Source organism: Vigna umbellata, chromosome 1, assembly GCF_029865625.1.
Source record: "Vigna umbellata cultivar VRB3 chromosome 1, Vumbellata_1.0, whole genome shotgun sequence".
NCBI lineage: Eukaryota > Viridiplantae > Streptophyta > Magnoliopsida > Fabales > Fabaceae > Vigna > Vigna umbellata.
Window position 1 is genome coordinate 69,420,958 of NC_142165.1, and position 72,089 is coordinate 69,493,046.

A 72,089-nucleotide genomic window follows, 5' to 3' on the forward strand; every position below is an offset into this window, starting at 1 on the left:
AGTGAGCCACACTTATTATAAAGAGATATTTTAAAACTTAGAAGTTGTGTAATGATCCATCTAGGATGTCACTTATTCTAAAATGATATTTTAGAAGTGATCATAGTTTAAAAATAGTGAGACTCGATTATTTTAATATTAAATGGTTTAGTTATAAATAGTTTTGTTATAAACGAGTTTCATTATTTTTAAAACATATTATCTCTCAAAAAATCACTTTTCTAGAGTTATCTTCGAAAGCCAAAAGTGAGTTTATGTATTGGGAGGTTGGATAAATCCTAGTTTGAGAGATGTTGTAAGGTGGATAAGTACTAATCAAGATAGTGATTTCAAGTTGAGGAAGTTATTGATTTAACTATGGTTCAGGTTTTGAAGAAGTGAAGATGGAATGCTCAAGTTAGTTTAGTAGTTATGAGAGTTCTATTTTGGTAATCTGATATCATAGTTGGAAACTATGTAGTTCAATAGTGGAAATTAATGATGCAATATGAAGTCATCAGAGTGGTTGGGTTTAAGGGTGATAAAGAGTGTTAACGGTTGGTAATAAATCAGAGGGCATGAGTGATAAAGTCAATTGTAGGATGTTTGTTAGAAGAATTAAATGAAGGTCAAGGGAGATAAATCAAGGGTTGAATTGAAGTCAAGGCTAGCAAAAGTTTTAGAAGAGATTAACAAGAGGCAGTGAAAGACAGATGGATGGTGTTTTAAATTTCGTTGGTCGTGTGGAAGAATGGTTAAGAGTTGGGGTTTAGGTATTCAGAATTGTCTTGAGAGCAATGGCTAGATCAATCTACACTATTTAACATTATAGCATTTTAGCACAAAGGCAAGATTTTTCATGTCAATAAATTTGTTGGGAGTAGTATTTTTGTCAAATAGGTGATTGTGATAGAGAGTAGGAGGACAGTAGGTTGTTACTTCTATCCGATGAGTGAATTTTCGAGGACGAAAACTTTTCTTGTTAGGTAAAATGTAGAACCCCAGAAAATGGTATTTTAAAAGTGATGATAGTTTAAAAATAGTGAGACTCGGTTATTTTAATATTAAATGGTTTAGTTATAAATAGTTTTGTTATAAACGAGTTTCATTATTTTTAAAACATATCATCTCTCTAGAAACCACTTTTCTAGAGTTATTTACCTTCTCTCTAAGTGTTCTTGCTCCTAAGTCATTTGTTTGACTATCAGGAGGTGTCTTTACGTTTGGCGTCAAGGTCTACAAATGTAGTCGATCAATTTCACGAATAAAGCAAGTGAGTTTCAACTTATTTTTCTTCTCCCGTTCCCAAATCTGTTTTAGAATAACCTAGTACTGTTGCATGTGTAATCATGCTTCTTCTAGTTATTCTTTTCTTCTAATACTGTTGCATGTGTCCACTTCCAATTTGGTGTTTCGTAGGTTCGTTTAGAGATTCCTTGCGTTTTAAGCAATCAACGGAACATTCCTTGAGTAAGGCAGTTTATTGTGAGGTAAGGGAAGCTAATTTTCTTTTCATAATTATAGTAAGATGTTTGTAATATGTCATTTGGTGTGCATGTGATTATATGATTGTTAGTGGTGTGAAATTTGGAAAAACATGAGTAATTGCACTTTTTGATGTGTTTTTGGAATAATTGTGAATGTATGATTGTTGTATAACTTATAGTGTGATGAAATGGAAATGTTGTTGAGATAAAAATGTGTTATTATTGATAGTTGAAAGAATTGAAGATTTTGAGTATAAATTGGATATTTAAAATGATGGGCGTTAGCATGTCAATTTTTGAATTAGTGGATTTGAAGAGAATTCTGTAGTTTGGTAAAAGTCTTTGGGTCTATTATATTTGGTTTAAGTCCTAAAATAGTTATAATATGAAGTTGAAATTGAGAAGTAACACTTGAGTGCATTTTATACCATTTTAGAGTGAAATTTGGGGTTTTAAAAGGTGAATTTTAGAAGGAATAATGGTTTAATAGCAGTAGCAGTTTGGGGACTGTTTTTGAGCTATTTTGGACTTGTTGGAACTTTTAAAACAGTAAAATCTAATATATATATATTGTAGTAAAGGTCTTGGGAGGGGGTATTTGCATGATTTTTGGTCAAAAAGAGGGGTTTTAGGTAGTGAATTTCTAAGGGAGTGATTCTGGGTGGAATTGATGAATCTAGAGTCCATTATTAAGTCAATCAAAACTTGGTTATGCAGATTTTTCATTGAAATGGTTGTTAGAAGAATTGGAAATGAGTTTGTGTAGCTTAGAGAAGTTGTTTTGGTTTGGAATGGTCAACTTGAGTTAGAGGTGAGTTTTCTTAAGTTTCTTAGCATTTATAGGGTCCTAGGGAGTAGAAGAAGTGGGGAGAAGTGTCCAAGGTAAAAAAAAAGAAGGATTGGATCTGTCATGGCGTTGAGCGCTAGCCTAGGCGCCACCTCTCGGGTAACAAGACGTTGGGCATCAGCCTAGGTGACAGCTCTCTGTCTTGCTGGCGTTGAGCGGTAGTCAGCAGGGTTATTTTTGTTGTTGTTTTGGGTATTCCGGGGTACTGGTCTGGGTTATTTTCTGTTCTTTCATAAATTTTGCATGGTTCCTTATGCTTGGATGAAATGTATGATGAAGATATCAAAGTGTTGTGTGAACTATTGTAAAAGTGAAAGGTTATATGTATATTGTTTCAAATGGATTCTTGTGTTGTATGCAATGTATATGTAAATATAAGGTTTATATGAGAATGAAATTGGTGTTTAATGAGAATGAGAAAAGTGTGTTATGAGAAGAATCTCAAGGAGAGATTATATTTTCTAGCAAGTTGTAGAAGAATGCTTGATAGAGAGACTATAGTACACATCTTGATATTCTACCAACCATTTAAGTCATGTAGAGTGGATGGAGTGGCGGAGAGAATGGCAGGAGGTCTTCACCCAAGCCCTATGGGTTTTAGTAGTAGAAGATTTACGTCATGGTTAGTAGGTCGAGTTACCCTTGTTTATAACTCTGTAGAGTATAAATACTACCATGAGTGCATGCCTGTAGTAGTCTATATCAGCATTATATCCGGATAAGTGAGCATAGTGGATGAAGCTTGGTCTTGTGGTTGTAGGAATTGTTTGTTCTTGAATGTTGTTCATTGTTAAACTAAATTATTATCTGAGACTTTATTTGTACACTAGCTTACCCTTGCTTCTGTGTTGTGTCTTTGTGTATGCTGAGCATAGTGGATGAAGCTTGGTCTTGTGGTTGTATGAATTGTTTGTTCTTGAATGTTGTTCATTGTTAAACTAAATTATTATCTGAGACTTTATTTGTACACTAGCTTACCCTTGCTTCTGTGTTGTGTCTTTGTGTATGCTTTCTCTTTTGCAATGATCACCTTAATGGTGTGAGCTTAGGGAGGATTCCTTTTCAGTCTTTTCAGCATGAGATTGCCAGAATAGCAACAATCATAAATAGAGTTTGGCTTTCCAAAGTGTAAGCTCTCTTTCATTGGAAGTTTGTAATTCTTGGTAATTTATCATCTATGTAATGTTTTATTTTAGTAGTTTTATACTACTAAAAAGGATGTTACAACTAATAATTAACAAAATATTATTACTTAATTATGATATTATTGTCTTAACAATATAACTAAAATTTTATTCATTAATATAGTAAAACTTCAAAACTTAATATTTATAACCTGAAATCAATGTTTACAACAATAAGAAACTTATTTTCAAATTACAATTACTAAAATAATGGTAAACTTCTTCTAATTTAGTTTTTACAATGACTCTTCACTGTCATGCTTTTTCGTTTTTATCTATATTAATATTTGTTTGTGTATAAAAATACAACTATTATAGTCACTTACAAACCAAATAAGATGAACTAAAATAAAAACAATCGATCTTACCATCACAATTCACAATTGAATAATATAAAAATAATAAGATGAACTAAAATAAAAACAATCGATCTTACCATCACAATTCACAATTAAATAATATAAAAATAATTTTGAGACATGTTGTTGAAGACATTAAGAAGTGGGAAGAAATTATTTTAAAAGGCTGAAAGTCGTTATAGGTTTAAAGGTCAATAAGGTATTTACATTTATACAATCAATAATTAGACTTTAGGATGATCGAGTGATCAAAAGTCAAATGTTATGAAGATCAAGGAACGAAGTGTAATAGCGCATAAAATTACAGGGATGATGTCAGTTAAGGTAGCCTTTAAGTCTTGTGCCTTCTAGGTTTGGTTGTAAACTAAAGAAACTTATGAGATGGACAGATGATAAATGTCTAGAATACATTAATTTTCACATATATTTGACAATTTTCATACTTCAAATGATGATATTTTGTAAGTAAACAACCTTTTTAGCTTATAATTATAGAATGAGGTACTAAGAATTAAATAATGATGCAATTGAGCCCCAAAATTTGTCGTTAAATGCTAGTGTCAACTAAGAAAAGATTTAGAATGTGATTTTTGCATATGAGCTACAAGAAGATAACACTGAACGCTCGTAAGGCGATTATGAAAGATCTAGAATGTGACTTTTGCAACTAAGCCACAAGAAAATAGCGTTGAGAACTAAAGGTGGTTAATCAAAGGTGATGCTAAACATAAGCAATAAGAAAGTGGTACTGACCACTTAAGGTGGCAAAGAAAGAAGAAAACAATCCGTAAAAGGAAATCTTTGTTTCTGAGCACGATAGGCTGGAGCTAAGTCCCGGTGAAAATTTCTATAAATAAGGACCTTATGTCTTGGTTTTAGGAATTGAGTGGAGAATTAAATATGTAGTAATAGAGTAAGAATATATGTTGGAGGCTCGAAAAAGATGTTATTATTGTAAATTCTATATCTAGATGTTGCTGGATTAATTGTAATATTTTATGAGTAGCTGAACTCTCTTATGTTGAGGTTAGATGTTATTGAATATAGTGAAAACTATGTATGGGATTAATCTCCCTTGTGTTGAATATACACATAGGGTCCTCTATTTATAATAGAAGAAATATAGATGGGTCTTAAATTGTGATTCAATCAAATTATCTCATTCTTGTTAAAGGATTGTGCATGATCTAGAAGATGGGTTGGATATAAAGTCTTTAACTTAAAGTAAGAATTCATTCAACCAAGAGCGGAGGAATCACACTAGGTTTGAAGTTCTTAAGTTCTAGGTTGCAGGAATGGGTCTAGATCTACCTTGGAGTACTTTAAGAACATTGATTGATTTGCATATTAAATAGGCAAGATCAATGTGATGCAGTACAAGAAGATGAGATGAAATCAAATCATAGCTTCACTCTACTCAATCTATATAATATATATTTCTACCAATATTTCATACAAAAATCCCAAAAACAAACTACCAATATACTTGTTGATTATTGCAATTTGGGTCATCACTGATCATTGATTTATGCTACAAGTCATTTTTCCTTCTTTGGTAATTTATTTTTCTACAAGTTACTTTAATTTTTTCACCGTTCTATCACATTTTCACCTATCATTCTATCCATCTTTTGCATTCAATTATCTTTTTTTCTCACTTCATCTATTTTTGTTACATTTCATCTCCATATTCACCACAAACTCAAAACAAACCAAAAGATTGACTTGTTATGCATGTCCTCTTGGAAGTCCACGTAAGAAAACAATCAAGTTCATTGAACATGTGAGTGCAATTGGTACATAGAGTTAATAATGTATATGTTAGATTAATTCTTTACATCGATATTAAGACTTGAAAGTACTCTAGTTATGATTGAAAAACTAGTATTTGCTAGCTCTACGAAAAAGAACTTACATCGAAGTGGTTTAATTGTTTAAAAATATAGAAAATCAATCGAGACTTAAAGGGAAAAAAGAATCACTAGTACAAGAAATGGATATTGCATCGGTTTTTTTTAGCCTGTTACATTGATTTTTTAACCAATGTTGTATTAGGCGATCTAATAAGTGAATGACCTATTACATCGTGGTTAAAACCAATATAATATCATATAATATAACCCCAATTTAAAGGGAATCGCTTTAATAGAGAAAGAAATATCAAGTAGGGAGAAAGAGATATTTACATTGGTTGTTCGTGGGAACGAATGTAATATTTGTTGTATTAAAAAAGTAGTACATATTACATCGATTAAGATCATAACTGATATAATATGTATTATTTTTTTAAACCATAATAACATGCAAAAGACAAACACATTCCAAATTGTAAACAATTGAAATACTTAATGTTTTGTAATGATACTTAAACATCAATACTTGTCTTAAGATATAATAATGAAATATTAAAGCATATATATCAAAACTATTATGCTAAAAGTTAAAAACACAAAATACTTAAAATCCAAATAAAATATTTTTAATGGCTATGCAAACTAATTTTGTGCCTAAAAAAATATCTTACTCATTCCATACGAATTTCTTCTTTAAGTTTGTATTTTTTTTAATGGTTCAACACCTCCGAAAACCTGAAATAGAGTATATGTATTAATTATGTTATAATAACATATATGAAAATTAAATATTAATAGTTAAAAAACTTTTACATCTTTCTATGAATTAACAATGTTAACACGAGTTATGGTATCCATCTCATGAATTAACAAGATTAACACGAGCTAGCTATGATGAACGCATAAATCTCTATCAAATCCATACTACAACCAAAATAAATAAAAATAAAACGAGCCATAATGACGTATATACAATGATAGAATCCGACACTTGCTAAAACCAAAATAAATAAAAACAAAACAAGCCACAATGACGTATATATATAATAATAAACAAAAGTGCAATTGCCAAAATCCTATTATTGAAATGTTTTTATCCAAAATCATAGTCACGATTATAATAATCTTTAATTTTACCCTTCAAACAAAAAACAAATTCTAGAACTAGCTCATCTTATATAAAAAGAAAAAAAATCGAAAATTTCTTTTACTCATGTTATCATATCAAAAGTACTCTAACCAATAAACTATATAACTTATTTAGTCAATTTATTCGTTCTAAAATTTATAATTTAATTTTAATTAATCATTTTCATTATTCTAATAAATTAGAATTTTCTAGGATTTATGGTTTTTATTTTATTAAAAACTTAAAAGAAGGTTAGTATTTTATTTTAAAATTAGGTGGATGCTAGTGTTATTATCACTACAAAAATCTGCAACTTTTTCGAAGGTTATTTTTGAGGTTACCGACGGTTTTAACTCTCGGAAAATTCATTTCCCGCGGTTGGGAAAACCTGCGTCACTAAGTAATTATCGACAGTTTTTTACTAAACCGCTGCAATTTCCGGGGTTTTTTTCAAAACCGCTGATATTGGCGGGGTTTCTGAAAATCGTCGGAATCTCCAAGGGTTTTGTGAAAAACCTCGGGTATTAACAGGAGTTTGCAAAAACCGTCGGAATTTCCAGGGTTTTTTTTGAAAATCGCCGGTATTAGCGGGATTACTCAAAAACTACCAAAACTAGCTGGGGTTCTCTCAAAACCGTCCCTATTTTGCATGGTTTAGTTAACCGGGGTTTTAAAACCGCCGAAAATGTATAGAACTCATTTTTTTTTCATCTTTGATTGTAATAAAATTGGATTATTGTAAAAAAGGTTTTATTGACAAAAGAAACAATAAATTAATATGAACTAAAATTGATTAATATTATATAAAATAAACTACATTGTTCAACCTAATATCATTCATACAACTAATTATTCATATATAAAATTTAAAAAGAAAGATATTCATTATTTATGTTCAATATAAATGTTTAATACATATATTCAATACAAATGTTCAATACTAAAAATATGACTCAAAGATATTCAATAACAATATCTAATTTTCTTCTTCTTCATTACATCCATTGTTTGACACACTCCCTTAATCATATACCTACAATATAACATAATAGTTAATTGATAATATATTTAATAAAAAAATCATACAAATAAATTTAAGAATTATTACAGATGATCGTTGAAATACTGCAAACTGTGAAGGCAATGGACCTTGATGATTTTGCAACAAAATTGTCATCATTGTCTTCATTTCATTGACTTCTGATGTCAATGAAGATACCTATAACAAAAACATTTATGACTTAATACCCCTGATGGTCCCTATTTTCGTCAAGTGCGTTCGATTTGGTTCCTGTTTATTTTTGTTTAATGTTGTCCTAAAGAATGTAAAATCTGTTCAATTTGGTCTTTTTTGCAAACGTTGTTTAAATCGTTAACGACAGACAGTCCAAGTGTGCACAACAGTGTTGAGATGACATTTAACTACCCACATGGATTCCCTATAGGCAAAGTGAGATGGATTTTATGTTTTTTGAAAGTGTATTTCTGATATTTAATGAAACTCATCACTCTCCTTCTCTCCCCTATACTAACCAAACCCCAATCCTCTGGTCTCTTCCGCTTCAGCTTCTTTAACTCGAGCCCACCACCTCAAACACCGCCAAAATGCTCCCTCAGTCGCCACAACCCAAGTCTACCCCAAAAGCTATGGTGGCTACTCCATAGATCTCAACTTTCGAACCCCACCCCAAACCTCCCCCTTCATTCTTGACACAGGAAGTAGCCTCATCTTGTTCCCCTACACTCCCTGCTACATCTGCTCCCACTTTCTCTTCCCAAACATTGACCCCATCAAAAAATTCATCCACCGCCAAACTCCTCGGTTGTTGAAACTGTGAAATATTTTACTATAAGTAACCGTGTAACTAGAAATCTATCTAAATGGAACAATGTATATAAGTTCCGAAGCAAACCTTTATATAGACTGAAATGAAAAACTAAAATGGGTAAAAAATGGCTAGAATAAGTAACAAAAATAATCTGCATCCACATGAATATCAGTAGTATTAGAACTAAAATCCAAATCTGTAACATACTTTCAAATCTTTAACACTGAAGAGCTATTATTCTTAAAAGTATAGAATCAACTTCATTATAAAAAAAATGCATCTAAATATGAACAAGAATCAACATTACTAACATCAGTTATATTAATAGAATCAATGACAAATGTTGAACCAAGAATATTAGAATGAGGAAAAATATCATTTAAATCAATAATAGCAACAATGTCAGCAATATTCTTCATAAAATCAAAATACATATGACCAACAACATAAAACTTATTATAAACACTATCAAAATCATCTCAAAGTTTGGCTTTATTTCAACACCACCAAACAGAAGGGGCATTTTAAATCTATATAGTATTACCTCATGTAGTTCCCATATAATACTGAAATTATTACTGTTCTCCATCATCAGTAGTGGCTTTACGGCAGAATTCATAAAGGTCATCGAAGAATTGTGCTTCATCAATACCAATTACATATATTCGTGACTAGAAAAATAAGGAACTTCCAATTATGTTTGTATAAGAAAAACAGGACAACCTTGAAATTCATTGTGAAAAGGAAATATTTTTTTTAATAGTTATACAAGTCGTGTTTCACAGATTTTGTCTGTTTTACCGTGCAAGAGCTTCCATACATGCAGTAACCTGCTGCTAGCATTTGGTTCCCAGGTTGCATTGCATCTTCAAGACTTAATTTAGCCTCATTCTTTACCATGTAAATTCCAAAGATCTATGTGCAACAGAAAATGCTGGCAGTTATTGTAATGTTTTCAGTTTTTAAATGCAGCAATTTTGCTTGACAATTTGAAGTTAAAATTCATACAGTTCCAATAGAAACTTCGCAGTCAATGTTTGAGGATCCATCTAAAGGATCAAACACAACAATGTATCTACAAAATTAAAAGGAACTTTGATCGGATAATGTATTTTATCTGATCAAACTCTTGTTAACAATTGGTGAAAATCAAATAATGAGGAAGAAGAAGGAGGCAACCTGCACTTCAGATGAGGGTTTGGTTTTGAGCATCCTTCAAAACACTGCATACAGCGAAGCATCTGGGTTCACCTACAAAACCATTACTCAACTCAGAACATGAAACAAATAAAAAAAATCCACTAGCCACCTTATCATTAATAAAAAAACATTTTATTATTCAACAAAAACAAAGAACTGTACGTGCCATCATGTTCAATTGAAAAAGGTAAAAATAAAAATGCACCTTAAGGTAGAATAACTTAAAAAGTAAGGTTCTAAATATAAACTTTGGACAGCTAGAAGTTCAACTAAAACTACAATGTAAAGAATCTTTCAATTTGTTTGAAATCTTGTACCATAAAAAAGAATGCATGAGAATACAGAAAAATATAGCCAAAGATTACAATCTAAGATCAGATATAAATTCGGAGAGTAAGACAAAGTTAACTAGAGCCACAAATACGTTTCCAAATTCAAAAGGCAACCGGAAAGATAAGGTTAAAATTTAGATATCCATTATTTAAATAAAAAAAAATCCTTCACTGAATAATACAACTAGAATATGTATCTTTAACATAAAGTCTCTAAGAAACAATGTTATTGGCATCAATTATGTCCAACAATGAAGAAACAGTCAGTCAATTCTTAAGCCAAAAAGATAATTTCTTCACACATTGGATCTATGGTTAAGAAAAGTGTATTAGCATAACATAGAATATGAAAAAGATGGCAGCTAGTGTGAGGGATCTGAAAGCATGAGAAACAGCTCAACGTCTACATTCTGCTTTTCAGCAGTTTAAAATTAAATGTCCAAAGGAATAAAAGATTTTTGGTTGTGTATGTTCGTTGATGAGTACTGACCTTCTTTGATTCCAAGCAGCGTTTCTTTGAGGAACATATATTTGTTCTGGCTTTTCTGGGGGCAAGCAGTAGAGAGCTTGGGAGCTAGAAAACAAAAAATAGCAATGTTTAGAGAAATTATTATGCGCACATTAAGTAAAAATAATAGCAATAAACTACATGTAAGAGGATAAATTTAAACCTTGATTCACAATCAAACATTCCAAGCAACACCACGGACAAATATGGACGAGGAGGAGGAGGAGCAAGTGCAACCAGCTCCAACACTGGTGCAGGTATTTTGGCTCCCCTTTCCTGCACCAGTAGTAGGAAGTATTTCATTGATTGCTATTCAGAGTCATAGACGCCGCCATCATCAGAGAAATCATCAAATGTTCGCATATCAAGCTGGTCACGCGAGATTCCACCTATCCCACCAAAACCTCTGCGAAACTGTGAACCTTCTTGAGATTTATTGGTGACAAACTCAAGAGTGCAACCAAACCGTTTGTATTCATTTGCAAACCAATCCAAAAGAGACAACTTCTCCAAAGGTGAAATGTTTTGAGTTACAACACAAAGATCGAACATCGGTATATTGAACAAAGAACGAGAGAGCCAAAACCAGAGAGCCAAGATCAAACATAGTCTTACCTTGATAGTTAGTGCGAGAGCGCGCCAGAGCACCTCGAACTCGCTCAACCCACAAATGCCTCGACGCCTCCAACTCGACACTCAACCAAGCAGGAGAAGACAAACACGAAGCAGAGCAGGAGAAGACGAACACAAAGCCAACAGGAGAAGATTGTGGTGCGGTGAAGGGTTTAGAGGAAAATTTGATGAAGAGGAGTAAGGAGGTTAGGGTTTAGAGATAGTTTCAGAGAATTAGATTAGATGGAATATTCCTGAAATTAATGACTGAAAGCGAGGGGAGGGGATATGGGTTCGTAAGTATTCTAAAAATAAAAAACTTATATTTTAGGGACGGTTTTATACATAAGCCGCCGGGAATGTTTCGGGGTTTCTAAAACCGTCGGTAAATAACCCCTCCTAAAATGAATAATTTTTGTAGTGTATCATTACCACAAGAAAGGTAAGTATAATTTCTCTTATATTGGATGAATATTTTTTCACTTCTATTCTACAACTAAAAACTAAAACTTTTATGGTGCGTAGAGAACTTTTAGAGGATAAATCGGGAGATTCTCTATAAAAAGTGTATTATTTGAATAAGGAACTTTAACATAAGTTAAAATTTCATAAATATGAGAATAATTTAACTATTTAAAATTATAAAATGTTAAATTTTGAAAATTTTATATTTATTTTCAATATCCCATTTTTTAGACTTTAAATTTAGTAAAAGTTTGCTTTTTTAGTATAAAATATTAAGTTCTTTGGTTAGAAAAAAAATTCAATCTAAAAAAAGTGAATCACATGTCAATAATCTATTCAAATTAACAGACATGAATGAATTATGAATCGAGTATATAAAATTTTCTAATTCAGTAAAATAAATTATTAAACACTAGACAAGACCCTTAATTATGGGATTAAACTTAAAGTAGTCAAGGTAAATAGAGTTAAATTTTTCTTTAACCTTAGAGGCATTCCCAATGGCAAAAGCTCCATCGAAAGCCTTGTGTTTAGAGGAGGATTTCAATAATTAAAAAAAATGATATTTGAATTATTTATAACTAATTTTTATTCTTTTTTAGATCTTTTTGTTTTGAGAGGATAATTAAAATATTTTACATTTCAATTTTTTTTAGACAAAGTAATTGAATTTATTATTTAAATAAAATTTTACTTTTAAAATTTTTATTTTAAAATTAAATTTACAAAAAATATTAGTCAAATTTAAATATTCAAATAATATTTAGTAATTTAATTTTTTTTAATATATATGTGTATAATGTGTACAAAGAAGGATTATTAATTGTGAAATTTCAATTTTCTTTTTTTTTTTAATTTTAAATTCTATTATTTTAATTATTTGGATTTTTCTTAAAATTTTTAAATTCCATTTCTTTTTGTCATTTTCTCGTCCAAATAATTTATTTTATTTTAAAAAAATTTAAATTTACTAAATAATTGGATTACTCTTTTAGCTTGTCTCGTCCAAACATATTATAGACACTTTAGGCTAAGGGTAAGGAAAAAATAATTAATATCTTACTTTCCTTTGCACACCTCTCACTATTTCTCCTACTTCACTAAATTTGTTAGTTTACATATACTCTACAATTACTATTTTATTACCAACAAAATAAATAAATAAATTTTATAACAATTTATTATTTATTATTTATTATGGTAGATGTAATTCGTCTACAGTTACGTTTGATTAAAAATTTTGAAGAAAAAAAATTAGAAATAGAATTATGAAATATAGTGTGTGTGTGTGTATAACTATAGTCAGGTCTTCAATATTTCTTAACTAAAGTTGTGCATTCAAATATGACTACATACAATAATCTTCAATTCAGAAGTTACGGAATGAAACATGATTTTAGACTCTTTTATTCAGAAATATAAAAGACAAGAAAGTTGTCCTTTGACATACACTTAACCAAATCAATTTTTGAAATGTAATGAAGATCGGTTTTAGTAATTGAGAAGGAGAAAATAGCCGAATGTGATTTGATCTCAGCTCGAGATTGATAATATTTTCAATCTACACTTAACGTAACGCATTATGAGTCTTGTTTTTAAAAAGCTAAAAGATGAACATTCATATTTTTCATGATGGTAAAAGGTAAGAGGAACAATATACTAGAAACGTAAGAGACACCAACAAGTAAATAATATTGTAATTGTTAACAATTTTATGAAATTCTTATGGGTCATTAATTTTCCTTGAGAGGATATATTATTTGAATGAAGTGCTGGAAGGAAGAGTGGGTGACAGCTGGTGCATGCATGGTTATGGCGATTAACCCTAATAATGAAGTATTAATAATCGGAATAATATGACAGTGAACCTGGACGCAACATTGGTCCAGAGAGAGTTGAATTGAGAAGGATAAGAGAATATTAGCAAGGACAGCCGAAATCGAGTGGCCACATGCAATTCTGCGGTGTTGTCTTCGCTGCGTCCTCTGACTAAAGCGGTTCATTTCTGAATGCGTAGTGTTAAATGGAATATAGTACGTGAAAGATTCTGAGTAACTGTTCTTGTTAGAATCACTTTTTTAACAAGGATATTATTGAGATCTATGTAATTGACTTGACAATGACTTAGAGTTTTTATTCAGCAATTAGGATCATTGTTTCTTAGCAAACATCTGGACCAGGTTCAATCTTTTGTGTTAAATTTCTCCAATTTATGGCCTATATAAATAGGAATCCTATTTGCTTTCCCAAGCCATGCTGAGTTTTATGTGTTGGCTGTCTCTTGGAGTTCCTCTGAGCACTTCACGCTGGGGCTACTTCTATTGCCCTTAACATAGATAGAAGGGTCTTTGTGGTGAAGTGTTTGGGGGAACTTTTGGATACAACTATAACATTACCAACTATTCAACACATTATTTCATACCTCCCAAGGCTATTTGCGTACCATTTAAAACCAACGACGAAATGTATTTCATTTCATTCAAGTGTTTGGTCTTTTCAATTCAACTCCAAGGTGTTGCATTATCATTTTACATTTCAGGATTGATGATTTTATTATTATTAGTATTATTATTATTATTATTTATTATAATTTTACAAAGCAATCGATAGTTAAAACAAATAATATTGCTAAGAGGCTATTTATGTTGGATATTAATTACTCTCATCTAATTATACTATTAATTTTTATTATTTTTGGTCTAATAGTTAAACATGAAGCTCTTCCATCAACAGAAATAAGATTAGAATCCAAGGAAGTACAGAAAAAAGGTCAAAATTGAAAATTTCAAAGGATCACCTGTGTAGGACAGTTGAATCAAGTCCAACACTATGAAGGTGGAGAAGAAAATTTGCTTATGAGTGCACGCACCCAACATGGAGTGTCTAACGTTGGGAAGTACTTTTGTTGATGTATCATTTTTGACTTATTTCTCCTTGGTTCTTCAGTTGAGAGGGGGTCTTTGGTTTTGGAAAAGAAAAAAATGTACATTTTAAAGGTGTGGGGTTGCTAGGGTTCCACGAAGACCTCTATCCTTGGATTTCCATCTTTTTGTTCATCTTTTTTTTAGAGCTCTTCATGACCCATTTTTTTTAGTTATAGATATAATCATCTAAACTCTCATGTAATTGGTATTATTTATATTTATATATGGCTTTCCATTCAATGTCAGTATTTTGTTTTTAACTTAATGTTTGTTTTTTGATCTTCATATAGCTTTTTATTTTTTTATTGGATATTGAAAAATATCTTTTGTAATTTAGAAGTGAAACAAAAAACATAATGAAACTTTATCTAGGAATGAAACTTGATTTATTAACTATCTTAAACTCTTATGTGAAAACAAGTTTACTCATTGAGTGTTTAAGGAATTAACTCTTAATAAAGAGACAGACTCGTTATACTAAAGAATTGAAGTTTGAATAAATGTGTAGGTTGACTTTAGCATTAGTGAAAATAAAGTTGAGTAATTATAGACATGAGAGTGTTGTAAACCTAAAAGTTAAATTACAAACACTTGTCAGAGAAAGTATTTTTAAGTTGTTTTGCACGTGATAAAAAATCGCTCTGTCAGTAACGTTGTCATTCAAAACTGCTTTTTCCGCAAGCCAAGACACTTTTGCTCCAACGTTCTCTTTATTTGTTAAATCCGTTTTGATCAACTTTCTATGTGGGATTCTTTCGCAAGTTTTGATCCTAGGGGTTGTCTCATACTCTATAAATAGAATACTTCATTTACTCCAAAATACATCATCACAAACCACTCTTCTCTCATTCTATTTTATCTTAGTTTCATTCTTTCTCTATTCTTCCATTTCTAAAAATATTTTGGGTTTATATTTTACTCTTTTTAGAGATTCTTACTAGTTCTAAGATTCTCAGAAATTTCTGAGAAGTTCCTGTTGTATTTTGTAGGGCTTGCGCAATAGTCTTTAAGGACAGTGATCTACATGTCTCGGGAAATCCTTTGTTCATGATCTTTATTATTTTATTGTCAGTTTTTCCAATAGAGAGTAAGGTCCACTGATAAACAACCAATCTTTGTTCTTTGTTTAATGTATATTACACCTTTGGCTTCACAATATTGTCATTCCTACTAGGTTTCACCTCTAAACCCTTGCATTTGAAATGTACGCACCCATTCTAGATTTCAGTGTATTCTTTATATTTCCTTTGGTGTCCATTACTATATATAAAATATTCAATAACACACTTTCAATGTTCATGACATCCAAATCATGTAGTAGAAGAAAATCTTCCAATAGAATAACTCGCAAAATATAATGCTTTGTCTAGTTCTACACTTGCTCATAACCCAAAAAATTGTGTTATGAGAATTGTTTGCCAAATCTCTTCACCACTCTTGATGCCACTCTTTCATACGTAAATACAACCTTGTTCTTTCAATATAGAGGGTTTTCGTGTCAAGAATTTCGATAATAATAGAACAATAATTTCTTTTTATTGTATATTAGTGGCTAAAATTTGTGCTAACATCAGCACCGTATGTGAATATGAGTTACAAAGATTGGATATTAGAATGGGTGGAATGTGATTCCAAGTTGATAGTTGAAATTGTTCAAAATGAAGATATTATTCCTTGGAGATTTAGAATTAAATGGAAAAAGTATATGGACAAACACTCCCATTTAAGTTTGTTCCTATATTTTTAGAGAAAGAAATACATAAGTAGATAAATTAATTATTTTATTATTAATGTTATCCATAATACGATAAGGTTGTATAGTAAGATGATTTATCTTTATTTATAAGATATATATGACCTATTTAGAAATAAGAATGGTATGATCACTACAAAAATATGTGATTTTACTAGAAGTTTTTATTTACATTATTGACAGTTTTAACTCTTAATAAATACATTTCCTACGATTAGAAAAATCGTTAAAAAAATTATCATCGATAAATATTTTTGATGATTTTGTGTATAATCACTGTTACTTGAGAGGTTTTATTTATAATGCATGGTTATATAGGTATCTTCATTTCATTTATAATCACTTGCAGTAAAGAGAAATGACACCGGTTATTTTCGTCTATACGTAGTGGTTCATGAACCGAGATATATACAAGCGAGGCAAAAGGGGTAGCCTTTTTGTCTCGGTTCTGAACCGAGGCAGTATGTGGGGGTCTTTTACCTCAGTTGGATTCAAACCAAGATGCTAGATGTCTTTTTTTTATTTTTTTTTTCAAAAAATAGGGACTTTTGCCTATTCAGAAAAAGGGCGACAAGACGGTGAAGTCATGGTGGCCTTGGTAGGTGTCGGGGACGGCGGTGGGAAGGGAGATCTATTGGCTATGGTAGGAGGTGTGGATGTGGAGTGCATGTTAGTAGACACCTATGCGGGAGTTGGGGTTGTGGGCAAATAGGGTGACCTGCATGGTGAGAGAGAGGGTGTTGGGGATGGGGGAAGAGAGGTTGAAGGTGAAGATAGTGGCGTCTTGGAGGGTGAAGCGGGGTTTGATGGGGCGGAGGATGACCTATATGAGGAAGACAAGGAAGAGGACTAGGAGAATGAAGGTGGAGAGCCGATGAGGATGAAGCAGAGGAGACGACAACCGGTGGTGGAGGCAACAACGATGGCCAGTGGGAGAGGCAACAATGACAACCAGTGGTGAAGGCATCGGCAGCGGAGCGACAAACTGTTCACACGAGATGGAAAGCAGCAGTTCGTGTTCTTTGGCGGAAGAAGAAAAAAAAAGAAAGAGCAAAAATGTGCTTACTATTTTACGCTTCTAGAATTTAACTATCGAAGAGACTATTACCTCGGTTATAAAAACAACCGATGCGTAAACCTTCCAAAAGAAATTCAAAATAAAATTGTAAATGAAAAATTTAAAAATATCTACTAACTATAGACCTCGGTTTGCGTTTAAATCAAGGCATAAAGTGCCTATGACATCGGTTAAAATGAAACCGAACAGTAGAGGTTGATAAAATAGATTTGAAATGTTCAAGATCAACTGACACGACATATTGTCTCAGCTCAGTTGGTAAGAGAAAACTAAATACTAAAACACTATTTTGGTGCAAGCTGTTTTGAAACATTATCAAAATAGTCAAATTTGAAAAAAATTAAGAAAAATAATAAGTTATTGTTAAAATAACACAATTTTACTGTAAAGTTGTATTATAATTTTAAGTTAAAATATTTTAAAGTTGAAGTCTGGTTTAAACAACACGACTTTAATTTAAAGCATTTTAAACTGAAGGTATTCATCCTTATATAATTTTTACCAACACTAAACTAAAATTGTGTTATTTTGAAATGGCTTTAACTTGCATTATACTAAAATTATACCATTTTAACATAATTTCAAACTTCAAAAAAAATTATGTAGTAAAGTCATGCCACTTAAAAATATTGTGTCGTGTCTAGTTAACTTATATATATATATATATATATATATATATATATATATATATATATATATATATATATATATATATATATATATATATATATATATATATTATATCTTTTTCATAACTACCTATTTTCAAAAATATTGAGCTGATGCTTTTGTCTGCAAGAGCTTCTTTATATTGGGAGGAGCACCAACGATGTCAAAATGAGGATCATGACTAGGGATGGCAACGGATCGGGTCGGGCACGGATAGTGCCTACCCGCAACCCGACCCGACAAAAAAAAATCCACCCGCTACCCGACCCGCTACCCGCACGGATATCCGCTTAAAAAATATCCGCGGATATTTTAAAACCCGCGGATATCCGTGGATACCCGTGGATATCCCATAAATATTTAAAAAAATATATTTTTATAAAATATTATAATAAAATTTAAATAAAATTACAAAAAATATATAAAATATAATATATATTAAATTAAATATAAATTAAAATTTAATTTTAATTATATTTAACTTTATAAAATATAAATTAATGTTAATTTTAATTAAATTTAACTTAATAAAATATAAATTAAATTTTTATTTTTATTTTTTGCGGGTAGCGGATATCCGTGGATACGGATAGTATAATACCCGCACCCGACCCGTTTATAAGCGGGTATTAAAAAACCCGCTACCCGCAACCCGCGGATAGTAAATATCCGCGGGTACCAACTATCCGTCGCGGATTTTATCCGCGGATATCCGCGGGCGCGGATTTTTTTGCCATCCCTAATCATGACATCAGAGGTAGGTAAACGACACCAATGGAAGTAATCATATATTTCTTATATTGAGGCATTAATTTTGATACCTTAACTTTTTCTTTTACATGTAAGTAAAATAATAAATAATATAATAATATTTAAGTAATTAATTTCATGAGTTCTATTTAAGTTGATTTCAAAGTATAAAAACGAGCTGCCTGACTATGAAAAAATATCAAGATCAAGTAAAACGCTTTCAATTTAATTGGTTATCAATTTTTCGAATTGATACAATTTTGAATACTCTGAATTTCATATATGATGTGCTATTAAACATAAAATATCTACAATTTTTCTAAAATAAATTTTAAAAAAAATTGAGTTTTCATACAAAATATATAATTTAAGGGAATAATATTTTTTTCATATATATAATCAACTTTGAAAAAAAAAAACACGACATGAAAAACGAGATCTACAAGTTTGAAAATTTTCAAAATTATTATTGCATTTTTGTATATTTTGGTTTTCTAAAAACCAAAATATTTATATGTTTCGATTTTCTAAAAATCAAGGCATATAAAGCGATGTCATAGTAAAACTGCGATAGTGTATAAAATATCCTAGGATTAATGCTGTGAAAACAAATTACAAGATCATTCTAACTTAAAAATCATTTAGTTATTAAAGTAATGATAAAAACAGAGTAATATATTAGTAGGTGTGAAAAACAAGGTCAGAAAGTAGCAACGAAAGCAATTCACAAAGGATCCGATATTCATAATGTGTGGGCTTTTGCATTAAACTAGAAATGGTGGTTATGTTCATGGGAATAATTTGAAAGGTGGAAGGAAGTGAACCTGGACGAAACATTGGTCCTTAGAGAGTCCGAGGATCTGACAAGAATATTGCATGGGAACAACCATCGAGTGGCCACATGCTATTCTGCGTTTTTTGTCTTGGCTACGTTCTCTTCTCTCGTTAAAGTTAAAGTGATTGATTTCTGAATGCATGCTATCAAGTGGTAAACGGAATCTGATACATCAAAATGTGTGAAATCAACTTTGAAGTCACAGAATTCGTCTTCGTATCTGTGCATACTCAATCTATATAAAGCTTTCATATTCTTTCTCTTAGATATGTTTTTTTAATGCTTTTGGCTAGGCAAAACCAAGTCACGTACATAACTGTTTGACCCTTACTTTTTTCTTAAAAATAATGAAACATAGTGTAGTAACAGGGCAATGATACATCGACACATCCATGTGGCAAAAATATTTAATTAACACATTACTTTTCAATTATTTTTTTAAAATTATTCTTTTATTTTTAATAAATATTAAAAAAAAATAGACTCATTGTGTCATTTGAATATGAAAAGCAAACATGTCTATCAAAGTATTATTTATAATAGTAATATGTTTCTAGTTTAAATAATTCCTGGCTCTTATAATACATAAATCTTTTCTTTATATATCTTATTTCGTGTTTTGGTTTATGTAAAGCACTTTTATTTTTAAGTCTTTTATCATGATTTGAGTGACAAATTGTCGATAACATTAAAAAATTGAGAATTTCAACGACAATTAAAAATATTGTTGTTTTTATACGTAGGATTGGTCGATCTTATACAAGTTTTTAATATAATGTTTCATGTATTCAAACTCCAATGCTAAGGTTCTTGTTCGTCTCAACCGATTAGGGACACTTGTCAAATATTCTCCGATACTATAGTCAGTTAAAGTCTGAATAGAAGGACAATAAATGTTGTAATAAATACATTATTAGCTTCCTTACTTGGACCTATATTTATAGTTTTCCTAATGGACTTTTGTTTAAGGTCAACCTATAGGAACCAAACCTACTAAAACATGATTATTGACCTATTTTGTGTTAAGTGATTATAATGTTGATTAGTTATGCCAAGTGTCCCTCTGTTCAATTCAACGTAATGGCGCTTGATCGTGCTCGATCAATATGGGGAATCTGGAGTAAAACTAACATGATGAGGGATGTTTGATCGACCGGTTGATCAACATTTGATCGATCGGTCCCTACTGTACACAAGTCCACAAAGCATGGGCATCAATGAAAGTTATAGGCGTAGGGGTTTATTTTGGCCGCTCACATTTGATCTTCTCTTATTTACTTTCATGGTTCTTGATTTTAAAAAAAATGACCATTGTGGAGGAAAGGTTGTGATGCTTCACGAACCATGCTCTTAGTCCTGACGAAGGATGTGAAGCATTGTGTCTTTTCAACCATTGGATGTAAGCATATCTAACGGTTCAAAAAATGTGACGGTTAAACTATCCTCTTCTATAAAGACTAGTGGTTGACACATCACTTTCACCATTTATCCTTTGTTGTCTCGCTTTTGCTGATCAACTTGCACAAGGTAATTTTAATAATGTTTACCATTTGAGGAATCTTCTAGGTGGGTAGGTCAAGGGTATGTTGATGATACTTCGTTATCGTTGTTTGGGTCTTTATTTGATAGCTAGAGATCAACCGAGCAGAGTGTGACTTCAATCAACAGTAAAGCCACAAGTGTACATTTTTTAGATGAAAATAAGGGCAAAGATCCTGAGAAGGAACCTACCCAAGGTTGTATAGTTCATAGAGGTTGTGGTTGATGCCTCTAACGAGGGGGGTGAGCTAAATCTTTTGGTTATTCTAGGCTATGATTGAGCTCCTCATGAAGTTCGCGAATATGCAACTTGCTTCCGCTAGAGTGTATAACTGAGTGATTAGATAGAGTGGGTATATGTGCTTAGTGACGACATAGAGGATCACGTCGTCAATCTACGGGTTTACAAAGGGAATGAACGAGTGTGTCATGGTAAGGAAGGCTTCAAACTGGACATGTACGCCTCTCTAAATGGGGGTATTGCGAGCATTGAATCTTGTGCCTACCCAACTTCACTCGATTAATTGGGTTGTTATTCAAGCCTTTTGGGTGTTATGTAATGACCTGACCCCACTCTTTTTTAGTTCCTTCCTTATTTTTACACTTGCCTAAACGAGAAAAAAAGGGATAAGTTCTATAATAACTGAGTCAAATAAATGGCTTTACATGATATTTGTTGCCTCATATAAGGGATTTAAGACAATACTTTTTAAGGTTACAATAAAGAGTGTCGGTCGAAAGTACTTTTTTGACGTTGAGGACTGGTCAAAGTTTCTCCTGTATTAGACACGAGACATCTGCTTTGGTGATACTAAGCTCTACCATAGGATTTGGAGACATCCTTAGATGTTATGGGTTCCAAATTTCTGAGATGATGGTTGGTGAATGGTTTCCTTCTAATGATAAAATTAACGTTTATTTCACTGATGAAATTACTAAAGGATTTTAAAAAAACACAATTACTAACAAGAAGTTCAAAATATAATTACAACATAATTGACAAATTAAAAAAAATATCAATATTAATGAGTTTTACTATGACATAATCAAAGATAAAGTAAAAATTTTAATGATAATTTTGTCAATAAAATTTAGTGACAAAATTATTTGTCACTATTGATTAGGAATTACCAATAAATTTATTACTGACAAATATTTATATAAGAAATTAAAATTATAAAATTTATCGATAAAATCTATGAATAAAATTTATTTTATTGACAAATATTTTTCTATCAAAAAAATTTATTAATAAATATTATTTTGTTGATAAATTTTTTTTAGCGGTAAAATTTTGTCCATAATATAATATTTTCTTGAAATGTTATAAAATGTGGATACAACATATTTGCTGAAAGGTTATGTCTTGGCATACATAAATGCACTGTTTGTAAAATTCCGTTTTACACCAACTTATCACATTGTCATGAATTCGGACATTGAAAAAGATCAGGCTTCTGATCAACTGTTCTGCCAAGTATAATCTGGAATATGTCCATATAAAGGAAGAATATGTTACATTACAGTAGTTTTCTTTTTCCTAGCCAGAGCTCCTCGTGAGTCTGATGTGAGTTGTGAAAACCTCTGAAAGGGATTGAAAACTGATTTTCTTATGTTACTTTTGAAGCTTACAACTTAATTCACTTTAGCAGCAACTCCCCCATTTTGTGAATCAGAGCAATCAGGATCTTAGCAAAAATCCTGACCAGGTTCACTACTAGACTCTATTTTAGCTACATGGATAAATTCCACACTTTTTAGCTGTTTCCACAGATCATATCTCTGCACTATAAATACAATCCTCTGTGTTCTTTGCATAGCATTCAAACATGACAAAGGTATAGAATGTTGGTTGTCTCTTGGAGTTCCTCTGAGCACTTCACACTTGGGGCTACTTCTATTCAGTCTCACTCTTTATATTGAATAGTCCTTATCACCTAAGTGAAGTGTTTGGGGGAACTTTTGGGTGCAACTAATACAAAACACCAACCATCAATCAAATTCATTTTATTACTGCCAACAAGGCTATTTTTGTGTACACTGAAAACCAACAAGGAACACTATTTCATTTCATTTCATTGAAGTGTTTGGGAAAACTCTCATCTGTTCTGCTGAACTCCAGCTCCAGCATTGTCACTTTGCACCTTACCACTGATATTGGATAGTGCATACTATTTAACTATAGATTACAAGTTTACATTATTGTTGTTATTATTATTATCATCATCTATGTTCCTTATTAGCTATATTATTCTTCCAAGTCTGGTGAGCCTTTTGCACATGACAAGATTCTTGCATCCCTTTTTGTTTACTTTATAAGCAATTCCACTGTTGAAGAATTAGCTTCTTGATTTAGATGTTTGTGAACCTTCTCCCTCCCCTTGTTGCTCCAATCCTCCAAAATATCTTCGTGACCCCATTTACCCTTGCCAAGGTAAACTTTTGCACTTGGGTCTATGGTCATCTTCTCCAGCGCAGGTGCAATCCTCAGAAGATAAATTGCAATTTCAATTTCACTGGAGTGCCCTCTAACACCAGTTATTACCACTTCCTTCAGATGTTCATGTGAGAATTTCTCAGGCCAATGACTTTCGCTTACCTCATCTTCAATACAGCAATAATAAGTCCTTAACTGCATTAAATTATATCATATCAGAAAAACTGCTAAATTCTGCTTATATTTCTCCCCCTTTTTGTTTCATACAATCTATATTTGTTTTCATTATATTTTTCTATCTATACATGTTTGCTTCTTTAGTCACTTTCATCCTGTTTTTCTTAACAACTTATTTTCAAATTGCTTATCGTAATTTGCATTGTATTAATATCATCAATGCATGGTATAGTATAGCTAGATTATAACCATACAGGAACCATGTAGTTTGGTATCTTTGATGAATAGATATAATAAACTTACGTGTAACTCTAGTCTTCGGAGTACAGGGCATGTCTTAAGAATTATGGCTACCCACCCCAGATCCTGTCGAACTGCAGTCGCTTTAATAACTTCAAGATGCCTCAGCCATGGAAATGTTAATGCAGACAATCTGTTTTCAATAACCTTACCCTGGAACACACATGTCAAACATTTCAGACAATTAACACTACTTCCATCCCAGAAATGATGCTACAATCTGTCTGAATTTTAAAAAACTTTCCAAGACATTTTTACCTATTTTATTACAACGTAACAACTCAATATAAACTCTCATTAATATTATATTTGATTGTTTGTCAAAGAATATACTTTCAAAATATAGAAAAATAATTTTTAATTTTTATGACTCAACATCTTACGTAGTATTGAATTTCATGACTCCTACAGTAAAAAAAACACAAATAATAAAAGATAGAGTGTTACAAAAAAAAAAATAACAGTAATAAAAATGCCGATGGAGTATTTGTAATTGTTTGTGTCAAAATTTAATACTCTCTTTTATTTTACACTTTCTTACTCTAATAATTATACAATTTTTGTCTTCTATCTAATATTTATTTTTTCTCCTTTTTATTGTTTCTTTTTATTTATTTTCTAAGAGCATCAACTCATTTATTAAAATACATTTTTTCTTATTAGAAAAAAATGATTAAAAATCATAAAATCGTGAAAAAGGTCCTTATAAGTAAAAGATAATAGCCATAAAGTTTGATAGTTTTTAATAAATAAAAATATGTAAAAAAGTATATTCCCAGGTTTCCCCCTCCTTATCTCCTTGGTCCTTCCGTCTTCATATATGCAGTCCAAAATAGTTTGGTTAATTGCACTATTCCCCATCAAATTTTTATGTCAAAAAATAAATATTAACATAGAAAATGGAGTTTAAGAATAATGTAATGATAAAAGTGTGTTAAAGTATCATAGATGGAAAGGAAAGAAGAAGAAAAAATCCAAACAAGTGCAGAAATGTACAAGAACATATACAAGATAAATTGATCTGCTGAAAACCACATACCATGAAACAACTGCACTGCAGGATCAAAGTTTCCATCTGGGGTAGAACAGTGGGAAGTTTGAGGATTGGCCAAAGCTTCTTATGACAAGCAGAAGTGTCACTCACAGGACTGTAGAAAGTTGTAAGTCTGGGCGCATCAAACACAAGTTCAACTTCTCTTCCCTTGTATTCCAAGGTCTCCAAACTGGTGTTGTGGAGCACAAGTTTCTTCAATTGTTGGCAAAGACTCACGTTCAGGTACTTCAATTTCTGGCAAAAGGGATTCTCTATTACCAGGTTTTGTATGTTGTAACACTCAAACAACCCCAACCATTCCAGGTTGCTTAAGCTAGACAACAAAAACCGGAGATGCTCCTCAGATTTCAGATCCACTAGGAAGAGGTCCATTGTTGTGAGTGTGCTGAAACCATGGTTATATGACATGTGGGGGGCAAGAACACAATGCGCCAAGCGCAGACACTTGAGAGATGACTTGAAGCCACTTGCACCTTCACTTGCACCCTCTTTGTTGCCAACAATATCACAAGGAAAGACATGGAGGGAGGCATCATTTGGAGCAAAGAGGTGATTCTCTTCTTCAAACAAGAAAAGATCAATCTCTTCCACTTTTTTCTTCATGGCAAAACGAATCCACTCATCAAGATCACTTGAGCCATAGCTGTTGTTGCCAAATGGGAAGCAAACACTTAACATGTGAATCTTTTGAACCTGTTCGACATTTGACAAGTACTTGTTGACATTACTGACGAAGGCTAAGGTTCTGTCCGTGTTGAATTTGGACCTTTGCTCCTCGGTTTGGTACCGCCAAACATTGCTAGCCAAGTGATCTCTCTTTAGTATATTGTCTCCATCCAAAATCAGGTTTGTTGGATTAGCATAAATGTGCTCCCATTTGGATGAGAGAGTACTGGTCCTCACACCTTCCCTCACTTTGAGAGATGACAAAATGTTGCACAAAATGCTATTGGGAAGTTTGCTGATATAATCATCTTTGTTACACTCAACTTCCCTTCGTTTTTTCCTGTTTTGATTCTTCATAATTTTCTGCTCTTTCTCTATACTAGAGAAAATAGCAACGTTGGCGAAAAGGAAAGAACAACTATGACGAAGCCCTATTCATACGAGTTGGTACGGAGTTAACCAAGTGCATGTTTGTCTTCATTCAAATACTGATAATTTTGCAACCAATGAAGCTAAATGCATATCTTGCTGTACGATTCAAATCTAAAACAGTTTGATGGGAATTATACCCTTCTTGCCGGCATCTATATACCTTGGTATAATTTGAGATATGAAAAATCCGTAGGATTTGCAAATTTGTCACTTTGTGCCTATTGGCAACATCGATGTACGTGTGAAGGGATAAGATTCTATCTGGACTGTAAATCATCATAAATTAGTATTTTTTTAATGGTTCTTAGATATTTCAGAAATGCATATGCATTCCCTTAAAGAGTGCAATGATCAAACACTAATATGTAGAAGGACTTGCTAATATATTTGTGTAGAGTTTACAATTGTAGGAGAAAACCAGAAAAAGGAAAACTATCAAGTCATTAACTTTGCTCTGCATTATTTGTCTCCTTAATTTTTCATGTTCAGTTTCTCGTGGCGTAAAGAGTGTGCAAATCATCAATCAGTAAATGTTCTTTGTTCCTTGTCCTGTTTCTTTCAGACTCGAACTAATCGAAACATCATTGTAAATGGACCATAACCACTTTCCAATTTAGCCGTCAAACCAACCTGATAAGGATGAAGCACTATATATATATATATATATGAGATGGCATAAATCATATAGAAATTGTATTTTTATTTTTTATATTGGTAAGCATGATCGAGATCTTGGTAACGATGGATTTGGGGCTTTAAAAAGTATGAAAATTTAGCTTTTTCTAATTTATTATTTTTTTTTAGAAATTTGGAGAGATTAAATTTATATTTTATTTAAGTTTAAGCATCAATGTTTTTATTAGTATCAAAATATGGAGACTTTGTTTGACATAAAAATATAAAAACAAATACACATTTTCCACATTACTTTTCATCTTGGTACCCTTTTCACCATTTGTGTTTAGCCATCAAACAACCGATATAACCATAAGAAACTGAAGTTGATGACAAGTGAATGATAAGTTTAAATTTAATACGAGGAAATAGGATATGTATTAAGGGTATAAACAATTTTTTCGCTATTATCTGACTAGGAATAATTTCAAATGATAAGTTTCTTGTTTATAATAATTATCATTTTAAAAATCATATTAATTCTATTTATTGATTGATAATATGAAATTATTATACTATCGGTTAAAATAGAAATAAACTATTTTGATATTACGATAAATGTTTTTATAATTAAATTATTAATAAAATATTTAATAATGAAATAATATTATAAGAGTTTAGAATTATATTTTGTTGCAGTCATTCATATATGTTTTGGCACGCTTTTTTTTTTTTAAATATTTTTTTAACAATTTTTTTGATCATTTTTTTACAACCGCACTTACGTAGTAATTCGTGATTGGATCAATGAAATAGACACATAGTATATTGTTAAAAAGTTATTAATAAAAGTTGTTAAAATTTCTTGATGTTTTTTTTTTATGTTTTTTTTTTCTAAACTTCTTTTTACCGTGTTCATGATATTTTGGTAAGTTCAACCTCATCCTACTTTTTCTTTTAATTTATATGTAATGTAGTATTAAAAATAAACTTTTAATTACTTAAAATTATAATATTACAACTTTTAATTATAAAACTAACGAATTTATTTCATATTACTTTTTCTAATTGGCAAAAAACGATGAAAAAGATTTTACAACACCAGAATAATCTAATAATCAAATACGTGTAGGGGCGGCCACGGCCGCATAGAGTGTGGGAAATATGTTTTGTCCAAAATAAAGTTAAGTTAGGTTAATTTTGAGAAATTTTGCTACTCATTATTTTCTTGAAAATAATTTATTTTAAAAGGAAAACAGATTTTAAAAAATAAAAAAATAAAAATAAAAACAAAGTGGACAAGCTAAATTTATTTCTATTTGGTTTACTAATTTAATTATATTTTTAAGTTAGGATCAATTTCATCGTGTTTATCGATCTATTCGGGTCCATGTAACATATGACAAATTGCAAAAAAGGAAAGATGAAGATATTATTTTTGCTCTAAGTTGAGGGTTTCTCCGAAAATTTCTATTTATAGTTGAACATATTTAGAATGCTTACATAGAAATTCAGTTAACAATTATTAGAACTTTGTCTACAACATTTCCAATGTGAGTTAGTTGCATCATTTCACTATGTTTTCTTCTCACGACATGTATAAAATATTTAACAAGTAAAATGATTATGGGTGAACTCATAGCATGACAAAATAATAAAAACCATAGTCATAAAATAAAGTAAACAAACCATAACAAGGATAAACACAAACATTAGGAAAATAAACATCCCTCGATATATAATGCCAAAAACTCACATTCATACCTTTAATTGAGCTTGCCAAACCCATTCATCAATTATTAATTACAGCAACATAAGTATTAGCCTTATAATACAACTTTTGCACGAGTATTGTATATTGATAGCTTAGTTCTTATAATTAATGGGTAACCACTTACTTATATTAGTATTAAATTTTTTTATTAATTAAGTATAGAAAAGAGTGGTTAACCACCCTTTCTCATTTATAGTCACTAGTAAAAAATCACGTTTTAAACTCGGACATTATGACTCGGTTTTTATGGAACCGAGGTATATCAAAAGGCGGTGGCAGACTCGTAATTTTAAAAACATTATATGCCTCGGTTGTTAGGCAACCGGTGTCTAAAGAAGATACTGATTCGGTTCCAAGAGTGAACCGAAACCTAATCCTCGCGTATCAAAGATACTGCCTCGGTTGGAAGATAGAACCGAGGCATATTGGGCTTGTGTGCGCGCCTTATATCCAGAGCCAGAAATTTTGGGCCCGAAAATTCTCCTCCTCTTCCCCTCTTCTCTTCCTCTTCTCTTCTCTTCTCCTGCGATACCCCACCTCTTCTTCTCTTCCTCTTCTCCTGCAACGTGCGACGACGGTGGACGGAGCGAGGACGCGGCGGTGGCGGCGAGGACGCGGCTGCGGCAAGGACGCTCTTCTCTTCTCCTGCAACGACCTCTTCTTCTCTTCCTCTTCTCCTGCGACGTTCGATGACGGTGGACGCGAGGACGCAGCGAGAACGTGGCGGCGGCGAGGACGCGACGGCGAGGACGCAGCGGTGACGGAGGGAGGTGACGGTGGGCAGAGTTGCGCTCATAGAGGGAGCGACGGGCAGATCTGGGCGCGACGAAAGGAGATCTGGCTGTCGGAGGGCAGATCTGGCTGTCGGAGGGCAGATCTGGGCGTCGACGGTTGAGGTGGCGCGACGAAGCTGAATCACGCCGTTGGTGGTAGTCGGAACTGCATGGTCTGTGGCAGATCTGTGGGGGAGATGCTTCTGGCTCTGTTTCACCGAAAAGGAAGAAATTTGGGTATGCCCTATGCTTTGTCACACGCATTTTGCTTCTCTGGTTTTTGAGATTGATGACACTGTATTGCTGATTGAGTATGGACCGCCATTTGTGAGACGCATTTTGCTTTTCTGGCTTTGAACACTGTGTTGCTGAAATTGGTTTGGGAGCTGAAATTGGAAGAAATTTTGGGAGAATGACAGTGTTGCTGAAATTGGTTTGGGAGCTGAAATTGGTTTGGGAGCTGAAATTGGAAGAAATTTTGGGAGAATTATTGGGATTGTTTGGCATCAGAGAATGAATGAACCGAGAATGAATGAACCAAACCATGAACGAATGAACGAGAGTCTGGATAATGAAAAAAAAAAATACACTCTACTGCCTCGGTTATTTAAGAACCGAGGCATATTCCTGTCTCATTTTATCCCGGACTATAACCGAAGCATAAAGTTTAACCTTTTTACCTCGTCCAGATATACCTCGGTTGTAGAACCGATGCCTACAAACATAAACAACCGAGGTCGTTTCTGTTTATTGTAGTAGTGAGTGATTTATTCCAGGCATATATGACCTTTTAAGGATATTGAACTCTATACCATTATATCACAAATAAGTTCAATGACAATATAAATAAGTCTAATGACAATGTATAACATGTATTTTAGTAAGGGAACATCAATGCAATGAGCAACAAACATAACCAGTCTCATTTATCACATGCATAATAAATTAATAACTTTTAGAAAAACTTCATAAACAGCATCAACATATGGAAATTAATCTCAAGCACTAATGAAAAAAAATTATAATGACTAATATATATTGATCACTGTTAATACATACATGATATTGATATATAATTTTTTATCAACAATGTTAGTTGTTAGTATTTTATTATTGGAAAGAGTTGAATCCACAATCTTTTCCACTCTCCTTTCCAAATTCACCTATCAAACCATGTAAAGCGAAAATAATGTTAAGTTCAGAAAAACTAAGACTTAAAAAGAAAGAGATGATGTATAAGTTCTATTTTGCGAAAGAAAGTTAACAACGTACCAACAACTTTACTTGTTTCTCCACACACACACACATATATATATATATATATATATATATATATATATATATATATATATATATATATATATATAGAACTAGGAATATCATAAAACTATTAAGTTAGATAAGAGAAAAATCTTGTACAAAAATTGTTCAATTAAAGTTAACTTTACAATATCAAATGCTCTTTAATAGATAATTTGATGTGATCTTACGATCATAGTTTCAAATCCAAAACATCGTTAATATTTACATTGATTCCAAATCATAGAAAAACTTTTGAAACACCAACTTTCATCCTCAAACGAAAATTTAATTTGCTCTAAGTAATACTTGAATCTCAATCTTGGTAGAGACTTTGTAAACACATCTACAAGATTGTCTTTTGAAGTTATTGTTGGGAAGCCAAGTGTAAGTCTAAGTCTCACATTAGATAGAAATGAGAAAGTATGACACTATATAAAAGATGAAAGATCCATTAACATATTGCCTTAAGGTTTTGGGTAGAGAGTGGTGTTAATCCCTTATATGGTTGAGCTCAGATGTCATTGGTGTTTGTGTCTCCCTGGTGAACCTCCTTCTCAATAGACCCAATAATAGTATCAGAGTCGATGGTTTGTTTTGGTGACCATGGTGACCGGCTCAGACGAGTATAATGGTCCCAATACCGAAAGTCTTCCTAGCAAAGGGCATTCAGGTAATCAAGTCTCGTTAAAATGAACGGCGGTTGGAAAGGGCTACTTGTGGTTGTGGTTGGTTGGGAATGCTTCCGCTGGAGGGGGAGTGTACCTATATATGTGGAAGGGACTTACCCTTGAGGGAGAGATTTTTGGGAATCCAAGTGTGAGTTTAAGTCCCACACCGGATAGAAATGAGAAAGTAGAGCACTATATAAAGATGAAAGACTCATTAATCTATTGCCTTAAGGTTTTGGGTAGAGAGTGGTGTCAATCCCTTATATGGTTGGGCTCAGATGTCATTGGTGTTTGTGTCTCCCCGGTGAAGCCCCTCCTTGATAGACCCAACAATTATCTTATTCTAACCCTCCACCAAACACGACCTCTAACAAAAGTGCAATCCATATAAATCTTTTTAGTTCTTTCATGATATATTTGATGATCAATTGGATGTATAGTACTTTGACTATTACAATGAATAGTTAAACAATTTTGCTTAACCCTGACTCTCCTATTGTCTTTTTCAAGCATAAAGCTTCCACTAGTGCAACATATGTATATTAGATTGATTCCGGAATCAATCTAATATGCGCTAATGTAATATATTGAAGACATATTAGATTGATTGCACAACCGATTTAATTAGATCAATTTCATAGCCGAAATGAATTAGATCGATTATTTTAAAACTGATCTAATACCTTAAAACTAAGAATCACACCCACATAGGTAGTTATTAAGCAAAAGGTCTCCAAAATCCAATATATCACAATAGAAGAAAAAAGTACATAAAATAAAACAAATACTTTATCCAATCAAAATTCAACTCAGAAGAAATATCAAGTCGTGCATCATCGTCACTTACATTTTCCGCACACAATCTGTAACCCTATAGCTAATAATCCACCCTAACATTATAACAACTGAACAAAAACCCTAATTAAAGGACAATAAATTGTTTAAGTAAAAAATCAAACATGTGTGGAATCAACCACATTCAAGAAAATTGGGAAAAGAAATTTGGAAGTGGAAATTTACCTTCATAAAACTATCGAATCAAAATCGAGGTCGTGGAAGTTGATGACCAAAAAAAGAAAATTGAGAAATTGGAATTGGAATTGGATGAAAGAGAGAACACAACCTATTTGAAATTTTGGATTTAGTTTTCCAACCATCATTTATAGGAAGACCCCAAATATCACTTTATACCTACGACTAAAAAAAGCATTTGTGACGACTAGGTGGAGGAGTTGCTACGAAGAAGTTGTTCGTTTTTTCCATAGAAGGTGTGAGAGAGAAGAAGAAGCACGAAAAGTGAAAAGGGTTTTCGCACATGGTATTGGAAAATACATATTAGATCGGTTTACTCTATAATCGATCTAATATGTACATATTAGATTGCTTCCCTCTATAATCAATTTAAAATACTTTTCAATATTTACAAAATTGTCATCACGTTTTGAATTAAATCTTTTGCTACATTTGATCTTATATCATGTTCTAATATCACCATTTTCCATTAGTTTTCCTCACCCTTTCTATGTGTACAATGTATTATGCTTAATAGACAAAGTCATCACTGATCGCAAGCTAACAAACTGCAACTCCAAACAACATAAAAATATACTGTGAAAAAGACTTTCTAATGTCCACATTTCTTGCATAAGCCCTTCAATAGCTTTTTTGCTATGGGTAGATTGGTTATACCCATATAGATAGTATTCTTCTATTCAAATATCTTAACACTCATTCCAAAGCTTCTTAATGAGCACATCTAGGATCTACCACGGAATTTCTAGTCACACTATAAGATTTTCCAAGTTACACACCATCTCATACATGATACTCTATATTTTATTAGCATATGAATTTGTTTTCATCTCCTTCCATTCTTCTTTGAAATTAATAGTTTGGATAATTAGGAGCTTCATATGATAACCCAAAGGTGTGCCATAGGTTTAGATTTATCATGATAAACCTCTCAAAAACTTTTGTTAAGTAACCTTCTTAAGATAGATGAAACACCCCAATTACTTGAAGCTTTATATGTCATCTCAAGTATTTGTGTCAAGATCTTTCATTTCAAACTTTGAGCTTAATATTTTTTAAGTTAATTTATACTATCAAGATTTTTTAAGTTAACTTTGAGCTTAATAATTTATACTTTGAAACACACTTATTTCTTCTATTTTCAAGATGTAGGTCCAATTATCATAAGTACGATTTTGAAACCCCATTTTTCTTAGGAAATCAGCAAACATTTTGTATCACTATTGTGGATTCAGTTTTAAACCATATAATGATTTTTGCAAAAGACACAATTTTCCTTTATGTTCAACGAAATCCTTAAATTATTTCATATAAATCATTTCTTCCAAGTTTTGATGCAAAAAAAGTTGTTTAAATGTCCTATTATTCTAGTGTTATATTAAGATTTGACATCAATATCCTTATTGAATATTGTTTTACCACAAGTGAAAACAATTTGTTATAATTTATTCTTTTTACTTGTGTGAAAAATTTTATCACTAGTCTCACCTTGAATCTTTCTTTCTCCACATGTGGTATTCCTTCTTTTTGTTTTCTTAAATACACATTTGCATCCAACCATCTTCTGATTTTAGGTAGATCCACAAGCATCCATGTGTGATTCCTCCTTAAGGATTCAATATCATCTTCCATAAGATACTACCATTGCTAACCTTCTATACTTTTTATTGCCTCTTTGAAAGTTTCGCATTTTGAACCTTCTATATTTGCTATTCCAGTAAATTCATATCAAATAAGATCAACAAACCCAAAACCATTGTGTTGGATTGATCTTCCTTTTCTCATTATTATGTGTAAGGCAATAGGTTGAGTAAAAATGTGCACATTCTTGCCTTCTCGAGTGAGAAATAGAAGGTTGATCCTTATTGTTAAGTGTCTTATCATCTATCTTTTATAAACAATCTAATTCAATACTAAAAGACTCTACTTTGACTTGAGCTTTCTGCTTGTCTTTCTCTAGATGACATCATGGCCATTCGACTCTCACCAAATATACTTACAAAGTATCTAACTTCCCTAGGTTTTAGACTCCTTCTCTCCTTTAACATATCCAATAAAAATATACTTTTAGTTTGTTCTTCTAAGTTGTCTCTATCGCGCATGTGAAAATACCAACATGCCATACATCCTAAAATTAGCATAATTTAACATTCATTCTTACAAGTGTTTTCTTCATGGAATAACTTAGGCAAACAAGCACCCAGTAACATACACCTTACAAGCTCCAAAATGATTTTATCCATCTTTTAGCAAGACCATTTTTTTATGCATACTTGTAACCATATACTTTTTTATACCTTATTTACTACAAAACTCGTTAAGTTGATGTTATACAAACTATAATCCATTTTCAATTCTTATTACTTTAAGTTTGATTACTTGTTTATTTATGATCCTGATGTGTCACTCTTTAAATATTTGAAAAGTCTCAATCTTACTTTTCCATATATAAGTCCACACCATCCTTAAGTAATCATTTATAATAGTAAGACCCTCCACCATGAGTTTGAGCTTGTGTTGGACCCTAAAGGTATGCATGAGCATACTCAAATGGTTTACTATATATATGCTTTACCAGTTTCAAACTTCAATCTATTAGACTTTTCTAATATGCATTGATCACATAATCCATTTCTTCTATATTATCACCTCCTAACATATTCTTCTTACTAAGCTCCATTAAAAATTTCTCATTCACAAGTCTCAATCTTAGGTTCCATAACTTCATGTTGTCTTACACATCATCTAACTAGTTGCAAACACATGTATTATAACTACAAAACCTTCTAAGACATATAAATAGTTTAGTTTCACCTTTTTAACAACTATAAACATTTCCTTTAAAATATTTATAGTATCATGTTTAATGTTGTTGGTTAAAACCATGAGAGCAAAGATACTATCAACAACATATTTGTCTTGAACTCTAGAACATACCTCAAGAACATACCTCAAGAACATATATCGATTCTTAAATATTTTCAATCTAATTAACCCTATGCCTTGCATCTTATAAGCTCTATTTTTCCCAGGAAGAACCACACCTACTTCTTTTAGTTATAAGGTCTCAAAAAGCTCATTCCTTAGACATGTGACATTAGTGCAACTTGAGTGCATAAACTAGTTTCTATGTGTATCTAAAATCAATGCCACCAATACTCTAGCAAATTCATAACTATTAAATGCAACGACATTTGTAAATTGCATTTGAAAATGAGAATTTCTTCCCCTCTAATTCTTCTCCATTTTTAAGAAATTCTTTTGGTAGTGATCTCTCTTGTAGTAATTATTACATGCAGGCTTCTCCACCCTATTGTGTAAGGAGTATTTTAAGTTATTCCATTTTACATCCCTTTCTTGTTCTTGGATTTCAATTCATTCAAACTTAGCACATTATTGTATACCTTAGACTATTCAAGCTTTTAAAAGTTCATGTCCAAATTGAAGTTTCAACCTTCTCTAGTATAATGGTATGTTCTTTCTAAACATCAAAAGTGTTTTAAAAAACATTCAAACATCTTAGATAAAACATTAAAATGTAGTAAAATTTTATCTTTGTCTTTAAATTTCACCTTAATGTTTTCAAGATTGTTAGTTGTTAAATATTACAAGTTACTCGACCATTATTCTTAATTTTATCTAAGCAAAATGTAAATGTTGTTTTAAATAGAATATGTGTCAAAGATTTTGAATTAATAATAAGTCTCACCCATACTAACATAAATTTTAATGTAATGATACACAACTCTATCAATCATTTACAAGTCGCTCGATCTCTAATCAATCATTCAATCATCTCTTAAAATATTATCTTAAAAAAATATATTATCATTATGTAAATAGGGACAAAATATTAAAAAAATAATACATGAATATTACATAGCAAAAATTTAGAACATCCATCTCAATTTTTTTCTACATCCATCTCAAAATTCATCCCAATTTTCATTAAAAAAAAATAGAACATCACATATAAGGAAGCCCTGATTGAAACCATACAACTTGTGCTAAGCTTATTTTTCATCAGAAATCAGCTGAGAGGAAGAAATATAAGGTATGACTATTTGCCAAAACACAGCAAAAGCAAGTAGTCTTATAGTTGAACACGCTCTAGAACTAACCATAATATTCTGAGGCTCTCAAATGAAGAAAGAACTTAGCTATTAAAAATATAATAGTAAACAATAACATAACATAAACTTAGCTTTTTCAGTGTTCACCAGTGATTCCGGGAGTTCCTCCAAACACTTCAATAGGGAGGAATTGATAGAGATTCTGAGTAAAAGAAGTGATGAAAATCCATATTGAAGTGGTCAGGGGAACTCTGGGAAACACCAGTTGCAAATTTGGCCCTTTTGCTCAGTGCTGAGGAAACCTACGTCACGTGTTTTTATTGAATATATGCCAAGTGTTTGTAATTTTGTCATTGACCAGTTCCAGCTATTATTTCGATAAATTTTAATTAGCCCAATTGCGAATTCTGTACCTAGACCACAAAATAGACTCTATTACTCTGCCAACATTTTTTTTCTTTTTTTTTATCCATTTGACTCTTCACTGTAAAAAGAAAATAATTCAACTTGAGTTCAATATTAAACACTCTTATTTAATTCCAAATCTTATGTTTGATATGTAAAAATTCTTTCCCGTGAGAAATAATATATATATATATATATATATATATATATATATATATATATATATATATATATAAAGTCTCACTCTCTCACTAAAATATTGCACTTATTCTAATATTTTTTCTCCATGAAAAAAATGAAAAAAGTTATTAAGATTAAGGTGATTTATGGAAGACAAATTAGAAAAATAATATTTTTTTTCATTCATAACAAAATCTAAATAATGAAACTTTTCTTCTATCCCCTCAATTAACGAATTCATCAAGAATATATGTTCCAAAAATATCAGGCGAATAGTTTCGTTATTTTTTTTTCAAATTTTCTTCCTGTCTCTAAATATATGATACAATATTTTGAAAAACATTTATTCCTTTTTGTAAGACTATTAATTTTCCCCAGCATTAATACTAAAATATCTTTTTTATTCCTTTTTGAAAATTGAAGAGCTTAATTTTTAAAAATGAAACTTATTAGTAATGTTCTCTTAATACATATTAAGTATTAAGACTACTTAAAAAAATATTCAAATAAACTATTATGGCATACTATGATAAGGTTGGCGATCTACAATGACTTGAGTGATGTGATTTTAATTTTGTATCTATTCGATATTTAATTTTTCTATATATTTATATAATAGTCTTATTTGATTTAATAAAGGAATTGTCCCTCTTTGCTTCATTTCAGCATAACACATAATTCGTTGAACAAATTTTCACTCTTTCTTTATCTCCAAGCTCCACTTTTGTCCTGACTGTAAAATATTTTCAAAACAAATGAGATTAGTGCACTAGTATTTTAATGTCACTTGTAAAAATTGTATTTTTAACTTGGACATTAGTCTTCGGTTTTCCTGAAACCGAAGCGTATCAAAACACGGTGGCAGTCTTGTAATTTTTAAAATAGTATATACCTTTGTTGTTAAGCAATCAGTATCTAAAAATAATACTGCCTCGGTTGACAGGGTAAACTGAGGCATAAACCTGACGTGACAATGATACAACCTCGGTTGACAAATGGACTGAGGCATATGGGCTTGGGCTGGACCTTAAAAAGCAAAAAACCTAGCCTCTATGTGCGAGATAAGAAAAATGATTTCCCCCAAAAACCTAGCAGCACTCTCCTCTTCTCCTTTTTCTCTTCGATGTGCGATGACGGTGAGAGCGGCGACAGTGTGGCGAGACAGCGGCGACGGTGCGACGAGACAACGACGACGGTGCGACGAGACAGCGACGACAGTGTTCCAATGGCGAAAGCTCTTTTCCCATGGAGCGGCAAGGACGCGCCAGCGAGGACGCGACGACGACGGCATGGTGGCAGTTAGTCGCATCTCTACACACTCTCGCGAGCCAGTTTCTCGAGAGAGAGCGCATCTCCTCATCGCCAACCTCCATTACAGATCCACCTCTCCTCCGCACTGTAAGTCTATTTTCTTCTGTTCATTCCTCTTTTCCATTGTTTAAAACCTTGGTTCCACCGATTAATCGGTCAAGATAGTGTTTCTACAGGTGGATGGCGAAATGGATTTGGGGGTTCTACTTCTTAGGTTGCTCTGCGACTTCTATTGCTCGTTGGGAAAGAAGAAAGAGAAAAGAAAGGGAGCAGCGCGTCCATATTTGAAGCCTATTGGAGAGCTCCGATTGCACCTCCGTCAGGGGCTTCTGATTGGGGTTGAAAATTTGGGTTGTTAATGCAGGTTGGAGTTTGGGTGCCATTGGTTCGTGATAATCAGAGGATTTGGCAGTGAGAACGTGCTGATGGAGTTTGGGTGCCATTGGTTCGTGATAATCAAGCCACATATTGTTTTTTTTTGTCTCAAAATTGTGTTTCCGTGTGTTTTCTTCCTTCTATCATTCATATCTTCTTTCCTTCTTTCCTTTTTTTTCCATCATAGGTTCTGTTTATATGTAGTAGCTTCATTGAATAAATAGAACTCAACAGCAAGTTTCATATGTGGATGGTTTTTCTTTTTAGTTTATCTTTATATTTTAGTTGCCAATGTTAAGGAGCTTCTATCTTGCTATGTTTGATCAAGAATTCTAGACTCGGTTGAGATTAAAAAGAGAAGGAAAAGAGAAAGCAAAAGAGCATAGGAAAAACAAAACATAATCAATAACCCTTTTGCTTGGACTGTGCAACGAAGAGGGAGAAGTGGACTGTGCATACCGAAAAAAAAAACACGCTATTGCCTCATTTATCTAAGAACCGAGGCATAATCCTATCTCATTTTAAACCGGTTCAGAACCGAGGCACAAAGTCACCCCTTTTTACCTCGTTCGTATATGCCTTGGTTGCAGAACCGATGCCTATAAGCAAAATTAACCGATGTCATTTCCCCTTACTGCACTAGTGTGTTTAACATATTTTTCTATTTCTATTGGCATAATAAACATTTGAAGTCTAACAAGGCTTTCTAAACAAGAAATTGGGTTGAATTTCTATATAAAATAGACAAATAAAGTAGACAATCAAGTAACAAATTTAAGGATATATATTAACAAAATTCAGCAATGTTCTTAGTGTTAATTATAAATTTAATTAACCAGTGGTAAAATAATCAATGCCACTAGAAGGATAATCTTTTGTGCTTGCTCGATTGGGAAGGGGCCGACGATATTCATTCTCCACTAGACGAACAACTAAGGGGAGACAATGTTGTGCATATTAGTAGGAGGTATGTTGATGTTGTTGTCATGCTCCTGTCAACTCTTACATCTCTAGACGAACGTACGATAGTCACGCTCCATCGTTGGCAAAATAAATCATGCCCGTAGGGTGTGGGCCTTAAGGATTCAAAGCCCGGTGTGCATATCACATACCTCAATGGCAGCTCTCTTAACACATACTTAGACTCTTCGTGAGAAATGCACTTAGCAGTGAAAGCTCGTCTCCTACAAAGACGTACCGAACGAATTTCTTGGCCTGCACGAGACTGATAGATCCACCATCTTCCTATTTCTTCATTAAGGCTCGGACATCATCTCGTCAGTCAATTTGGACTGAAACGGCAGACACCGATAGACATTCTATGGAAGGTTTTGTTAGGACTTGTTTTATTAAAGAAGAACACTGGGTTTTTCCTTGCTGCTTGCTAACTTCTTCAAGTTGTCTAGTTCAACGTTCTCCTCTTTAGGTTTGTGTTTCACGTTTATAGTTTCGAAGCTTTTTGCTAATTCCTTGGCTTTATGAAAGTATTGAAGCAACTGATTGTCCCTAATCTGAAAGCTATCGTCTATCTGTCTTACCACCAGTTAATAATCCGTTCGACATTCCAGATTTGTTGCCCCTAGGTCTTTGGCCAGTGTGAGCCCGACGATTAAGACTTCATACTGGGTCTGGTTATTTTTAATCTTAAACCAGAAAACTAAAGATTGTTCGACACTAGACCGTTCGGTTCCTCGAGGACCATGCATGCTCTCATTCCTCTCTTATTCAATGATGCATCCACAAAAAGTCTCCAAGGCTGAGAAGGGTTCGAGACCTCTACCGATAACTCTGTCGCGAAGTCTGCTAGGTTCGTAACGTAAGTTAAATTCTGACAACTCCACCGACCATCGTACGATCCTTTCTACCCGATTTGGTTTCCTTATGATCTTTGCCACTAGGTGATTGGTTTAGACGATGATTTGGTACTTTGAAAGTAAGGGCTCAGGCGGCGAGCAACCGTTAGTAACGAGAGGACGAGCTTTCTACTTGCTGGTATTGCGTTTTGGGGTCTTGGAGGACTTTGCTGATAAAGTACACCAATTTCAACTCTGAAACCTCTTGGATCAGGATTGCATTGATCGTGGTATTACATACAACTAGGTAAAGTTGTAGTTGGTGACCTAAGATCGGTCAGGCATGACGAGCTAGTTAGTTGGGATGCCTCTAACCTCTATGAAGGTTGTTTCACATTGTTCATCCTACTTGGAAGTAGTGTTTTTCTTCATGACCCTCAAGACTAGCTTGATACGCTCGATCAAGTTAGAGATGAAATGCGAAAACGAGGTTAGAAGTGCCACTAGGCGTTTCACCTCCTTCAAACACTACAAGTTTCTTATCTTCAACACCGTCCTACAATTATTCGGGTTCGCCTCGATGCCCTAGGCCGTCAGCATGCAACCTAGGAATTTCTTTGCTACAACACCAAATGTGAACTTAGTCGGGTGTAGATGCATTCCATGTCTGCGGAACTACCCAAATACCTTTGTCGAGTCCCTAATATGGTCCTCCATCGAGCAGTTTCGAATGACCATATTGTTAACATAGACATCCATGCACTTCTCGATTTGCTGACGAAGGACTTTGTCCATCAACCGTTTGTACGTGGCGCCTACATTCTTTACCTCGAAAAGCATGACATCATAATAATAATTTGTTTGTTTGATTATGAAGGTCGTTTTCTCTCGATTGAAAAAAGCATTGAACTCTGGTTATAACCAAAATAAACATCTAAGAAACTAAGCACTTGGTGGCCAGAGGCCCCATCCACCATGTCATCTATTCTTGGGAGATGATAGGAATATTTGGGACACACCTTGTTGAGGTCGGTGAAGTTCGTGCACATTCTCCACTAGTCGTTTGCCTTCTTCATCATCATCACATTAGCGAGCCAAGTAATATATGTGACTTTGCGAATGAAGCCAACTTCTAAAAGCTTTTTAACTTCCACATCTACTAAATGTCTCTTTTCTTCCCTCCTCTTCTTTTGCTCCATCGACCGTGTCTCCTAAAACAAAGCTAGTTTATGAGACATTACGGTGGGATGTATTTTAGACATGTCAGCAACAATGCATGTAAACAAATCAGCGTTGGCTCCTAACACTTTGCCTAAAGCGTTTTCATGGCTCTTTGTTAAATTGTTCTCGATAGACGTTACATGTCCTTCTACTCTTCCTAGACTGAACACTTTCACTTCCCCAAGGGGTTTCATTTGGTTGTTGGTGTTGGTGCGAGGGTCTAGATCAATCATTGCTACCTCCAAACGCATAATCTTTCGTTGGGGGCGAAGGGCTTTACTTTCAGCCCCGTCATGTAACACTCCCAGGTTGTCTTCTGATCAGCTCAAATGGTACAGATAGTTCCCCTCTTAGTTGGGAATTTCATAGCTAGATGAGGTGTTTAGACGATCGCCCCAAAGGTATTCAAACATGGTCTGCCAACTAAAACATTGTAGAAAGTGTTTGCCTCCACCAAGAGGTATCACACCTTCAACTCCTTCGTATACGGACCAACGCTTAGACACGTCCTCAAATCAACGTATCCCGTGATGTCCACTCGCTTGCCCGCAAACCAAACAAGTTGCTCGTTGTAAGGGACAATCAGATCTTCCTACAAATCCATCTTCTAGAAGGTCTTCTAGTAGAGGATGTTAACAAAAGTTCCTTAGTCGATGATCACCTTTCTCATGCTGTAGCGAGCTATGTCAGCGGTTATCACCATCAGGTCGTCTTGATGAGTGGTTGTTTACCGTCCTTCCGCTCTCCTCCGACAGATAAGGCTACAACGTCGTCCTGATCCCTTTTCTGGAAGGTGCGCATCTTTTTTATACACATGAACTCAACCGCTCTCTCCTGTAGCACTTCCATTATCTTCGATGACCTTATGCATAAGCTATCCGCAAACGGGTCAGCCTTCAGAGCCATTTTGTAGGTTGTTGAGGATGAACTCCGGGCTAGCGTCCCTCACCTGTCGAGCAGTCTTATTATTATACTATGTTGAAAATACAATGGCTTAATTTCTCAGCCCAAAAATTGGTGAAATATACAACCAATGTTTTCTTTAAATCTTTTTCGCAAAGAGGATGCATTTAAAAAGCTTTCTTGAAACACAAGAAAAAAGATTTGTTTATGTAGTGGAAATATAATCGATTAAGTACAGTAATCAGTCGACTGAATAAAAAGTGCAAGGATAGAAAGATCAAACGCTGGATTTGTATACTAGTTCGGCCAAGCCTACATCTAGTGTCCTTCTAACCATAAGAAGCCAATGTACTATAATGATCAAGGTTTTTACAACAAGGTTTTTATAGCGACCTCACGTCAAAAATATAAAACACCTCTCTAACCCTCTAATCAAAATATAGGCATATACAAAACAGACTAGCAGCAAGAATCCCCTCTCATGCAGTCTAACCCTTTGAACCACCCTCAAAGTCAAGAACGCAACATGCTCTTCTTCTTGTAATCACAACAGGGAAACCTCAATCCAATCTTTACAAGATTGTAGCCTCTGATCTTTCAGTAACACCCAATGTGCAGATTTGATGAGCCTTTGTAAGTGTAGTTAACTTCCTCTTTAAGAATTCACAAGTAGATGATCACCATGGTTACTTCTTATTTCTTGGAGTTCTTTCCCTTTCTCTATAAGAATGCACTTTCTGCAAAATATATCACAAACTGTTAGAATCACAAAAGTTCTTAAAGAAATCAAGTTCGCGTCAATTTATAGATAAACACAATTCTGACGCATTTTAATCGACTAAGCTACTAATGCAGTCGAATGTAACAATTCAATCAAAGCAGTTAGCAACAATCAATGCAGTTAATTAAATGTACAATTAATTTAGTGGAATCACAATATATGCTTGGTCAACATATTTAAAAATATAGCAGATTAGGCCCAATTTTTGCTCTGTTTCAACTCTTTTGGACCGGGCCCTGTTTTTACTCTTTTCCGACTCTATTTAAAGGATCCCAGCGCTCTAGGTTTGACATCTCTGGCTGGAGCAACACAACAAGACACTCTTCTACTCTCTAAAGGCAGATCTGGAGGCAGGAGCTTCCTCTTCTACTTTTAGGGTTTCACTATCTCATGCTTTTCCATTATTCATATAGTTTCTCCATGTCTATGGGGAACTAAACTCTATTTATTGTGGGGGAATGATGTAACCTTGTGAACTCTCATGTATTTGAATTGATTCTTAATTTATATGCTTTTTCATTAATTATTAGGGAATTCATCTATTTCAATGCTTGCTCTATTTAACTAATTTAGTAGCATGATTTATGAATTGCATGAGTGCCGGGAGGTTCCTTAAAATTCAGGTTCTTGTTGAATTCTCCCAAGGGTAATATTTCTCAGGGATGAGGGTATGAGTACTTGGTCGTCTTAATCTCTTAATCTTCAGACTTAATTTTCTAGGAACGCTAGGAGTTACACGAACTAGGAATTAAGGCAGGCTTATTGCGTCGAGGGATCGGGTTCTAAGTAATTTAGTGAGTGACGTTAATATTAATGTAAAAAGAAGAATTCTTGTATACATGAGAGTAAACTTGGTGAAATCAAACCCTAACAACATATTCATCTCATTTTATAAACAACCTCCGTTCATCTTTGTGTTACTCTACTATTGATCAATTTGCATTCATATTTAATTTTATGTTTTTGCATTTGAAACCAACAATCTCGTTTTATTTAAGTCTTAATTAATCGAGTTATCACACAACTGTTTAGTGCCGAGAGTCCTCTGGGATACGATACTTGGTCTTATCATTTAATATTACTTGTGCGATTTGGTACACTTGTCAATCCATCAACAACAGTCCAACCCTTTGAGCCACCCTCAAAGTCAAGAACGCAACACACTCTTCTTCCTGTAATCACAACAGGGAAACCTCAATCCAATCTTTACAAGATTGTAGCCTCTGATATTTCAGTAACACCTAATGTGCATATTTGATCAGCCTTTGTAAGTGCAGTTAACTTGCTCTTAAAGAATCCATAAGTAGATGATCACCACGGTCAATTCTTATTTCTTGGAGCTCTTTCCCTTTCTCTGTAAGAATGCACTTTCTGCAAAATATATCACAAACTGTTAGAATGACAAAAGTTCTTAAAGAAATCAAGTTCGCGTCAATTTATAGATAAACACAATTCTGACGCATTTTAATCGACTAAGCTACTAATGCAGTCGAATGTAACAATTCAGTCAAAGCAGTTAGCAGCAATCAATGCAGTTAATTAAATATACAATTAATGCAGTCAAATCACAATAAATGCTTGGTCAACATATTTAAAAATATAGTCGTTGTAACATTTAACACAAGCAGTAACAGAATTTCAAAACTGTAACAGACTTAGTCGAATGCAAGTTTCATATAATCGACTATGTAACACAGTTAAACAAAGTTTTGAAAAACTTCCTCTTTGAAAATACTAACAGCACACTTTGAAAAAGTTTGTTCAAAGCCACGAGTTTGAACCGATTCACCCCATAATGAAGTCGACTTAAAACTGTTGTTTTGCCACACAATTAAAAGTTCAACATAAGTGCTTGTGGTTTTCCTTTTATAAAACATCAGACATGCATTCACCAATAAAATCAATTATATAGCACAGTGAAATGCAATGTATAACACAATCATGTTCTCAGTGCTTTTAAACAAATTTACACATTGGTTAAATCATATAGCATGTAAGCAATAGAACATGTAACACATAAACATCACATGTGTTATTAATTATGTTGTCATCATAAAAAACCAAAAGCTCTGAGATTGTAGGTTCAGCTAAACCAGTGATCTTCCTATCAACAATCTCAACATACTAGTTCATGAAGTCCTTCCAATGAGTCATTCTTCTCTTGCTTGGTGCTGATTAAAGCGAGGTGTATTGGGCTTTATGCTCTATTGGAAGCATACTACCTGCCAAACAAAGCGCAAACAATGGAGAAATATTCCACCGTGTTAGGAGGCATAGTGTTGAACCATGCTAATGCTTCTCCCTTTAGTGATAGGGAAAACACTTGGCATTAAACATGATCACTAGATGAGTAGAACGTCATGGTGTTTACAAATGAACGAAGGTGTTCATTTGGATCGATTGATTCGTCGTACTTTTTGAACGCTGGAGGCTTTGACTTCTCCGGCATTGGTGCTTCCAAGCCCTCGGCCTGGACTGAGAGGGGTCATCTTAATAGTCATGTTATTCACTTGCTGTCTGGTCTTACTAATCTCCTGACCGATTTTACTCACCTCTTATTCTCCTTCGGTGGGGGTGGGGATGAAGAACACTGAATGTTGGGTCGACTGCTCCTACCGAATGACAACATGTTTGGTTCTTAGCGCGACTATCTCGACATCATGTCTTTGTTGCATCTCCTGCATTTGTATCTACACCTGTGCCTACAGCTCTCTGATCAATTCCATATGGTTCTGCTGATCTCCCATGTTTCTTATGGTCATCATTGGGTATCTCCTTTGTCCTTGGGCACCACGGCTGAAGACAAAATGTTGTGATTTGTGGAGTCGAGGTTAGGTCACAATTTAGTTGTTAGTTATCCTCACAATGTTCAGTCTGCACAGTGCCACTTGCATAAAGCACTCAAACGCTCAAGTTAGTGTTTATCTGAATAAGTCTGCAATAAAAGTGTAGAAAAAGTAACCGACAACATGAATATCAAACGTGTATTTATAGACTTTTGTAATGGCCTTCTGATTAGGGTTGGTCCAATTATGGCCTATGTACCAGTAACTTGGCTTAGGGTTAACCTAACTATTTTTTATAACTAATCTTGTTAATATTTTGGCCGACCATTTTATTACTTGTCGTCACGATCACCCGATACTTGACTGACCGGACGGTCATACAGTACAACATTTATGAAAAAAATGATAGATTTTATAGTTTAGGATGGATATAAAATAGTAACATAATTAAATTCAAGCTTGTTTACAAAAGAAAGAAGTTGTGAATTATGTTGATGATCACATTGTCATAAGAGATGATGATGTAGAAGAATTTCACCGAACTAGAGACAATATGTTTGTGTATTTTCATATGAAATAGCTTGGAGAGTTAAAGCACGTTGTAGGACTTGAAGTGGAGATAAGTAAGGATGGGATATTTTTGTGTCAACTAAAGAATGCTCAAGATTTATTGAAGAAATATGATTTTTTGATTGTAAACCAATTTCAAATCCGATTGAAAATTAAGTTGTGCTCAACTGAAGGAAAGGATTTGTAATATACCTCCATGTAGAGAAAGCTAGTGATAGCTTAATTTATCTTACACTTAATCGACCAGACATATGATATGCAGTAGGTGCTCGTGAAAAATACTAAAATGATGCATTTGGGAGTTGTGTCTAGCTTTGAGATATGTGAAAGGTACCATGTATCATGGAATATTATTTAAGAAAAAATTGAGTTGTGAAGTTATAAGATATATTATTATGCAGATTATGTTGGTGATGATGATACTTGTCATTTGACAAATGGTTACAATAGTATCTTGTTGTAGAAAAAGATAATCAACTGTTTTGTTGTTCAATACTGAAACAGAATAAAAAGCAACTACTGTGACAGCTCAGAAACAGGTATTATAATGAAGTTACTACAATATCAACCTCATCCAGTTGATTATGTAGTCAAATTATGATGTTATAATCAATCCACAATTTGTTTGGAAGAGAATCTCATCTTTCATACTAGAACCAAGCATGTTAGGTGCATCATCATTTTTATCAAAGAAAAGTGCTACAAGGTAAAATCGATATGAAATATGTCAACACTCAAGGTCATGTTATAGATGTATCTACTAAAAGTCTAAATAGTTCAAAGTTTGAAGAGTTCAAAAGAACAACTCAATATGCCGAGAAATGTTTTACTATGAAGAGAAAATAATCAAGGGAAGTGTTAAAATAGTAATGACAATTTCTCTCACTCACCTTAATTTAAGGAAAAACAATGTTATATTTCTATTATGCTTTGTTATATTTTGTTAAGGGATAATATTTTCAATTTTAATATTTTTAGAAAATTTATTTATTACATAAACTTACGACAATATTGTGTAAAATAATCAAATACAAAACATAACAAACAGGAGTTGGGCACCAAAAATCTGTTACTCTCTCCACCACCACACAATTCTTCCTACACCTTCCCAACTTTTCTTATTTCCAAAACTAACCTTATATAAATATTTATTTTTTACTTTTACTTATTTTAATTTAAAACTCTATTCCCATTCCCATTCCCTGCGGCAGTACCCCCACACCCCCACACCCTCACATAACCCCTTCCTTCCTCACATACCATTCCTCTCTCCAAGTTCCAATTATTTATTCTTCTTTTCCATTCCAGCTGTGACCTCCAACCCAACCACCACTTCTTCATCTCCAACCTCCCTCCAAACCATACCCTAGTTTGTAACCATCCTCACTAAAATTCTCTCTTTCTAATTCAAATACAACACTTCTCACGCCAGTCACTCCTCTTCTTTCCTAAACCACACTACAACTCAATTCTACTCTATTTTCTCCATGACGTTCCCATAAACAAGTCACATCATGCAAAGTTTCTTTTTGTTTTCATTACATCTACAACTTCCAGAAACCAATTGAATACTCTTTCTTTTCATTTTCTTTTTATTTTTCAATAACAGAATTATCTCTTCTTATAAGCTCCCTTCCTCTCACCACAATGCCATCTTTACTAGAAAACATACCAACAGACGCTTATTTACAGTGCACACCTTCATTGTGAGAACCTTTCTCCTCCACCATCCTTGTCTATTTTCTTCTTTGTTACGATTGAGTTTCAGCTTTTTCCCCTTGTTATCAAAATCTCTGCTTTGCTACTTTTTCCTTCTCAGCTTCTTCTTCTATGTTGGAAATGTGATTTCGCGATCCACAACTTTTCTGGGCTCATGGTTACAACTTTTCTAAATACTGACATATGTAATCTTTATGCTTGAACGGACGTAGATATGCAACGGAAGTTGGTATCCGTTCGTTGACGTCCGTTTAAGAATATAACGGATACTGACATCCGTTTCAGTGTATAAATTATAAAGTTAAAATTTTTAATCACAAAATATTAAATATTATAGAAGGGTAAAAAGGGAATGAAGAGGTGTAGGAAACACCTTGTGGTGGTGAAGGGAGTAACATTCTATTTGTTATTCAACACTTCCTTTCACTTAATAATTCACGGCATTGAAAAGTTGAGTAATAGAAAATTATATTAATAGGAGTAGACCAAACGTAGCTGAAAAGTTGAGAAATGCAACTTTCCCCTTAACAATTATTGAGGCATAGGATCAATCGGCGCTGCATTTTTATCGGTTCACCATATTTAGATCTCATCTCTGCTGCTATAGCATTGTACACATCAATACTGCTACTTTATCTATAACACGTACGCTTGATCCGAAAGTGTTCTCAGAATTTGAAATCATCTCCTTGAAACCCTTTTTTGAGGAGTACAATATGACAAATATAGCCCCACCAACACATTCATAGTATCCTTATTCACAGTATCATACATAAAATAAATTGATACACAGACTCTTATTACAAGACATATCCATCAATATTTATGATCATAGATAAGAATTATGAGTAAAGAAGGGAAAAGTCAGCATATATTTCACTATCTGTTGGACCTCCTTGCAGCATCTTTGATCTGAAGGATAATGTAGCGTCACCTTCTCCACTGAGGTTGATTCAACTTATCTGAAATTGATAATATACACATAACACAGTGAAGAATGTCAAAAAGTAAGGCTTCAAGCAGAGTTCACTACAATTGTAATCACTCCACATCATTCAGGGATAAAGAGAAAAATGAAAACAACTACTAATTTTCATCTATTTCAAGTATATACTATATAGAGAAAGGAAAGTGTATGACATGCTGACACTTAATATGAAAAATGAGAACTATAGATGTATATCATAAGATTATATTGAAATGATCAAGACAAGATCATGTAAGTAAAAATAACTTATGATTGTATGACTCAGATTTAAAACTCTCATTCTTAAATTTAGAACTATTCTCACTTGGTGAAGTCTTGTATATATGGGTGTAATCAAGCACTATAAGTAATAATTTTAAAACAAGTTGTCCAAATCCTGAAAAGGACTTGAAAAATGAGCATGCATAACAAAACCAACTTGAAGCATGTATATAGATATTGAGAATGTTTTCTGTAGATAAATGTGTGTCTGTGCAAGTCATTGTAACTGTATTTCCAAAATCTTTTGTTACAAATTCACTATCAATTGAAATGGTAAAAGAAAGTAAAACCAAAAATGATCTCATGAATAGGTGAAATCCTAAATTCTTACGAGTTCCATCCCTTGAAGATGATAGAGATCTGTCAGTCTTTATCTTGTTGGTCAAGGCAGCCAATCTATCTGATCGTGGAGAGAATGAACCTAGCTTGACACTAAGCGAAGATGAAAGCGAAAGCCTGCGAGTTATACTGCTTACATCTGCCAGATCACTAACAGACCGTGGAGAGCACTGTCCTCTTAGCTTAGCTTTTGTAGATTCAGTGGGAGCCATGTAACTTGGAAGTCTTGGAGTGTTATCATGCAACACATTTTCAAGATCTGTAAAATTAGCAGGCAGGGAAGCTCTTCTCTGGAAATTCTTACTCTTCACATCATTCAACTCCTCAATCACTCCTCCATCTTTACTATTCATCAAACTAGGCTGCAAGGGATTAGTACCGTTACATGGCTCATTATTATCATGCTCTTGTGCTTGCTGTATAAGACTTTTCCCAAGATCACACTCTTCTGACTTTGACACTGCCAAATATTTCATCTTCTCTGATGAAGCACCAGCATCCTCCTCTGGAACATCATTGACTTTTGTATGATCTAAAACTTTTCTTACCATGAGTCTTCTCTTCTCATCAGAAGCCTCCGACTTATCAGAAACATTCTGAATTTGAGATGTTTTAGAACTCCTTTTCTCAAGTTCCTTTGGTGAATGTTCCTTAGCTGAATGCAATGCGGGGTTTGAATTCTTTTTTGGATACCGTTTATGTTTGTTGGAATCTGAGACTAAATCATGAGGTCCTTTCCTGGCATTTTTTTTAACTTGCCCCTTATTAGTTTCTACACTTTGAGAACTTCCATTTTTCTTATCAGACACTGAATCAGATCTCTGCGCTTCTTGAAGAGGAACCCAAAAGTGTGATTTCGTCCAACGGCCAAGCCATTCCGAAACCAAGTTAGGTTCACCAGTATTATATTTGAGACGTAGAGAAACAGCATAGGGTGATGAAATCAGAAGCTGAAAGGCATATATCGTAAGTTATTATCTAAAACAATAAGAGAAAGGGACAAGAATAGGACAAACATCCTTATGTTCAATGATATGCAATTCATAATTCATATCAGTAAAAGGGTTTAGCCATTAACCTGTGAAATACTAAGAGTTAACAACTAACTAACAATCAATCAGGCACCAGTTCTTTAATTATTAAAATCAATATACTCGTTTCAATAAATCATATCAGTAAATGATTGTAAGAATTTAGTAATTGGACCTATTAAACGCTGGGATATAAACTTAAAAATTAAGACAGAACATGAAGGTTTCCATTTCAATAAACTACTGATATGTATACTTACAAATACCAAGAAATTTTTTGCGCATATTATTTTCATGCTTCAAAGAGCATGTAAAAGGCATATGAGAATATCCAATATGATAAGAGGAAGAAGAAAGACTTGTGTGAAAGCAAATAATGAATGCAAAATGTACTGTGTGAAACATGATGACCGGATTCATATAACCCAAATGTGGTAGTAGATGAAAATCATATAGGACACTTTAACATGAGAGAAAAGAAAGACGAAACATAACTGACGCATACTATTTCAGCAAACTAAACAAGAAAGAACGCAAGCACCAAGAACACCAACCTTAAACTTATTAGGGTAACATTCTTTTATGGACAGTAAAAGTATTAGTTGATAATGACATCTTGATTCTAGTTTGTAGTGAACTGAATAAGCTTTATCATCTCAAGTGCGAACAAGAGCAAAGTTACACTTTGTATATGAGACATAAAAACTTCCTACCTTGTGAGCAAAGGTCTTATCTGAGACCTTCACTGCCTGTGTAGATGTAACTACTCCAGTAGATTTCGAGAATTTAGTATCCTGAGCAGAAAGATATCGCAGAAGAAATTAGTTGATGCATATAAGTAAAAGGGCAAGTAGCTGATGAAACTCATCTTGAAATCTAAGCTATGAAATGTGAAGCATAAATCACTAAAACTTTCTCATTGTATTATAACATCTTTCAATATTGATTAAATGAAAATCCTTTAAAATGTCTATCAAAGATAAACCACAGATGATTGTGCTGAAATCATTAGTTCAAGTATGTTTACCTTCAAAAGTTTCTGGACTGCAAGGCCAATATCAGAGTGCCTAACCTTGTAACCACGGGCCAATGCTTGAAATCTTACTATTGACTTCACACAATACAAAGCAGAAATAGCTTGTCTTCGAACCAACTGGCCACGAATATAAGCTTGCAGTGGAATGATATCTTTTACAGTTTTATATGTCCCTCGCGCCTTCAATTGGATAAGATATGAATCACTCATGAACCATTCATATAAGAGGAGTTGGTGTTTATGAAATTTGCACCATCCAGTGATAGTTTATAAACCAGGGATCAAACCATATAACAAATGCATGGCCAAATAATTTCAATTTTTGTTTGCACTATTTTTCTCCTAGAATGTGCAGAAGCTCATACAAACAGATGCCATATAAAAATTTGATAGTGAACATAACTTCCAAAGGATATTGTATAAATGTAAGATGTGAATACCTGATAGCCTCTAATTGCTGCCTGAATTGTTGTTATTGCTGTTTTTATTAGCCTGCTTTTCTCATTACGGTCCTCAGAATAAAAATTATCATGAGATTGTCCATTGGCAAGCTCATCTTCAGTTGAAAGAATTATCCCATCATTTGATGATACACTAACTACTTCCTTTTCTGATAGCATTCCTTTAATAGCATTTGCACCAGATATGGAAGAAGACATGGATGTCTCCGAAGACACCACCAGAACATCCTTGGTACTTGAAGGTTTCTTTACAACAACAGAATTCACAATTACAACTTGCAGGTTAGTAAGTCTAAGTGCTTACATTACAGTTACAGCTAATAAAAACCAGATAGTAAATTAGAAATATTTCAGAAAAGACTTTGTACTTTTGGCATTCACACATGAGCAATAATTTGGATTAAATAATAAACGAACATTTTAATGCTGCAGGTAAATTTTCACCTAAAGATTCCTGTCCTTCAGACACCCTTTTATTTTTACAATAATATAGACATTGAGAAGATTATCCATAAACAAAGATTGAGGCCAATCACAAATGCCAGAAAGAAAACTTACATAAATATCTTTCTCTCTTGAAGACTTTGACTTTGACGACGATTTCTTCCCCAGAAGCAAGTTTCTGATCCATTTTCCAGGACTCTGTCTTCCCATCACGGCAAAATCAATACTTCAGAAAGCACAGACTTCCAATATCAGAATCTGCAAGCATCACATATAACAGAACAGAGCCCTTTAATTAGGAAGCTTCAGTAAAACATCTAGAGCAAGACAATTTCTATTTTCTAAGAGTTTCTTCCAACAATATCTTCGACCAAGTAAAGACCATGAACCATAAACAAAAACTCAGAACTAAAAGAAAAATAAAATCAACAATTACATCAGCTGCAGCACACTGTAATTCCTTCTCACATAGAACTAACACATTACTGATATTATTACCATTATTACCAGAATTTAAACAGTGCTCACACAAAAATAGCCACGAGTAATTTAAAAAAAGAAAAAAAAAACTGCAGTGCCTATTTTCTGATAATAAGGACAATAAGTAAGAGTCAAAGAGAAGCAGGAATGGTTGTTCTGTACACAATGCCAAAGAAGAGTCACCTTCAAGGTGCACGCTTTCCCATAAGGAAACAGTGAAAGTAGGAAAACCACAAACGTTTGATGCCAACAACAACGAAAGGAACAGGTGGAGATAGCATTTGAAGAAGTCACATAGCATTTGAAGAAACTGAGAAGAGAAGAAAACTTAGAAAGAAAACGTTACTAATTAATTTAAGAGACAGATAAATAAATAAATAAACGTGGCAGTCATTAAGGAGCCGACAGAAGTGACAGTGTCCTATGGAATTGAAGAGACTCTGTAATGCACACTGCAAGATACCTCCCTCGAGGTTTCATGTTTCATGTTTCAAATCTAACAAAAACACATCTTTGCTTTTTTTAGTCTAAATTTTAGGCTATGTTTTTTGGTCCCTGATTATTATATATCTCCCCAAAGAAGATACTAATGATATTTTATGTTTACTATGCTTTAATATATGTCTGATGTTAAATTAGAATATATAATTTTTGTACATTTTCTTTGTTTAAATTGTATTTATTATATTGCTTATAATAATTGAAATCCATCTAATAATTTGTCATTTCAAAACTGAGGTGTCTTTTGTCATGTTGCAATGATGGATGCGATATTATGATCACTTTTTTGGATTGAGTATTTTTAACTGCTATAAATTTTAGTACTTTTTAATACATGACATTAATTTCTCAGTTTTTGTTCCCGTTTAATTCTTATCTAAACATAAAAAATGAAGGTTTTTTTTTTTTTTTGTTGTTCAAATTTACGTATTACATGTATCAAAACCAAAATTTTACTATAAGCATATTTGTAAGTAATTGAACGAAGCCATAATCCAAACGATGCTAGTTTAATTAAGTATTATCCTTGCGAGAGAGGGGGAAAAAAAGAAAGAAAACTAGGATCATTTCACGTGCTCTTTTTTCCCGTACCTTACAAAAATTAAATATTACTAATAATACTCGACTAAAATATTACTTTAATGACTTTGGACTTCACGTTATTACTTCCGGAAGTGAAAAATCTATTAAACTTTAAATTCAACCTGAAAATTAGATAAAAAAAAATCCAATAATCAAATTTAAAATTGATGAAATCATTAAGGCTGTCATGATGATTACACTTTTGAAGAAGAAAGGGAAGGAAGAATTTGGGTGATGATAAGTGTTTGTTTGAGTAGATACCTGAAGATGGATTTATGAGAATTTGTGAGATATGGTCATTTTCTATCATTCGCAAATTTGTTCAGATTTAGAGTGATTTTTTAAAAAAATTATTTTTGTCCTTTAATATATGGTAAAATACCACGTCCAAATGCAATGTATTCGATTCCAAACGTTGGATGATCGATTCCAACTTGCATTGATTAATAATAAATAAACAACACAGTTTCATGCATATGTTACGGTGCAGTGCTTTATCTTCTGTACATTTTGATACACAATGAAGTCATGAATGTCCTAGCTCTAGCTTATGCAGAGATTTGATTCCTTGAACTCTGCTTAACACAACCAGGACAACACACGAAAGATTCCCACCAATACAGTGTGAGCTTCGAATTTGAAAATGTTTGACCAGCGAAGACTCATTAGTGTGGTTGGTACTTGGTTGGTTTGTGTATTAACTTTGTGTGGTTTATGTATTAATTTTGGGTAGAAGGAGCTCATCTCATTGGTATGGTGTGTTGTGCGAGTGTTTATGCTGAAGTGTTTGTGTATTGAGTGCGGTGAAGACAAAGCTCAAATCATGATAGTAATTGTTTTTGTGAAGGTTTTTATTCTTTTGTAGGTTGAAGGCATGTTGGTTAAAGATGTTTTTATTCTTTTGTAGGTTGAAGGCATGTTGGTTAAAGATGAAGACCAAGAATGGAGGTTATTGATTTATGGTTGATGCGTCGAGGTTGATGGTTGATGTTGCCATACTAAAGATGAAGATGAAGAACAGGAACGCTTGGTTTTGGTGTTGTTGTATTCAATTCACCAATTTGCTTTTAGTACCACTCCAAAAGGCCTATTACCAAGAGAGGTATCTTATGTGTATATAAACTCATATCCATCTCTTGTTTTATTCTATGTGGGACTTTGTTTGTACCTTAAAAATCCTCCCCTCAAACAAAGGATTATGGTTCTCCACCTCCCCTACAGCGGAAGTCTTTTCATATCCGAGTACATTGTAGACCCATGGTTATGCCACTGAGCATTTCTTGCTCTCCACCTCCGATGATTCATCTGATTATCTGCCATCAGCCACCTGTCAGGGCTTCACCTTACCATGGAGGACATATTCGTCTGAGGCCGGTCACTAGACTTGAACCATCGGCTTTGATATCAATTGTAGGGGGGACAACACACATAGATCTCCATAATGGTAAGATATGGTCTACCTTAGGCTAAGCTCTCACAGATTTGATCTGATACCAATTGTAGGGAGGGAAAACACACATAGATCTCCACAATGGTAAAATATTGTCCGCTTTGGGCTAAACCCTCACGGATTTGCTCTGATACCAATTATAGGGAGGGGCAACACACATGGATCTCCACAATGATAAGATATTGTCCACTTTGGGCTAAGCCCTCACGCATTTGCTTTTGGTACCACTCCAAAAGGTCTCTTACCAAGGGAGGTATCTTTTGTGTATATAAACCCATATCCATCTCTTGTTTTATTCTATGTAGGACTTTGTTTGTATCCTAACACCATGCATAAGCCCGAGAGTCCATGCAGTAGTGGGAGTCCATAGAGGTTGTTGTAATGGCAACACCTCTAACCCTTTCTTTGTGTTGCAAGTGTTACGAAGGAGAATATGACTTTGTGGTGCAACTATGAAAGAGAACCAATGTGCTAGAGGTTCATCTCAGCTTGAAGCATTCTCTACAGTTCGTTCAAGGTAGTTGATGTTTAACAAAGTTATCTTGAGTCTTTTCTTGAAGCATTCTTTCATATAACATTGTTAACAACTTTGGTTTGATATCGTAAGTCTTTTCTTTCAAAATTCACATTTGAAAATAGCCATGAAGAATTTGAACATAATTTCTTATAACTATGGAAGGTATATATGTACAAGATAAGGTACTAATTGTATCCTAAATTGCAATGTGTTTTAAGAGGGTCTGATTCCATGAATGATTCAGCTTATTTTTGAAGAAATTTTCAAGAGGTGTGTCCTCTACTATGCTTCTTTTTTAGTCACTATATGAATGCATGAATTTGGTAATAAGTGTATATTGAATGTATTATACATGACTTAATTATAATGTTTATGTTTATTGGACCTATGAAGTTGTTAAAATGTTAATTGGAGTTATTTATGACATTGTGATGTTGGTAATAGTGATAATATATGTTTTTTATGATGACAACACATAATTAATAATAACACATGTGTGTACTGTGTTATACATATCATATGCTTATGCTGACTTTGTTATATTTGTAAAAGCATATATGTGAACATTATTGTGTTGATTATAACATACCACTATGTTTAATATGTGATTTTATCTATGGATGCATAACATATGTTTTCGAAAATGAAAAACCACAAGCACTATGGTTGAACTTTAAAGTGTGGCAAAATAACAGTTTTAAGTCGATTACATTATTGGTGAAATCGATTAAAACTCGTATGTTTGCACAAACACTTTTCAAGTGTGTTGTGAGATGTTTTGAGAAGAAAAGTTTTCAAAAATGTGCTAAGTGTTTCTACTTAATGGATTGCATGAAACTTGTATTCGACTAAGTTTGTTATTGATTTGAAAACTGATTAAATGCTTGACATAATTGTCACAATGGTCATATTTTTAAATATGTTGACCAAACATTTATTATGAATCGATTATATTAAATGTGCATTCAATTAATGAATTTGACTGTTATTATTCTGTTACAACTGTCAAATGTATTCGACTACATTAATAGTCAAATTGATTAAAAAGCGTATGAATTGCTTTAAATTATATATAGACGCATGATTTGAATTCTAAAAGAAGAATAATGATTTTACACTTCATATCTTTCAGAAAATGTTGTGATATCTTACAAGAAAAGAAAATCTCCAAGAACCAAAGATCTACCATGATAATTTAGAGTCTTGAAGGTTTCTTGAGCAACAAGGTTTACTGTGTTTGAACGTCTAATCTCTCTGCACAACGAGGTGTATTTTGCTTGATTAGGAACTCTACAATCGTGAAGATTGGCTGGTATTCCCTGTGGTGATTATAGAAAGAAGAACTGTGTTCTTGACTTTGAGAGTGTCTCAAAGGGTTTGACAGCAGAAGAGGGTGTTCTTGCTGCGTGTCTTGTTTGTTGTATTGCCTATATTAGATTAGTGGGTTAGAGAGGTGTTTTACATTTTGACGTGAGGTCGCTGTAAAAAACTTGGTGTAAAAACCTAGATCTTTATAGTGTATTTGCTTCCTGTGGTTGGAAGGACATTAGATATAGGCAGGTTGGTCGAACCAGTATAAAAACCAGTGTTTGATTTCTCTGATCCCTACACTCTTTATTACAGTCGATTAACCTATTTTTGTATTCGATTAAGTGAACTGCTGCATTACATACCATTTTACTTGCGATTCAAGAAAATTCTAAAGACATCCTATTTTGCGAAAACATTTTTGAAAGTAATCATTTTTTACGTAACACCAATTCACTCCCCCTTCTTGGTGTGAGAAACGAAGCACTCATTTTTAACATGGAGGAACAGTAGCTCAATTTCTTCATATAATTGGCCATAACGTTAAGAATAAAAGGGTGACATTTTAACTCCATCGATTTGGGTCAACTGTTAGCAAAAACGTTCGCAATGTGTTGGATGTTATTTTAAGTCTAGAATTTGAATTTTTAATTCAGTCCTCAAGAAATGAGTTTCATCCATTTGTCCTAAACAACAATCGATTTTACCCATACTTTAAGGTAATGATTTCAACACTTATTAATATGTAATTTTATCAAAGTCCACTATTGTTTTTTAATTTTTTCATGAGTTATTATTTTTATGTTTAGGATTGTTTAGGGGCCACAGATGGAACTCATGTTCAAGTAAGGGTTCCAAAATCAAATGCTCCTAAATATCGAGGAAGAAAAGATTGACCAATACAAAATGTGTTTGTTGCATGTGATTTCAATATGAAATTCACATTCGTTCTGATTCAAGAATTTTAAAGGATGTTTTTGCTCGAGATGATCCGTTGGTTATCCGCGAAGGTTAGTGTTCATTGCGGTCTTAATTTTTTGTTATTATTAGTGACTAAATATCGCTATCTGTACAATAGGAAAGTATTATTTTGGCGATGCTGGATTTATGTTGAAAGAAAACAGTTATGACTCCATATAGAGGCGTCAAATATCACCTTAAATAATTTACATGCAGAGGACCACAGAATCCACGCGAACTCTTTAACTATGGTCATTCATCCTTGAAAAATGTCATTAAAAGGACATTTGGTGTGTTGAAAAAAAGGTTCCCTATCATTGCTAGTTGCACTGAACCACATTATGGGTTGGATACAATGATATTAATTATATTAGCTTGTTGTATCCTACACAACTTCCTTTGCGGCGTAGATAACGATGACTCATTACTTGATGAGGTTGGCAATGAACTGAATGAAAGGGAAGACCACACAACATCATCTCAAGTTTGTGAAGAAGATTATAGGTTTGGTAGTAATATTACAGATTCCATAACAGATGGGATGTGTCGAGATTATCAAAACTTGTAGTTCTTATAATTGATTGTGTTGTTTAACTATGTTATTTGCACCTTCACAACAACTTTTGAGCTCCATAGGAATTTAAAACCACTATTGTGTTCCATACGTAGACTACCTTGAAATATAGTATATGTCGACTATAACGTCCTAAATTTTTAGGGTGTCAGATTATTCAAAAATCGGTAAAATTTCAAACTTTAACATAATGCGGGAACGTATTTTCAAAGCCTCAACATTTAAATATGCATAAAACACAATAGTTCCAAAACATCTGTCCAATGAAAATAACAAAGGAAATAAAATACCTCCCATTACATTGTCTTAAAGTTCAAAAGTAATAACTGTAAATAAAATCACAAGTTTGTCCCTTGTCATCTCTCGAATCTATCATGTCTCAACACCATCTGCAACATCATCTGCTCACGTATAACATCACACATTATATGATCATCGCATTCACATGTACACACACAAACATATATGGGTAAGCTACCGGTAAAACAATCATAATAACATGATATAAACATACTAATTAAATCAATAATAATCAAACATCAATAATAATAAAAATAAGAGTCTTAGTCCTCTAACATAACAATTCAATCAAACGAATTACTTGATCCTCGATCCTTGATCATCATCATAGGTACACCACCAACATTATTATCCCAATCATAAATCACATTGTGAGCATAACTAAACCATGAACTCTAACATGACAAGACTCAGTCACACTCTTGTACCTTACCTCACCGACTGTAGTCGTTCCTATAGTCCCATCTATAGCTTCCCCATACAAATACTCTCAATTCATCCTTCTTCTGGCTTCGGACCTGTTCTCATATCACACAAGGCAGAACATTTATCCCCCTCACCAAAGAAGATTCAACACTTGAATACCATTATCTTTTCTACAACTATTTGCCAAAGAGAATGTCACCCTATTTTCAACAACCAATGCCAAAGAGAGTCATCCCCTTTTCAACAACCAATGCCAAAGGGAGTCACCACTCTCTTTTCAACAACCAATGCCAAAGAGAGCACCTATCCGCAGATAGAACCAAGATTTACTAGGTACAAAGGGTAGACTTTATCCTTCACTCTCATGCTTATCAATCACATGCTCCTTTACATCCCAACACTCATTCATACTACCATTCACAATCACAATTCAAAACTGACCCTAAACATGCCCATTACTCTCAATCCTTGACTACCAACGCACTTCATTGCTTCCTAGGCCTGCACCACGTACGTTCTTCATCAAATTCTCTAATTTTCATCAAATTCGCTAATTTTCATCAAAATACACTTTGATATAAAATTATGACTTTTGATAATTGATTATCTCAGTGTATTTTACCTAGAAACATCACGCAAGAGGTGATAATCGATTATTCACGCAACCAGACTTAAAATCGATGCGCAATAATCGATTATCACTAGTGATAATCGATTATCTCCGAAACGAAACACATCCTGGATATAATTCAAGTCTACAAACACACCTGCAATAACCCTAAGTCACAAGGAAACTTCCCCAAAACATCATTCATTCGTTCAAGCATCACATACCCTTGTAAACATACTCAAACACATACATACAACACTTGAATCATCCAAATTCAATCATTATACATATTATAATCCAAAACAACATAATTATAATGCATATAATTATTACCACACCCTTACACATACATTTGCATGGAAAACCCCCAAGTCTCATAACTTTATTCTCCTTTAGCATCAAACCCTCTATTGGGATAGCCCAATAACCATACATACATTCATAGGGAAAACCCAACACAAATATAACATAAACCCTATGCCCAAGCATACATAAACCCTTGCCCAACAAGATCAACATACAGCCATAATCATAATCATGCATCATATATCAACAAGGATTATTAATCAAAGTAACCAAGAACACATATAACATGAGATAATTAATCAAAGAAAGGTAAGTTTCTCATACCTTGGCCAATCCTAGGGCTTTATCTACACTCTAAAACATCACCAATCTTTAAGGTTTCAGCACTTCTTTCTCTTCTCTCCCAAAACCGCCTTTCTTTCTTTCTCTCTCTTTTCGTTCTAGATAGGTTAGAATGTGCAACCCTAATTTCCCTTTCTCCTTTTTATCTTTTCTTATTCTATCTTTATCTTTTTAATTAAAATAATATCAAAGTCCACTAAATCTTTTAATTTCAGATTTATTTTCCTTTCCTTTACTTTCTACACCCCCCTAACTTAATTTTTGCACTAATTAATGAGGGTAAAATGACATTTTTGCCCTTGGGCCCAAATACAAATTCAAACACAAAAGTTATTTTAATTATCTTTCTTTCTAGAATTTGGCCCACACCTATTTAAACCTAAATCACACTTTTACCCTCACTCCAACACATCATATTAGTAACAACACCACACACAAATCATCCAAATAACAACATTTAAAACATGTGTTCCACTTAATAAATTATAACATTAAATAATAAACATAATAATTATAATTCTATAAAACATTTAACCATCAAACACCAATTACCAACAAATAAGGTCCAAGTCTCATAACCACATTATTCTCTAATTATCACATTTTCCTAGGACCTCATTGAAAATTGTATTTTTTCTTCCTTCTTCCATACCAAGGAATCCTCTCAAACTCTTTTAAAAGTTTGGTCATTTATGAATTGAAAGAATTCATGTTCATAGGCTTTCTTCACACTAGTCTGGCTCTTCTCTAAGTTAAATTCCACACCAATATGCTATATACTCGACCCCTAGCCTTCCAATAGTTCTATCTTTACAATTTGAAATTGCAAATAGCCTAGGAAACCTACAACAGAGTAATGTTCCTCTTATCGATTTGTCTCCTAAAACTTGATTTTATTTTCTCTATTTTCCATATTACACTGTTTTCAAATCAATAACCTTATTGAGTGTATCCATAGACAAAGCGTAGATCTTTCCACCACTCAGATTCATTCTATGTTGTGTTAAAATCATTAAAGTTACTTCAGGATCTATGCTTAGATTCTAAAATTTCACTCCATTTCCCTTGGTTTTCCATGCCTAGTCTCTCTATTTCCATTTTTCTAAAAGGACTTTGCTAAAGTTTTTAATATCTTTAATTTTGTGTCCCCCTTCTTCTTATTTTATGCTATCTTTCTATCCTCAAATTCCCAACCCTAAAGAAAGTTTCTTTGTATTTTTATAAGATCCTTACATATACTTTTCGATGCTTTGTAGAAAGACTGATAATACTGAGGAAATGCTTAAATGATGGACTTTATTAGGCAAACACCACCAATAAACAACAACAATATACCTTTCTAGCTAGTTAACTTATTCCTAACTTTGTCTACCATATCTTGTCAAAATTGTTTTTCCTTAGAGATGGGTACAAACAAAGTCCCACATTAGATAAAATAAGAGATGGACATGAGTTTATATACACATAAGATACCAACATTGGTAAGAGGCCTTTTGGAGTGGTACCAAAAGCAAATCTTTGAGGGCTTGACCCAAAGCGAACAATATCTTATCAGTGTGGAGATCTAAGTGTATGTGTATGTGTGTTGTCCCTCCCTACAAATGGTATCAAAGCCCATGGTTTAGGTCTGGTGACCGGGCTCAAACGAGTACATCCCTCCATGATTAGGTGAAGCCTTGACAGGTGGCCGACAGATAGCCTGGAAGTGAATCATGAGAGGTGGAGAGCAAGAGATGTTGACCATAGTCTTTTGTTTTAGGGGAGGATGATGGACATGAGTTTATATACACATAAGATACCTTCATTGGTAAAAGGCCTTTTGGAGTGCTACCAAAAGCAAATCCGTGAGAGCTTAACCCAAAGCGAACAATATCTTATCAGTGTGGAGATCTATGTGTATGTGTATGTGTGTTGTCCCTCCCTACGTTAATATATAAAGACAGATAAAAGTTATTATACCTATTGGTTATTCACACCATTGATGCAATGGCAATGAAATCTGTCATTGTTATTACATCGATTTTTTTTATGTAAATTCCAAAAGTGTTCAACTTCCTCTTGGTACTTTTCAGACCCGCGAATTTATTTTTCAAATACTCTTTTGAAAGGCATGTTATCTTATATCATGGTTTAAAAAAAATGGTCACCTTTTCTTTTCCGAAAAAAGGAAAAATACACATTAAAAAAAAAGTTTCATTCATCATTTTTCACAAAAACTTCAGTAACCTTTTAGCATTTATATTTAAATATACAACATGAAAACAAACAAATTAAATTCATTATATAATCAAGTATAAACACAAATAAAATGAGATGCGTATATATATACCGAAATTTCATAAAATTTTGAAAATGAGACTTAAAGTATATATAATAAATCTAATAAACAAGAAATAAATATTCTAACTTGTCTTACAATTCAAAATCATTAATCATTTTATTAAACTTCAAGCAAGAAACTAAAGAGTTCATTGATGAATTAATATAAAAGAAAACTACAATCATAAATATAAAGAAGACCAAATAAGTTAAACAATCATTTTACTTTTGTACAAATTAAATATAACAATATAATCAAATCTATAAAACAATTTTACATGAAATAAACTCAAATTCAAAAGTGAACCTTATTATAAAATTTCATTTTATTAAACTTCAAATAAGAAACTAAAGAGTTCATTGACAAATTAATATAAAAGAAAACTACAATCATAAATATAAAGAAGACAAAATAAGTTAAATAATCATTTTACTTTTGTACAAATTAAATATAACAATATAATCAAATCTATAAAACAATTTTACATGAAATAAACTCAAATTCAAAAGTAAACCTTATTATAAAATTTCATTTTATTAAACTTCAAATAAGAAACTAAAGAGTTCATTGATGAATTCAACATAAAAAAACTACAATCATAAATATAAAAGACCAAATAAGTTAAATAATCAACTTACTTTTGTACAAATTAAATATAACCATATAATCAAATCTATGAAGCAATTTTACATTAAATAAATCTCAAATTCAAACAGGAACCTTATTACAAAATTTAGCACAGATTCAAACTTTTTTGCTATTGAGGATTGTTATTGAGACTACACTATTATGCATCTTACTCTAAGCTATGTACTTCACTTATAATTTTAGGATTTAGGGTTGCAAAATTAAAGCTGAAAGTTGTGTGTTGTGTGTGACATTGAACCCTAGCACACATAAAAATTTAACATTATTTTTAACCTAAATATCTTAAGACAAGAAATTTATGAATCTTTCATCTTATATGATGTATAATTTTGTCATTTTATCTCATGTGAAATTTGGATTCATATTTAAATTATTTTCAATAATTTAAGTTTTTTTCATATGTTATTTTTTCCTTCGTATGATGACCTGCTTATACCCTCTTATTATGATTATGATGATGTTGTAATTTTTTTGTTGTATTTGTTATTATAACTATCTAAGTGATTACTATAACGAACAGTCTTTCTGAATTTATTTTATTTTTCATAAAAGAGGAGCATTAGGTATGTATATATATAAGTGATATGACTGTAATGCATAAAAGGACAATTGACATTACGTCCTTTTAAATATTTATGATATTATGCAATTTCGTAACAAATTTGCAAATATTTATAGCTTTGTCGTTTTGTATTTCTTTTTAATGGACGTAATTTCAACACAGACACCTTCTAAGATTCATCTAACACGTAATCAAGCATTTTCACAAGATTAGTACAATCTGAACACTTCCATCGCTTTTTCAAGACCTTCTTTGGTAAAGAGTATCAAACTTAGTAAAATAAATTGCAAGATTCTGCAAAATCTGAACACATGCATTATCTATCAATATTCATCCATCTCCATGCAAACTCTTCCATTCTCGGTTTCAATAAAATATCCAATACTTCAAAGTCAAAACTCTTCTCTTCATTATTAGGAGTAAAATTGACTTCTCCATCACCATACACACACAAACTTAAATAGTGATTATACTTTTGATTTACCAGAATTATTATAATGATCAAATCGTGACAAAAACGACAATCCAATTGCTGCATACTACTTTTCTAATCCCTGGCTCAATACCAGCAACATGCATACAAGAGAAACCGATGCTAAAACTCTTCTTCAGATCTTGTCTTTACTTCCATTTTCTTTTTCATGACAGGTTGTCCACCACTTTTTTATGTGCACCAAACACCTATGATAATATATAATAAACAAGAAAAAGATTAGATGAAAATAATTCTTGCAACTGGTTACTTCTAATTTAGTAGATTAATTAATTGTGATAATATCACTGTATTCACTGAACAAGTTTTGAGAGTAAAAATTAACAAAGATTTTGTGCAGAATGTATATTAAAGTATATGTCTTGTTGTCACGCATTTTACCGAGAATTTGTGGCAACCTCGGTCTTCTGTCTTCACTTTGCTCTCACTTCAGTGGAAACATCTCACCGACAGAGACCCCCACCACCACAAAGCTCCAAATTCCAAAGCTCACCTCACCCAACCATTGAGCAGTTATGGCATTATTATGGACAATGAAAGCTAAATTATTGTGGATAAAAAGAGCTTAATCATCATCCATTATTCAACATCAACTTTTTACGTTCTCACTTATAACGAAATGAAACGACTTAATATTGCTTTATTCTAAAAATGAACTGATCTGGAAACATATACCTATATAGATGTAAAATAAAATTTTCAGATATTACAAAAATGAAATAACAAGATAACTTCTAAGGGAGAATGTGAGCATTCTTTACTGAGAGAATCATGTTTTTGAAAAACACTTTTGAAGACAATAATGTTCGTGTAAATATTAAACTTAATTACAGATAATCTCATGTAATATTATATGATTGATGAGTTCCCGTAATGGTTAGACATATTACATAGTGTACTTGCATACTATTCAGAAAATCTAACTAAATTACGTTAAAGTAGCCAACAATTTTCTTGTACTTTACAGTTCATAATTGGATAATGCAGAAGCTTTTAGTTAAATTTGGATGAAATAAAAGAGCCTATCTACCCTTCAGTGCGATCACGTGCCATGGCGCGTGGTTTATTACATGAACAATTCTTGACTAGAGGAAAGTAGTGCTAAGGTACATGCAGGTCCATAATAAAATGGTCAGCACTAAAGCTTCTGCACTTTGCAGCATTGATTTGAGCAGCATTGTGTTGACTTTGAGTTGAGAGGTTGGATTTCTTGGGGCATGTAGCGGCTACCAAACCAAGTGGCTATTTAATACTAGAATGCTTTGAACACCCTCTAATCAGAATTCCGTTTTAATGTCTTTGCACACTTCCATGTGACATCTCTCATAAAAGCTCCTTTACTAAACTAAACTAGTGGTACTTTCTTGGTGGCTTCACTCACAATTTTTGAAATCTCTTTCTTTTCAGATCTCAACTCAGATCCATTTCACAAACTTCAGTCCTCTCCCCCATTGTCCTACCACCTGCTCCACATTACTGAAATTCTTTATTCCCATAATTCCCATCAAAAAATCTTTTTTCCTGCAATCATTATCCCATGACAAATAGCTTTTCTGCTTAAAAGTCTTTCTTTGCAAATTATTAGATTCTGCACAGCTGGAAAGTGAGAAAAAACTAAAGACACAAAGCCAAGAAAGACCATGGATTGTTCTGCTTTGTGTAGCTCTCTACTCATGGAAATTCATGCCAATACCATCTTTTGAGCAATTCCACTGTTGTATGTTAATCCAATATTTTCAACTCTGAACTCTGCAGTTGAGTATGCTGTGTGTGACTAACAAGACTCTATCTTAGTACAAATACTTTAGCCTCATAACATGAAGAACCTGAGGGTTTGTTTCACTTACTTTTTTCTTGCAATCGTTCTTGTTCTGCTTACTCCTTCCTCGGTTGCACAGCTATCAACAAGTGAGAATAGAATTCTATTCCAAGTTCAGAAGCTTCTTGAATATCCTCAAGCTCTTCAAGGGTGGACAAGATGGACCAACTTGTGCTTCCTCCCTCCCTCTTCTTCCCTCAAGATAGTTTGCTCAAATGGTCATTTGACAGAACTAACTATCATTGGAAACAAGACCTCCCCATCTTCACACAATCCCCAGGCAGGTTCCTGGACTTCCCTTCAAACACTTTCAGGAAAATTCTCCATCGATTCTTTCTTCACTGTCATGACAAAGCTTTCAAATTTGAAGGTGTTGTCCTTAGTGTCCTTGGGTTTGTGGGGTCCTTTACCATCCAAAATCAACAGGTTTTGGTCTCTGGAAGTGCTAAACATTAGCTCAAATTTCATTTATGGGGAAATTCCACCATCCATATCCTCAATGATGAATCTAAGGAGTCTCGTTTTGGTTAATAATCTCTTCAATGGAAGTGTCCCTGATCTCCAGAGATTAACTTCTCTTGAAGAGCTCAACTTGGGAGGTAACAAACTGGGTCCTGAATTCCCTTTAGTGGGAAAGAATCTTGTCACTATAATCTTGAGAAATAATTCACTGAGATCTCGTATTCCTCCAGAGATTGAGCACTTCGACAAACTTCAGGTATTTGATGTATCTTCCAATGATGTTTTTGGAAACATCCCGTCCTTTTTTATGTCTATGCCTTCCCTTCATTCCCTAAACTTGGCTGCAAACCATCTAAGTGGTAACCTCTCAGTGAATAAGGCATGTAGTTCTTCACTAACATTTGTGGATATCTCACACAACCTTCTGGTTGGAAAATTGCCTGCGTGCCTTGGTTCAATGTCTTCAAAGGCCACAGTACTATATTCTGGAAATTGTTTCTCAACCAAAAGCTTAAATAATCAGCATCCATCTTCTTTTTGCAAGAGAGAGGGAGCTTTAGCTGTTAAGCCTCCAGCTAGAAAGCCGCAGAATGATTCAAATTCGGGTGCCAAACTAGGCGTAGTGATTGGAATAATTGGAGGAGCTGTAGTAATTGCTGGACTTCTGGTTTTTCTCATTGTGTTCATCTTTAGAAAGACCAATGGAGAAAGATCACATCATAAAATGGACAAATATGTTGCTAATAAATATTCTGCCAGTGCATCTCCTGGACCAAACGGTACAAGTAAGGCCACTATTATATTCTTTTCTATCACTGTTAATTGATTCTATATGATATGATAAAAATCTCAAATCTTCTTTAAAGTTCATTTCCTTCATTTAAGTGTGCATTAATCTGGTTTCTCCTGCGGGAGTAGGACATATTCCTCAGGCCATGAAGCAAGCTGCACTTGGACTTCCACCATACCGTATTTTCACATCAGAGGAAATTGAAGATGCAACAAATAACTTTGACCCATCAAATTTAATAGAAGAGGGATCACAAGGACAGGTAAAATATTTTTCAATAATGTTTATGGATTCGTAACTTGCGTTTCATAATGAGATGGAACCCACAAGTACAAGGGTTAGTGACAAGCATTTACTATCATATTCATACAGCTATATAAAGGTTGGCTCAGAGATGGTTCAGTGGTCCTAGTTAATTGTGTTAAAATAAGGCAGAAAGGTCTCCCCCACAGCATCATGCAGCAAATAGAGGTATTACCCAATTTGAGGCACAGGCACATGGTGAGTGTTCTAGGACACTGTATCATTACTGAACAGGAACATCCCCAAACAACAAGCACAGTCTTCATCGTATTTGAGCACATCTCAAATGTGTCGTTAAGGGATCAACTTGCAGGTAAACATTCACATAGAATGAAATACTAATGAAAATAGAGGAATTCCTAAAAAGAGTAGCATAACTTGAGTCCTCATTCAACAGATGGGAGAAAGAGGGAAATGCTGAAATGGCCACAAAGAATGGCAATGAGCATAGGCATTGCAAGAGGAGTCCAGTTCTTACACACAGGAGTTGCTCCTGGCATATATGGCAACAATTTAAAGATTGAGAACATTCTGTTGGATGATAGTCTCAATGCAAAAGTTAGTAGATACAGTATTCCATTGCCATCCAAGGTTTGGACAGACTAAATAATTTGATCACTTTCTCATTAATATTTGTACAATAGAATTGAATCTATAAATCTAACTTGCATCGATCAATTTTCAGAGTGCACATAATGAACACATTGCCACCAATCATATGGGCAGGTATTTCTCATTTTAAAAAGAAAAATCTTCTCTTCTATTCCACTGTTATATGCCAATTATAAGTTGTTGTTAAACCCATATGCAGCACAAATAATGCAGAAAAGGAAGACATCTATCAGCTGGGCGTTATTCTTCTTGAAGTTATCACTGGAAAAGAAATTGCTTCCCCTAGTGAAATAGAGGAGATGAAGGATGAGGTACCCATTAAAACTTTTTGCCTATCGTTTTATTTGTCACTTTTGGAATGTTTTTTTGCCTCAAATTATGTCACTGTAATATGAAGAATCTACTGATTACTTTTTTCAATAATATCCTCGAGAAAATGATGTACTAATAATAGATATGTAGGTGTAACTATACAATATAGTTAAATAAGGTAACTTTGTCGTTGAAATTGATGTAATCCTAACGACAAATAGAATGCTCACAACCCACAAAGTTTGTTCCAAACCCCACCGAATACCAAAAGTTTATGGTAACCAAATCAAGTATACTATTATTTTTCTTATTTTTAATTGGGTCTATATTACGCTCAGCTGGAGAATGGTTCATCAGAAGCAACATCAGTACTTAAAAGTGTAATTGATCCTTCACTGCGAGGAACTTATGCATATGAATCAATGAAGACTGCAATTCATATTACCATCAACTGTCTCTCCAAGGTCTCTAGCCAGCGTCCTTCAATAGAGGATGTTCTTTGGAATTTACAATACTCAATGCAAGTTCAAGAGTCATGGACCAGCAGTGGAAACCTCAGCACAAAGTTGTAAACCACTTGTTAATAAAAATGTTTGCTTACATTTCATAAGTTCATTATCATAAGGAATAAATGGTAATGTACATATGTGAACTAAGGCCCAAAAACACAGTTTGGCCTGCATTTTTCCTTATTTGTATTGTTACTGAATTTCTTACAAATCTGAACTATGTTCATATCAAAATATCGTTTCCTTGCTCCTTTGACTTCGATAGCATTTACATCGCGAGTACAACTCTGATAGAAACCAGATCCTTACATATACACCCCAATAATTGACCTTTTCTGTCTTAATAGTAACAAATTCAAAAACAACTTACCACTTGTTGAAAAACAATAGATACTCCGATTAAAATCGCTTAAATGTCACTACTTAATGATATATCACACAAAACCATTACTAATTTTTCAGAAAATTGCTCCATTAATCCTTTTAACCACTTTTATTTACACTGCCTTGTAATAATTCCTTATTATATGCCTTCTACACTTAATCAGCTTAAGTGGTCAATTTTAAACTTTCATCGAACTTTCATATTTCCTCTAAACTTTTTAGTTATGAAGACACATAACTCGATCAAAAAGGAATCTTCACAGTATTAATCCATCTAAATAGAGGTCATATGTTATGAATGTTGCTCATATACGTCATGCAAATTATTTGCCTTATAAAACGATTCATTACCAAGTATTTTTCTAACAAATAGAATAACTTAAAGAAATTCATCCCTACAAAATAGTGGTCCTCAAATAATCGACTTTCCACCATACTTTTAACGGGACGTACAGATGGTTCCTTGGGTGTTCAAAGGGTAAAGACCATTATGCTTATTGGTATGGAAATCGCATGGTAGATCCGCCATCCTATTCTATAATGATAAAGTTGTCACCAAAGACATAAATGAACCACAGAATGGAGTAAATAAGGTGGAATATTAACTCATAGTTTTGAGCAAACACATAGTCAACGACTGGAAAATCATAATGATCCTTTAAGTCTTGGTTATTCAACCATATCCTTTTTGACAACCTTTTGATTGCCTCATAGGCCCTATCTTTATATATGATGATTTAATCGGCAGTCCAACTCTGCTCAACAATCTCACGGACTCTTCTGTTGTATTCACGCTTGTTCTCACTGAACATCCGAGCAGCTTCAGAATTTGCAGGAGAACTAGCATTTGGATCACATAGCAATGACTGCAACAACAAAACCCCTTTAGTGGAAAATACCAAGAATCGAGAGCAATACACAAATAATCTAACACAATGTATCTGGGTTCGAAAGTAACACTCTTTTAACTTCTTTCTCCCACTATATGAAATTTATATATGAATCCCACCAATTAGGGAATTCGACCTGGCACATTTAGTGGGGATCTACATGAATTTCACCCGGTAAGAGGAGTTTTAGAAACTAAAATTTCTCTCCCATCAAGATACATACAAATTCTTTAATGTTCTTAATTAGTTTGTTTTGTTTTTTACTTTATCTCAATTATTTAACATTGTAGGACCAAAAAGTATCAATAAAGTGGGGCTTACCTTTGATAATTAGCAATTGTTTTTAATTGGTAGGTTATTTGCAAGTATATTCACCACTGGTATGCCCCC

General features: G+C 33.3%; 4 protein-coding genes across 6 annotated transcripts in view; 1 reads left to right on the forward strand and 3 right to left on the reverse strand.

Annotated features, from left to right (window-relative positions):
- Nucleotides 1-23,430: 23,430 nt before the first annotated feature.
- LOC148206164 (FBD-associated F-box protein At3g52670-like) lies at nt 23,431-26,477 on the reverse strand. Its single transcript, XM_088112970.1, has 3 exons — nt 25,286-26,477; nt 24,250-24,399; nt 23,431-23,964 (listed from the first exon to the last, which is right to left on the reverse strand). Exons 1-3 carry the CDS (start codon nt 26,321-26,323, stop codon nt 23,641-23,643), a joined length of 1,512 nt encoding a protein of 503 aa, XP_087969096.1. The 5' UTR covers nt 26,324-26,477; the 3' UTR covers nt 23,431-23,640.
- Nucleotides 26,478-49,122: 22,645 nt separating this feature from the next.
- LOC124837686 (protein IQ-DOMAIN 29-like) lies at nt 49,123-54,192 on the reverse strand. 2 transcript variants are annotated; one of them, XM_047313132.2, is made up of 7 exons: nt 53,903-54,192; nt 53,354-53,497; nt 52,775-53,041; nt 52,326-52,514; nt 52,012-52,092; nt 50,260-51,217; nt 49,123-49,641 (listed from the first exon to the last, which is right to left on the reverse strand). In XM_047313132.2, exons 2-7 carry the CDS (start codon nt 53,447-53,449, stop codon nt 49,610-49,612), a joined length of 1,623 nt encoding a protein of 540 aa, XP_047169088.1. In that variant the 5' UTR covers nt 53,450-53,497; nt 53,903-54,192; the 3' UTR covers nt 49,123-49,609. The 2 variants fall into 2 exon arrangements, with proteins under 2 accessions (XP_047169088.1, XP_047169101.1); XM_047313145.2 differs by lacking the exon at nt 53,903-54,192 and adding an exon at nt 53,676-53,793.
- Nucleotides 54,193-66,620: 12,428 nt separating this feature from the next.
- Nucleotides 66,621-70,673, forward strand: LOC124837715 (putative LRR receptor-like serine/threonine-protein kinase At1g14390). Its single transcript, XM_047313166.2, has 7 exons — nt 66,621-68,684; nt 68,818-68,951; nt 69,062-69,305; nt 69,390-69,583; nt 69,678-69,718; nt 69,804-69,915; nt 70,255-70,673. Exons 1-7 carry the CDS (start codon nt 67,436-67,438, stop codon nt 70,486-70,488), a joined length of 2,208 nt encoding a protein of 735 aa, XP_047169122.1. The 5' UTR covers nt 66,621-67,435; the 3' UTR covers nt 70,489-70,673.
- Nucleotides 70,674-71,389: 716 nt separating this feature from the next.
- Nucleotides 71,390-72,089, reverse strand: part of LOC124837724 (ubiquitin-conjugating enzyme E2 2-like) — a 6,112-nt gene continuing 5,412 nt past the window's right edge. For both annotated transcript variants that reach the window (XM_047313179.2, XM_047313188.2), the window contains one exon: nt 71,390-71,675. In XM_047313179.2, the coding sequence (XP_047169135.1) occupies nt 71,547-71,675 (129 nt within the window). In that variant the 3' untranslated portion in view covers nt 71,390-71,546. The remainder of the gene's footprint in view (nt 71,676-72,089) is intronic.

Bases quoted from the DNA above. Each gene is read 5' to 3' on its own strand.
- LOC148206164 (XM_088112970.1), bottom strand. From the start codon at position 26,323: ATGAAGAATCAAAACAGGAAAAAACGAAGGGAAGTTGAGTGTAACAAA. The intron at 24,400-25,285 runs GTATGTGGTTTT...TGTGTGTTCCAG, and splicing joins TGCAGTGCAGTTGTTTCATG to GGTAAGGTTATTGAAAACAG. The intron at 23,965-24,249 runs GTAAGTTTATTA...AATTTAATGCAG, and splicing joins TCCGAAGACTAGAGTTACAC to TTAAGGACTTATTATTGCTG.
- LOC124837686 (XM_047313132.2), bottom strand. From the start codon at position 53,449: ATGGGAAGACAGAGTCCTGGAAAATGGATCAGAAACTTGCTTCTGGGG. The intron at 53,042-53,353 runs GTAAGTTTTCTT...GTTGTTGTAAAG, and splicing joins CAAGAGAGAAAGATATTTAT to AAACCTTCAAGTACCAAGGA. The intron at 52,093-52,325 runs GTAAACATACTT...CTTTCTGCTCAG, and splicing joins CAGTCCAGAAACTTTTGAAG to GATACTAAATTCTCGAAATC.
- LOC124837715 (XM_047313166.2), top strand. From the start codon at position 67,436: ATGAAGAACCTGAGGGTTTGTTTCACTTACTTTTTTCTTGCAATCGTT. The intron at 68,952-69,061 runs GTAAAATATTTT...ATATTCATACAG, and splicing joins AAGAGGGATCACAAGGACAG to CTATATAAAGGTTGGCTCAG. The intron at 69,719-69,803 runs GTATTTCTCATT...ACCCATATGCAG, and splicing joins GCCACCAATCATATGGGCAG to CACAAATAATGCAGAAAAGG.